General features: G+C 33.4%; 1 protein-coding gene across 6 annotated transcripts; it reads right to left on the reverse strand.

Moving 5' to 3' along the window:
- Window positions 1–4,744: 4,744 nt before the first annotated feature.
- LOC113502256 (cystinosin homolog) lies at window positions 4,745–53,561 on the reverse strand. 6 transcript variants are annotated; one of them, XM_026883745.1, is made up of 11 exons: window positions 53,372–53,561; window positions 47,201–47,278; window positions 13,890–14,011; window positions 13,510–13,603; window positions 13,010–13,195; window positions 12,220–12,460; window positions 11,616–11,735; window positions 11,086–11,256; window positions 10,476–10,696; window positions 9,380–9,478; window positions 7,922–8,924 (listed from the first exon to the last, which is right to left on the reverse strand). In XM_026883745.1, exons 3-11 carry the CDS (start codon window positions 13,981–13,983, stop codon window positions 8,882–8,884), a joined length of 1,269 nt encoding a protein of 422 aa, XP_026739546.1. In that variant the 5' UTR covers window positions 13,984–14,011; window positions 47,201–47,278; window positions 53,372–53,561; the 3' UTR covers window positions 7,922–8,881. The 6 variants fall into 6 exon arrangements, with proteins under 6 accessions (XP_026739544.1, XP_026739546.1, XP_026739549.1 ...); XM_026883748.1 differs by lacking the exon at window positions 47,201–47,278; XM_026883746.1 differs by lacking the exons at window positions 47,201–47,278; window positions 53,372–53,561 and adding an exon at window positions 40,863–41,294.
- Between the last annotated feature and the right edge of the window lie 3,210 nt (window positions 53,562–56,771).

The following is a 56,771-nucleotide window of genomic DNA, read 5'->3' on the forward strand; positions in this document are numbered from 1 at the left end:
CGAAATCGGTCGGATTCATTCACATCCGTCTGCCCATCTGATACCATCTGTATTTCTGTAACCTTGTTAACTGGACATACACAGATGTTTTGGGATGGTGCACAGATGATGTACTTCTGTTGCCGCTATAACAAAAATAATAAAGATAAAAATTGAAATTAAGTAACGGTGGGTGCGATCTTAAATTTGTTGGAGGAGCATTTGGTTTTGTAATTTTTATGAAAGGGTTACCCTCTTTGTAAGAACCTTTAGTATCGCTAGTCAGACTCGCACAAGTTTGATTTTTATTTTATTTTAATGTCAAGCCATGTTAAAGATACAAAAATGCATATAAATGTGATGTTTTGCATTAATTACATTTGATATCTAAGATCATTATAACGTATGTTACAATGTAGACAAATGCTAATAATTGTTATAAGGCCATATGAAATTTATGACTAATAAAAACTGCTATCACTAAACATTTATGAGCAATTGAACCACGATCAATGGATTTACTTTGCCATGGTCGGCTATTTTTAGACAAGAACTGCAAATTTATGGTGTTTGTTCCATATTTTACAAATCTCACTGAAGCTTGACTTTAGGATACATTTGGCGGTATTCCAGAACTTCAAATGGTTGTTAAAACGTGTTTTTAGTTCATTAATAGACAGCTGGTCAGACTTCAATACGATTTTACAAAAATCACTGCATGAATGGAGGAAATAAAAGAATATCGTTTGTTTCCTTACTGGCAATCTATTTCTTTTTATCGAAAAATACAAATTATTTCTCTAAAGCGACTTGCTTTGAGGTGTTTAATGATTGTTTCGCGGGGGGTTTCACACATATTCAAGTCACATGCACAACGTCACCCAGACTCAGGACACGCATTCGTGGATCACACAAATGTTTGTCCTACGCGGAGACGAACCTGCGACACGTAACGCTCAAAGGGTTTGGTATAGTGACCTCACCCACTCGGCAATCCGTGCACTCGACTTTACTCATGTATTTATTTTTGTGATTCAATTAGTATTCGTCGTGGTTTTTGACATTGCTTTGTATACCGAAGGGCTGGTTTTAAGGTCTCCAAAGAATATGCAAATGACACGTGACTGCAATGTTTTTTATTATGTTGAGTTTTTCAAATCTCTTAACAATTATTTTAAACTTGACCTTAGCATGGATTGGTGATTTTGAAAGAAATGCATAGTTAAAAGCATTATATGAGAGAAAAACTAATCAGGGGACATTTACATTGACATTAATTGAGGAGATTGAATAAAAAAAAATATCGTTTGTTCATTTGTTGTAGGTATGTTTGTGTGTAGGTATTTAGTAAATACAGACATAAAAACAAAAATACTAAAAACATGAAGTTAATTAAATTAAATAAAAGATAATTAGTTCGCTATTCAAATGTTCCAAAAATTCCAAACTCAAATTATGAAATAGAACAGGGCGGAGAGACATTTTTCCATTTTATAAATAGCGTCACTATACTAATGGGTCCGCGCCTATTTTCGTTGCAATACAGAATAAAGGTGAATGACTCTTTGCTCTTCTGTGTGGACGTCCTGTCGACCCTTGCGTAAGCACTGTTATCGACTAATATTATTTCTAGATATTTACTGCTACAGCATATTTCGAGAAGATATAACGATATTTTATCACAGTGCACACATGATTACAAAAGACAAAAAGGTTTGGACACCGAAAAAACTACAAAAACTCGCTCTTTTTTTAGCCTATGCCCAGGTGCTGGGCAATAGCCTTCTCCAAACCCTTCCACAATTTTCCATCATAAGCACCCCGGAACCTGCTCATGCTGCATGTGTTAAATTCACTTCACCACTTATTCATAATCGTTAAAAATTCTTTTAGTATTAATTATTTTATCCCTACTTCTCGTCATCCTAACAATTACTATTTCCGTTCTCATTTTCTTATATTATGTCTTACAAGATCCTTCCACATCTTTTATGTATCCCTCTCTCTCAAATTTAATAACCAAATTGGAACCCGTACAGTACTTAAATATTTCCGTAGCGTTTAGTTTTTTAGTCCAAATAGTTCAACCTTAACAAATCAACCTTTCGCCCTTTAGAAGCAACGGCCTAAAAATATAGCACATAATTATATTTGTCTAAACTTTTTCTGAATAACAAAAAATCTGGACTGCAATAGTATGAATATAATGTACGTACCTAATATTATAACAGAATTAACGCCCACCTTGTGAATGCAATCAAATACGCAAAACCGTGATTCATATCTATTAGTCTGCAGTGAGCGTGTGCGAAGTTCGCAGTGTCAACGGCAGGCAGACTGCTCAGTGATAACATAAATCACGCTACTCATATAACCGGAATGATAAGTCCATAGTAGTACTAGTAGAAAGACCAGCAGAAAGCGGAAAAAAGGAAAAATCCTAAGTAGAAATTTTCACAGTGATTCATTTATAACAGACTAGCTGTCTTCTGGTAATGTCACATGTGCTAACCTTTAAACAAAAATATACCTCTTATATTGTTTTTAACAGTCGAGGTCATCACAATGTTAGTTAATTCGGAAATACATTTTACTGAAGTACCGACATATTTCTTTTAATAAATTTTCAGTTAAATTTTCACTTTTGCTCCCACCAAAAAACCTAAGTACTTTTCCCAATGGTTCTCTTCTTAGTTAACTTCAATTACCTCTCTAGTCCTTCTGATTTCTACTTGTTCAGTGATCTGCTATCGTTTCCTCCCTCTAGATATGCAGTCACATGACAAAGCTTAAACGTCGCGAGCATCCTTATCAGCTAGTATAAACACAGGGAATACCTCGTGACGGCTTTATATATCACTACACTTGTTTGTTCAGTGACCGCCACTGGCAATTAACTATGTATTAGTAGATGGTGAGATTTATTATACACAAGCTGTGCCCCGCGGTTTCAACCGCGTGAAAACCTAGGTCCCGTTCCTAGTGCCTTTATATTATTGGGGGCGGAGATGGATACAACAAATCACTATCGTAACAAGTCAAGAATACTTAATATGGTTGATAAGTATTCCAAAATTTTCCATGGAATTCAATACTAGATATACTAAATTAAAAGTAAATAATAAAAAGTTGAGTGATTGCAATACACTGTCCTTATTAAGTTGACTGATATTATTGCATTGCACTATCCTATTAAATAATATACACCATATTTTCAGACATAAGACTTAAAAAACTTAAACTTGGCCGTTATAAATGTTCAACTGTAGGTGGTTAAGACTTCCTTTGCTTCATGTAGCAACACTGTGTTAACCTACGGCAATCACAAAATGGCATAAATAAAAATAACGATATTTTAACCCAAAAGATTATATTTTCCCATATACCTAACTAAATTACAAACATACAAATAATATATTTAATTTATTGTTATTATTATTGCTTTACATGTGTCATTGTCATAAGTCATAAAAATCTTATTGTAAAATATATTGGAATGTTAATTAAATACATTTGTTAGCGTTTTACATAATTATAAGATAAAGTACATTTGTTTAAATATTTTGCTACTTAAAAGCTAGCATGCTATTTCTTGTTGGTACTTAATTATAAAGGTTATTAAAGCAATGCAATGATTTAAAAAACTGAAAATATACAGTATGTATGAAAACCCCTCTTTGATCCTTGAAGGAAACATATTATAAGTGTCTTGCCAGACATGCGAAAAAATATATTTAAAAAAATCTAGGTCTGCGTACTCCTTTAGCACCGCTTTAACTTCAAATATTACTCAGAATTTTGGAAATTTTCCCTAAACTAACAAAAATATTTATATTTTAATTAGATACCTAATTGTTCTGATGTATTCGTAAGTTCTGCGATAGATCATCTGTACGCTATTATTAAAATCGGTCGGGGAAGTTCTTTTTCAACTAAAGCAAAAAACCCTCTCAATTGATCGGATAGGTTTTTTCATACATTCTGTACACATTTAATATGTGCTGCTGTGCTGTGGAGTTTTTTCACAGTTTCTTTAAAAACGCGAATTAGAGTGCTGTCCAATGTTGGAAAATTGAGTTTAACAGAATTTGTCTAACCAATAGCATTTCATATTTTTTTTCTCAGACGAACATAGTAAACACTTGTTCACATTTGCAAATAGACTCCCATTGTAAAAACAACTTTAAGGCATGCATTTAAAATTGAATTTCCAACAAAAGTAAGTTAAGGACAGTTTTGACGGTTGCTTGTGTATGGTACTTTGTATTAATTGTTTTTATAAATTAATGCAGCAAATTGATTAGCAAAATATAATTTTGTGTAAAATACAGACATGTTGAGAATGTTTTCATCAAAATATAACTATTTACTATACTAGATAAATCGAAATTAAAGCCTATTTACATAAAAAAGCAAAGTTAAAATATAAAAAATAAACATTAAACTTTTCTTAAACCCTCAACGTAAAAATAAACAAACATAATTAATAATCTATTGATGAATAACATAAATACACAAAAGCGTGGATAAATTAAAGCACTTACTAAGATCTTAATATGGACTACTTCGTGAAAACGAGACACAGCTATGTGTAATGTAAAGCGGCATCTCACTTCCACAAGTCATCATCGGCCTAGCCTTTTCCCAGATATGGTGGGGATCGGCTTCCAATCTAACCGGATTCAGCTAAGTACCAGTGTTTTAGAAGGAGCTACTGCCTATCTGACCTCCTCAACCCAGTTACCCGGGCAACACGATACCCCTTGGTTACCTAGCTTCTGACTACCTGACACGGTATCCACAAAGATGTAGGAATAACAGACGGGAGCCACAATTTAACGTATCTTCCGAAACTCACTTCCACAAGTCTTTCCATCAATTCTTAAAAGTACATTACTGCAATGTGAAAGAAATGTCGCTTTATAATGTGTAGAGCGCTGTCACGCTTCCACGGTTGTAATAAAATGGTATAACTCTGTTCCTTACAAATTGTCTAATTATTATGCTAGGGCTATTACAAACTGTGGACTTGGTCAATAATATTTGCTATCGGACGTCTCGCTTGCAATTAGAAGCCTATTATTATTATTTTTATTGTTGTTTTACATTAGTTTTATATTTAAACTGAGTTTCAAATCAAAAAGACTTTTTAGGACTTTTTAAGTAATGAACTAAACAAAGGAATATACAAATATTTTTGCCCTACTAAATAAACCCAAGACACCAGCTTACACTATCAACTTAAATATAAAAAAACAAATAAACAATTAAATTATTGTCCTTCACGTTATTTGCACGTTTTATTACATTTATATACATTTTTATTGTCTTATCACTTCACAATTCGCTCGTGTATGTTGCAATTGTTTATCACACTCTTAGTCTTTTATAACAGCTATATCACTCACAGATAAATGCTATAAAGCCACTATTCTTCGTTAAGCATCGCTTCTTGATTATAATAAAGGGAATCCTTGTATAAAATGCTTTTCCGGGAATACTGATAAGCTTTTTTCGTGGTAATCTATGAATAAATGCTGTTCTTTAAAATAATGTAACTTTTCTGTACTTTCGTTTCCTTAACTTCATAATTTTACAATTCCTGATTCACTAGGACGGCCAGAGCCATTCTTTCAAGGTCATTTTTTGTTCCTACTTTCATTGGATCTTGAGTCACCATTGTAGCACTGGTAATCGTTCCGCTGTTCCAACACCGATCAGCTGTGAGGATCCGTAATGCCTCAATCTATCAGATGTCATCATAAGACATTCCCATCAATCATTCTCCATTTTTGCTTTCTCAACTGTACGGAGTCGTATCTGTGTAGTTCTATCGCTCACCTCAAATATATTGAGACTGAAAGAGATGTCAGTATGTCCTTGTATCGTTTTGAAGTGGCTATGCCGGTGCCCCTTGATAAGGCTCCTCCGAAGGCTGTCCAGTTTCTTCATTAGGAGTTTGATCCTCCGCTGATGAGGCTCCAGGCAGACGGATGTAGCGAGCGTCCCTGTTGAAACAAAATGTATAATTGATTAAAAAGATACCAATCACGAATCAACTAGGCAGAGTAAATAATGCTGTGTCAGACAAATGTTTTTTTTTGTGTAAGGCCGGAGAATCCTCCTAGGCACACACTTCCTCGGGTGAGGAAGTGGGTAGTGTCAGATTCTTACTGACTTAACCTGAACCGGCGTGCTACGTCTCTCGCGTTATGGGCGGACCGCGGGGCAGACATGTAAGACCTACTCTCAAAGTAAAATAGAATAGAATATTCTTCATTGTACACCATGAAAAATCCAGCACTGATTCATAATAGATTGATCAACAGGACATATAAATGAGTGATGAGGGCAGGGTAGATGTACACCGGAATGAACGGGCCGAAAGCGGCGCGGCGAACACATCCAGTGTGAAATAATTTTAAACTTTATTTAAAAACCAGTATCGGTCAAAAAGTCGAGGAATAGCAAAAAACTGTAATGCTATCCTATTATTAATTTCGCAGCCTTACTTCCAATCTGATTGAGTGATGTGGTATGAATGTGGTTCTTTGATTTGATCTCGTTATTTCAGGACTCTACTAACGAGCGCAGACTCAAACACTTTGATCCATTCCTGGAAAGATACTGTTACAGGGGACCTTTTTTTGTTTGGTGGGGTAATCCTCATGAGCACCACCCCCTTAGGAGGCACGGGTAGTGTCACACTCTTACTGACTAAACCTAACCGCCGGGTGGCGTCAGCCACGTTTTGTTGCCGACAAGTGGAAACGCATAGCATTACTGAACCGTGCCGGCTGCGGGCAGACTAAATCTAATGCAACAGTCTTTAAGGGGTTAAGGGGACACACACCTCTACCCCCCTTGGCTTCAAAACGCTTGACTTCCAAGATGAGGCAGCAGAACCCCACATCATGCCCATTGGCGTACTATAGGCTGTTAAACCATCCGGCAATCACCTATAGTTAATGAAACGGAAATTTTAAACATCCAGCTACAAATTTCTAAGGTAAATCTCTTCTAGCATAATCTAATAGTATTTTTATAACTATTCTAGTAAACTATAGTAAATTCCCAAATTTGCCGATTCCCTACAGACATGCTTTTAACAGGCTGAAGCAAAATGGGATTTTGTAGTATTATTAAGTGTTTCACCCTTATCAAGCTCAACTTATGTAAAAAATCATGCTATAATACAGATGTCTACCTCGACGACGGACAAAATGGTCTGGCTCGACCTATTGCAGGCCCCTCCTAAAGTGCTGTAAGTGCGGCTATTGATACCTTATATTGTAGTACTGACAGTCCGTACTAAGTCTACGTTAAGAAATTACTGTAATCGCAACTGCAGTGAAGTTTTTGCGCTGTTTCTCCTCCGCTAGAGCACAGGAAGCGGTAGTCAATTTAGTTTTCAGCAGAAATTGATGTCAAAAAGTTGTGAATATTTTATTTAGCTTTGAGAATAGTGAGTAAATATGCAAACACCACTTAGTACGTCAATGGTAAGTCACGAACGAGGAGTGCGAGATCTGGCATACTGTATAGATCCAAATCCTCGAGTAAATAAGGCTAATTCCATCTAAGACCAAGAACAAACTAACTAGGACCAGGATTACTATCGCTATATATGCTATTCCTATAATTTAAAGTACTATTATTTATCATTTCAGTTCATTTCAGTTCATTAAGATCAATTCAGTAGAACTGGAAGCTGGCCCTCGCCCAGCTTAAGATATGTCCAAAATATATAGTCGATATATGTAAATAGTTTATCGGCAGGTGTTTATGTACAAAGTAATTCAGACCTATAATCTCTTCATATGTTGCAAGTTGTTTAAAAACACAAAACGTGACACTAATTGCCCAAAATAACTATTACCTCAATAGGCATGTGTAAACTACTGATAAGACTGTGTAATGGGTAGATAGAGAAAAACACAGCAAAACCAAGATTAATTTATTTAAATACCATAAACAAAAACCTTATTTACTATTTGCTAACAATACAAAGTTCGTTAAACTTGGACACAATTCAACTGAGATTATAAACTTGTATTGTTTTTCACTTAACAATAAACTTATAATAAAAATTACAACAATAAATAGTCGATTTTATGGGAAAAAGGAGGGTAGTCTTATTTTAGAGGATGGCAATCAAAACAGCAGTGATAAATCATTTCACATTTTAATATAAAATGCGTTGTCATCACAGATCCTTGAAAAATTAATGACTATGTCATTAAAAACATTTTTTTATAATAATTTGTAAATAGAACTCTTTTAGACGGAATTTCGTATAATTCGTATTTTTTCTATTCCGATTTCACTTAAATCTAATAAAATATCAAGTTAAAACTATTTTAAACATTAGCTTTGTCATCGTACTCTGCGTCCTTGCTTAGCAGGCGATATTAATTATAATAATTTTAAAAAATCCTTGATTTTTTATAAGAATAAATACATAAATAAACAACATGACATATAACAAAGCGAAAATGTGAGAAAGTCCATTAAACTTAAAAAATGCATCAAATACATATAAATTCAGACTGTGTACGATTTAAAACTGAAAGTAAATAAACTACATGATGGACTAAGTCCTAGTTTCGAAAAAAAATCATACTTTCATAATTTGGTGTTGTATTGCTACCTTTTTAAATTTCCAATTTTTTTAGGAATATGGCAGTGTCAGATAACCAGCTTGTGTCTCCTTCACTAATCAGCTTAGCTTTAATTAATCTATTACAATAATTAACATGAATACTGTTAACCTGACGAATTATAGAAACAAAAGGTATCGCACAAAATTAACATTCGAATGTTATCCGAATTTCAACTTTGCTACTTTAAAAATAAGATCTAAATTACTATAAAACTGGCACAGGATAGGCGGGGATCTTCATCACGCCTTGGCTTCCAAGTCATACTTTTTCTCATCGGCATTCCTAAAATATATTTATAATAATAAGAAGCTGGACGGAGCATATACAATATAATATGTGGAGCAACTAATTGTTACGACAAAGATAAATTAAACTTTAAATAATAATAATAGTTAAGGCAATATAAGAGAGGATTAAAACTAAGCGTTATAAGTTAAATATAATTTAAATGAACCAGAAAAAAATACACAGAACAAATATGATTCCAAAATATAGCAAATCCTTAGTATTTCTATCACTCAAATGTATGAGAGTCACGTGACATTAAAATGTGTCATTTCCATACACTTGGGTCATTTAAATCATCGTTAATAAATAAATTAGACTATACTTTATATATTCCGTGCACATTTTTCTGGCCAATGACAATTAGAACTAAGAAAACCAACCAAAGGTCGAGGTCTCCTCTACCACAAGCTGATCTAAGTTAATATTTACAGCGGTGTTACGATACATACCAATTTTGTACCAAAACAACATACTCCCTTCCGTCGCTCGAACTTGACGCGTCAGATCTTTCGTCACTACTGTTAACTCTCACAAACTCTTTTGCTTCCCTGAAATTATCATTAGAAAAAAACGTTCCTTCAATGTTATACAAGTCCTGGTTTATCCCATGTAAAGCAAGCGATGCGATGGCCTGATGGATGGCGAATATTAATTGTAATTTTAATGTATTGTTTTTAAATTACAATCGATATTCTGAATGATATTGGTTTTCGTTTGTTTGTCTCTTTGTCTGCTTGTTGATGAATTTCTGTTTTCTGATCGAACGTGATTTCCTTCTTAGTTTTGTTTCTTCTGTCTTCATCATTCCATTCTTCTTTGATGGCAGTGTCTTGATTCTTCCGTTGAGTGTCTTTGTATACTGGTTTCTAATCGGTCAGTCCATTTCTTGCTTTCTTCTTCCAAAATGGGCCCATTTATCTTAGCAATACGATCTCTCTCAAGTCTCTTCTTTCTAGTTATTTTATCTCCGGATCATCCTTCTTTCTGCTTAGAAAGCGACTTCAGTTCCAAGAATATTTGTGTCAGTTTCGAAAATGCTCTTGGTATGATGAACCCCATCTTCAGTCTTAAGGTTACCAAGCACGGAAGACAGACAATAAAAGGTATGTTAAGAAGTGAGTACATGTATCGGCGTTAGTACAAACGAGACGCTTAAGTTTATATTAGTGAAGCCCATCACCGCGGAGATGCTCAAGAAATAGAAATATGAACATTTCCATTCCATTTAACATCTGTGTTAAAAAGCAAGAGAGATAGAAAAGAATATGATACAAAGGAGTTGCCGTGTGAAGAAAGTTTTATATTAAATATACGAAAATAACCCAAGGAAAATAGCTCAAAAAGACTTCCAACGAAACTCGTCATCCAATTAAAAAGGATAGTGCATTTTTTTTGTAAAATAGGTCAAATAGAAAAAGAGGTTCTAAAACATACGTCACGTGAACGTAAATCACTGACAAAAAAAAGAAGAAAAGCTTGTAACATGCAATCAAAAAAAGGAATAAGATGACACGACAACTCCTATTATAAAAAATCAAAACGTACCGGTAGAAGACATAGTGTTGTAGCATGAAGAAGATATCGAAGGCCAGACTGAACAGGCCTAGGCCGAACTTGGTGAAGTCCCCGAAGAAGGACACCCAGTCGTTGTAGTTGTAGGCGTTGACGACCATCTGGAAGATGGACAGGAAGCCGCCGGTGAAGTCCAGGATGATGTTGCCGATGCTCCAGCCAACTGTGGACTTCCGCCTGTAGTTCATGATGGCCTGGAAAACAGGAAAATGTATTAAGTTTTTGGTGTCTTAAGTTGTCAAAAGTATTCGGAAGATTAAACTGGAAAATATTTAGAGTTTTCTTAGCCCTGGGAAAGACGGAAGAGAAGCCAGTTGGTTTAACCAATGAGCTCATATCACCTAATTGGTTGTTAAATGGCTTAACTCAAGAAAGCATAACATTTGATGAACGCCCAAAAGCAGATCAATAATATAATTATCCGTAGTAACGTACAACATTATTACGACATCAAAACTAGGTATGAATAAAATCCAAAAACTAGTCAAAGATCATCAAAGAAGAACGTGACATATTCGTATCTTTCTTATATGCACTTTGTATGACATTAAAACCTTATCTGACTAATGAAAATCAAACTAACCTGAGGTAGATATTTGATGAAGGTGATGAACAGTTTGATGTAGCTGCAGTAGTAGAGGAAGTCGAGCCACTCGATAACGTGTGCGACACTCAGTATGCCTGTGATGATGACGACGAGGAACATGGTGGCCAGGATGGAGCGCGCTACTGTCGAAACACGTTGTCCTTCACGCTGAAACACGAGAAAGATAATATTAATTGAAGTTAATGGCTGATAAACACTGGCCTGTTAGTCCAGTTGTTAGTAGAGCTGACTGTTAAACAGAGTTGTCAGCAAGCTCTGTGGAGTCCTCTGGCCGAGTCCAGTATGGGTGGGATAAGTCAGTAAAAGTCTGAATTTCCTGCCACTTGATCCAAAAAATGTATGAATTCCCATCCGGAAAAGGGGTAATTTTTAACAGATTCTTCACTTTTTTATTTCTTAGGAATGTCGCTCACATACATTTAAAGTATTTCTATCTAATGCATCGTAGCCCAGGATAAAAGGACGAATATGGATAGAGAGATAATTGGAATATAAACGACATTTACCTCATAAATGCAGCACTGAGTGATGGTGATGATGGTCGCGAAGGCGGCGTGCGTGGAGAAAAACACGTCGTTCAGTTGAACCGGGTTCAAGCCGCGGGGAAAACGATTGAAGTAATTGATCTGAAATGAATTTCAACACAGTCATACATTGATTCTAAACTTATATTATAACAAAATTAAAATAAGAATAAGTTGTATATGCTTCCTTTTTAGAGTTCTATTCATCCGTCTTTACATCTGTCCATCTGTCCGTCCGTCTGTCACTTATCACTGTCACGTATCTCCAAGCTCTGTTACTAGAACCGTGACAGCTAGATAGTTGAATCTTTAACAAATGTTGTATTTCCTCATGCTTAGTTTGAGACTAGATGGCGTTGTGTGAAAGTTTTGGAACATGATTATATGCAGACTCTTCTTAAAGTGAATGATTGCCATTGCGAGACCAAATGCATCACATGGCTTATGGAAGGTTTAGATTGCTGTCGATTGCCATTGCGATTACCAAATTTATGACGACTGGTGTAGATCGCTGTTTCACTACAACAGCGACAAAACTTTTGCAATAAGATCTCACAGTACAGACGCTAAAAAAAGTCTTACACACCTGAATAGCTTTCGAGAAGTAGAGCCCGCAGTTGAACAAGGAGTACATCGTGAATCCCATGATATTGAGAGCCAAGAAGTCAAAGTTGAGTCCGACGACGCTCTTTCTACTGTAGTTGGTGTAGATCTGAGGGTAGAAGGAGACGGACCAGGCTGCGAAGTAAACCCATCCCACTATGTAGGAGACGTAGTTGAGCGCTTTCGAGATCATCACCGTTATACGAAGGAATAACGCGTCTTTTCTGGAAGTACAGAAATTAAAGGTTCAAAAAACAGGCAGGTAAAGTGAGAAACAAAATTACTAGTAAGAAAATTTTTGGAGAAATCTGTTATTGGCTCTGCCTTGACAATTTTCAGGCGAGCTCAGGAACTCATTTCAGGTTTTTATATGGTTACATATTTACTGAATATGTTGATTTTACCTGAAGTAGTTTTATCGCTTATAATAATAATATCAGCCTATATCATAGTCCCACTGCTGGGCATAGGCCTCTTCCTTATATGAAAATACGCTAGCTCACTGCGGATTGTCGATTTCAGATTCCAAATTTTGGAATCTAGGTTTTCTCGGAATGTTCTCCTTCTTCGTTTGTCAGAGGCGTGTTAGAATAAGTAGGAAAATATACAACTTTTAAAAAGGCACAGTGATACTTTTTTGCGTCGAATTTAGCCAAATCCATGCATAGAATCGCAAAGCCCGCACGACGACGTGATAGAACTATAAGAGCGAAACCACGAATATTGAAATCATCTTTCTTTTCAACAAATAAACAGAATAACACCAAACTTACTGAACATAGCCATCAGGGGTGACGGTGAAGTATATTTCGGAGTGTCCAGGGGAGATCCCGTGCGCGGAGATATCGTAAGACGTGTCCCCGCCGCCGGCAGGAATGTCCAGGGTCTGCGGATCTAGCTGGACGATGTCCGGGTGCTGGATCGTCGCTGCTACCTTCAGGCTCGTGTTGTAAGCGCCACTGGAATAATTAGCCGTATAATTAGGTATAGGTTAGTATGTCATTATATAGAGATTTGGATATTTGGATATGATCTCTAGGCTTTTGGAGGGCTATGGAAGGAGTGATTTGCTTTCAAAGAACGAAAATTATTTTCAATTACACAATTCAACGTATTTCCTTCATTTTGAATATTTTTGAGTGCATTCACAAATCAGATTGTCATGTAGGAAGATTTGAAAAATAAAATCTTCCCAAAACGCTTAGGACAAGGCTTTAATTTGAGAATTAAGCGTAGACATTATAACAGTTTAGTATTAGTTCAATTTACTCACGTTTGTAACAGCTTTATTTGATAAACCTCTTCTTGGAGAACTTTGATATCATTTTCGGTGAAGGACAGTGACTGGGACATAACACTTGGAATACCTGAAAATACATTAAAAAAATATTGAGTACCTCCTATACTAAAAACCTATTATAACCTTAGACTAAAAAACTTTTTCCTTCAATAATTAAAAAAAAAAACAGACTTCTTTTCCTTTTTTGATTTTGAATGATATTCACTATATTCAGCAACTCTCATTTTACGGAAATCGAAATTTCAGATGAGTGGAAAAAGTAGGTAATAGGAAATATTTATCCTTTGTAGTTATTAATTTAATATGATTTGTCATGAATCATTACGTAAATGAATTAAATTAAATCAACTTACCTAACAATACAACAACAACAAAACACATGTTTAAGGTATGACTAGAGGATGCGCACGCGCCGCGCGACTTGAATACTGTTTCAACACCGGCCATCTTCTTATTCTGTGTATACTTCTTGGGTCTGTGGGCAAAGAAAACATTACTTAGTAAAATTAAACAGCGAAATAAAGCTTAGGTACTTAGTATCCGGGGTTTAAAAAACGTATTTTTATAAAGTACAGGTGCACCAACAAATAAATCATAAAAGAGACATATTTTTTAAAATCGAGGAAATTGAGCATTTCATGTTTATATTTATTCCAAAAACAAATCCTTCACTATGGAATTAAATCTTTGTGTCGTGGGGGTTACACAAAAATTCAAACATTCACAAAGACACCCAAAAATAAAGACAATATTTAACAAAATCAGGTCACCTAAACACTAAAAAAACCTCTTTACGAATCAGTAATTCGTTCCAACAATCCAACTCACTGACTACACGTGTACCATTCAATAACAGTTAACATTTTATTAATAAACTTGGGTTTAAACTCACGATCGCGATAGGACTGGCGTCGTGAAGGCTAACTAGTACTAAGTACAAGATTTATTTATAACGGAGACCTCACTTGTAAATTATAATACATCGTTTTAAGAAACTAGCTGACGACTGTCCAGTTTATTGGGTATTTTATATGCTACTAGCACCCGCGGGCCCGCCAAATAAAAATCGAAAATTAATCCACGGTACCATAAAATCGGGATAAAAAACTATCCTATGTATTAATCCTGGTTTTAAACTATCTGTGTACCAAGTTTCGTCTAAATCCTTTTAATGGTTTTTGCGTGAAAGAGGAACAAATATCCATACACTTTCGCGTTTAAATTGTTTTTTATTTTTTCAATAAATTACTCTACCTTGCTATTGTCGAAAATATTTTACAAAATAGTACACTGCTGTATATCATTTAAAACAAATACTAATAGTATCAATTGAAATAATCAACATCTAGGCGTGGTAATTAACAACATGCCTTTAATAAACAATACTGGTAGATTACACAATTGACTGCACGGATAACCGAGTAGTGCAGGTTACCTCGCAAAACCTACTATGCGCGACGTGTCGCGAGTTCGTCCCTCGCGTACAACAAGCATTTATGTGATCCACACATCTTTGTTCCAAGTCTGAGTATCTTAGTATAAGTGACGTGAATGTTACTTAAACCACCCTGGCCACTAGCCCAAATTCCATTAGGCGTCGATAAAAAAAAAACCTCTTACGAAGGACTAAACTCTATCAACCAAGTTACAATGAGACTAAAACAATACAACTTACAACAATCAAATTGTTTTCGGTAGTTTATGAAGTGTTAAACACAATGCGATCGATACTTACATAACTACACGCGTGTGTTCTGTGGCAATTAGCAATAAAAGTGCTATCGGCCGGCTAGTTATAAACTAGAAATGTGTTACGTTTTTAGATTTCGCTAGGCCAAAGTCAAGGCTTTCTTTGTAACTAGTTCAAGACGGTGGACTATGGTATACTTATACAACACTTAATTCCTTATTTGTACACCTAAAATATATAGTACTCATGCCAGATAGGGTTCACAATTGTTACCAATTTATTTAACGCCTTTTTAAATAAATTGGTAACAATTGTGAACCCTATCTGGCATGAGTAGGAGAGAATAGGAAAGTAGAGTCGTTTCTTATGGAGTTTCTTGCCGGTTCTTCTCCATAAGAGTGACACTTTGGAACCGCGCAACTAGAGCCATCACTTTAACGTTTTGAAAGTGCCTGGAAAACGGCCTACTTTAAATAAAAACTTTTGATTTTGATTTTGATTTTTCGTGTCGTTTTTTAAATGTTAAAATTTCCTTAGCTAGTTAGTTGGAACTTCTATTATTGCAAAATGTTATTACTGGTTAAAAGTTTCCTCATTACCTAATCTATATTTGAGGAATCGATTTGTTAATAAACTTTTAATATTCCGTCTATCTAATCTGATAGTACACAACGTATAACCCATTTTAAATATTAAATTGGAAAATAGGGAAAATATCAACGTAATTTTTTGTATACCTCTATAATACGACATGGGAATTACATAAATTGTATTAAAGAATATAAAATGAATAGTTTTATATTTTTTTATTTTATGTAGATATACCAAAAGTAAACATCAATTTGAAATAACTTGGGAATGTTTAAAAAGAAAATAAAAACGACGATAACAAACACGTCGGAAGGAGTGGCTAAAGATCTATTAAGTACGTCGAAGATTAAAAAAAACGGATTACCAACAATAATGTATGTAATAGTGTAAATAATGTAATCAGAAAATAAATTAGTACAAAATATTTATGAAGGCTTTTTCTTCAGCAAATAAATAAATAAATTTAAAATAATAATATATAAAATATTTACATACCACTCGTTCGTAGAATATTTCTCAGATTATGGTACTAGCAGTTAAATTGGAATTCATGTAATGCGTACAATAGTTTTTGCGATAAACCATTTAACAAGTGCGATTGCAGAAAAAATTGAATCCTATCGAATCGTGTTTTATGCCCCATGCCCATAAATGTGATTGAAATGTAAAATTATTTTGTTATGCAGCGTTTGACGTCAGAAATTTTAATTAAACGTTGTTAATATGATGTTAACAATAGAATAATGATATTTCTTTTTGTTTCAAACAAGACTCCCGATTTTAAGAATATAATTAGTCGGGGGTTTTCACATTCAATACGCAAATCACGGCATTAAAAAAAAGATATTTGAAGTAACTTATTAAATTTAAAGAGGTAAAACGCGGTAAAAAGGTGGTCTACCACAACGTCTTAAAATAATATTATCATTATTGTGGAAGCCTGACAGCACAATACACATTGCAGAGCGGCATCTTTCTCCGGCACCATGAACATTACTTCAAGACGTGGTGATAGGCCCCCAGAAAACGTTCCGAATCGAAAAGTAACGCAAAAACTAGCTTGACACCCGCTCTCAACAGGCCGTGGAATGCCAACGACCTTACGACAGTTTTTTACTGCCAATGTTTAGCATACACACAATAACATAATATAACCTTGCTGTATTGTCACATAGTGAAACATGTTCTAGTACTATTGGTATAGAAACAGAACATGTTCGTACTTTAAAATATGTCATGACATATTTATATTATTCATTAATAAATTATTGAAAGGATTGTTTTGAATGCCTGCTTGTTGTTTCGCAATGTGGTTGCTCGCTTGTATACAAATGTACCTCTGCTAGCTCATTCCGATTAATATGTTCTGCCGGACTTACTTGTACATCTCTAAACGTCGATTCATTTGCCCGAATCGGGCGAATCGACTACTAAGCCCGCACACAAAAACATTCCTTCAAATTGATCCAGCCGTTTAGGAGTTCAGTGACATAAACGCATACAGTTGAATAATTTATATAATAGACTATAAAAGGTAAAAATTGCTGTTAAATACCCTTAATACGATTATATCTGAAAGAGCATTATTCATCGTAACAGCGATCTTGAAATTTGTCCCCCTTTTTAAACCGTGAAGGAAACCATGGATTTATATTCCATGTAGGTATTCTAAACCAGGGCCACCGTTAACATATGCTAACAGTACATTACACATTCATTGACAATATTAAACGATCGGATAAGACAGACTAAGGGTCTTCGTACGAGACGACACAGGTTTCTAATACCGGATGAGTTTAGAATCCAACGAAGCGTGGTTATAAGGTTTGAAGATTTCTATAGTAACTTTCGTGAGAATAATTCTCTATTGAATGATGCAACGGTTTACTCACGCGTATTTATCGGGACTGCCCGACTCGTTTCAGACCCAACCGGAGTCCTTAATCATAAGCTGACGCGGCGAAGCGGGAGTCGAAATGAATGTTTGGAAGATTTTGATAGTAGCACTTGCATGGAGACGAAAATCCTCGGATATGAGAGCCTTGTGCTTGAGTATTGAGTAAAGAGGAGACGTTTATTGAAAAGTAAGCACCTAATTAAGTAACTTATAGTGATACAGATGATCAAAACCTATTTAGAGAGCTGGCGGTTTCATAGATATTTCTTAATAATTGATAAAATAAAGAATGTCAGGTTTCCCAAACACATTACACCCGAGTATTTAGCAACACGACTTAGGTCGCCATTTCTAAAGTTGCATTTTTATTATCAGCCTTCAACAATAGCACCTGATTAGGTATTTCTATACCGTAACGAACATTTATTTAATAAAATACTTCGTTATTTTCATGCTATCGATTATTTTACACGATATGAACGGTCAAGATGTTAGATTTATTGCTTACTAGTTTTTTCCCGTCGTTTTACCAGCGTGATACTAAATCTCGTGGTTATTTTACAGATTTATCTGTAAGAAACAAAATCATATTATATACAGCCATCACAATATGTCGAGAAGTTGTCAGGAATGTAGGTAGAGTAGTTTATATGGGTTACTTTAATTTGCTTTCTTGCCTTTTTAACAATTTTTCCACCTTCCATGGACTCCTACAAATTTGATGAAATGGCGGCAATAAAAATACATCAACTGAGAAAACTTCAACAGTCTAGCTATCACAGTTCCTTAAATATCACCATTGACAGACAGACGGACATACAGACAGAGGTATATCATTAATAGGGTTCTGTTTTCAACCTATGGGTACGGAACCATAAAAGAAAAATAAGATGAAATCAACTTCTTTATTTCTAAATCTACATAAACAAACATTAAATTGTAATAGTAATTTAAAAGCGTAACAAAATAATCGCATTAACGCGAACAGATTGCAATTCCGGACGTTGTAAATATGCATCACTGTAGTAAACATCCATTTTCCATGTACATGACTATCAGTACTTGTATGGTTGTATCTAGTCAAGCATTCATTACAATGACATTCAATTATGTGCAAAGGTCTGTGTATAATGTTTAATGGGTTGAAATAACGATGTCTAATACACGTAGATGCGGAAATACAAATTATTATCTTTCAACATTAATTTTAGTAATAAGGCTAGTGTCTGCTTGCCTATCTCTTCGTCAGTCTGTCATCAGATTATAGCTCATGAACCGTGACATCAAGATATTTAGTATAAATTTTCGAAGAAAACTCGAGTAACAACGACACAAACAAGTTTCTTCTTCTTTTCGTTGACGTATTTTCCAGATTTGTTTTTTGTCTATGTTTTCGGAATCCTCAGCATCGCGAGTCCACCTCGCACTTGGCCGATTTTATAAAAATACACAAACATATTTAAAATAATGTTATAAAGAGTAACCAGTAAGCAACCTGTTGATAGGGACTAATATACTTCTTATCGCCGCACGTAAGAGGGTCAGCATTTTTAACACAGATTCACGGAAAAATGCTTGTGACCGAGACACTAACTGACACGTGTCCACTTCATCATAAAAGGAAAATAGAACAACCGACTCGATACACTTACAAAGGTGTCAACAGCTTCAACTTCCGTGATTTGATTACGTATCAAAAAAAGCATTAAAAAAAGCAAGGTTCGTCAGAAACAATTGACGATTCATTGCAAACAATTGGTCGTAACCTTGAAGATACGGCTTAAAACGATTCAATGGATCGATACAAACTAATCTGAACTAGTTTGGCAATCGTCATTTGTTATACATCACTTGATCCACAATCCTCAAGTGATATATTGGATGGCCCATCAATACATTCGTTGAACTAGTTTTGCCTACCCTAGATAATTACGTAAAGATTGTTGCTTAGTTGAATGACGAGAGTCGTTTGTATGTTTGTGTAATGTGCCTCATTCCATCACATTACCTATAGCCGAGTGGTTGAGGTCAAACCACCGAATCCACAGACGTGTAGCGGTTTCGGTCCTTGCGCAGGGAAAGCATTAGTGCGATCCATAAATACTTGTTATGATTTTGGGTCTCTTCGTGCATGTGAATTGAATGTTGGTGGAATTCCCCGCGACACAAAGATTAAATTACTTAATGCGGGAGCCGTTTAAAATCCATCCTTAAGACCTCTTATAGAAAACAGTTTCTCAAATAAGGGAGTTATTTGACATAGTGAGACGGTTTCATTCTCTTCGAGTGCTATTACTGTTGTTACATCATCAATGTCAAACATTGGTACACTTCTCACGGCGACGGCATCGGTTACACGACCTGAGGGTCTACCAGTGTCTTAAACTAAAATTACTATGATTGTGAAAGCGTGACAGCGCAATACACGGGGTAGAGCGCCATCTCTTTTCTTCCCGCAATAATATTACTTTTGAGCGTGATGGTAGACGTCCCGTTATATGTGCAAAAAGCAAATTATTTTATGTTGAAATCAATTTGTTTTTTGCAAGCGTGCGATGCAAACAGTTGAATGGACTTTCGAATCGCATCTCTTTACGATTATTTACTCTCACCGCACGTACATCACGTAACAGTGAATTATAATTAGTATTTACTTTATACATTGTCAGAAAAATTACACATTAGAGTCTGTAATTAATCAGTCCAATCAATGTGAATTAATGTTTTTCTTAAATCAAATTCTTTCGACAGAATGTCACCTTTTCGACAAGAATGAAACGGTCGTTTCTGAATGTCAACTTGTACACAACAACGGTTGATTTCAGATACCGTTATATTGCAACCCATTTACACAAAATATTGATGTTTCGATTTACACTTCGCGACATACAATCACGTAAAACTTGACTCCTTAAATGGCAAAAAAATGACATATAAAACTCGAACTAGGTCGGAACCATTAAGATAAAAGGCAGCTAATTATTGAAGCATTTGGACAATCAGGAACTGAATTGACATCGTAAAAATAATCTCAGCTGTGTTCTGATTGCATTGATAAGGCGTGTGTTACAAGGATTACAAGTAGACGAGGCAGTAACATGAGCACGTCGATATAATCACCGTAATAAAGCAAGAATCGTTATTTGCGTTATCTTTATTGCTGGTGCGGTAATAAAGCAATGTGGAGGCATTTACTTCAGAGAAAAGGATGCGGACTTTATGCTGGACGTAATTAAGTATGATGGACTTGTATGTAAAGGTATGAAATATATTGGTCAGTTGCAAGGTATTTCTCTGGGGTAACTTAATATAAATATTGGCTTGGTAATAGATCTAAAATTTTAATGACCTTTGCTAATATATTATTGAAAAGCATCGTCATAGTGATCAATGGTTAGCCCTTCTGTGTGTGGAAAGAGAACTATGCTTAACAGTGAAACAATCACAAACACACTGTTCTTATATTGTCAAAGTTTTTCAAATCGATGGAAGTTTTACTAACTATGCGCTAAAGTATGATTTTAATTATACAGAAGGCACTTCAGTTATTTATTCTAAATATTACAGCAATTGCGAAATAATGATTAACAAAGTTACCTTATACAGGAATTTTACATGAAAAATCGTGTTGGATTTTTATTACGGGCCATTCAGACTTTTAACTATTTCCGTTCATTAGTCCGCCTATTAAACTCCATGACTGGCTACAATCACGAAATTATATAAAATTGTTCAAACATACGTATTATACGTTGTTGCGATTATGTGAGGTGGAAATACCAGGCGAGTTGTGATACATTGCTGGCAATGGTCTACGACTTTTGATACCACAGCTGTGGGACTCCGCAATGTATTGAACTAGCTTACTTCTTGTCTAAATGAGTCTCAACTACTAATGTAAGCATTCATGTCATGATGTATAGTTTATATCACGTTTTCTTTATAATAAAATCAATATTTGCTTATTCATTACTCAGTACTTCCTTAGTAAAATCATCATGTTTAACGTTACCGGTTTGCTTAAGGGGTATGCGACTCATTCACGATTTAATTTCAATACAATAAAATAGAAATCACTGCAATGCTATGGTACGAAAAAGAGACGATTTATGAATGGAAAAATTATTAAAATGACATTGCTTACCTAATATGATAAATATTTGTATTTTTCTTTAAGTATCCTGACTTGTGAGTTTATTATTTCATTGCTTTGAGAGACAAAACACTCACCGAATTAATTTTAGCACTATAAAAATCACCTCCGTCACTTAAAAAATAATCACTACATTCACTACAGGTAATTTATAAAACACGACTAGTGATGATCAGGAAAACAATATTAAAATACCATATAACACAAGAAATTAATTACTTCACAATACATTAATTTACCCAAACTCGTAAACATACAAAATGACAACATTTTTAAATAAGAACGAAGCTATAAAATAAATATAAATTTAATCAAATGATGGATGATATCTGGATGTATGACTAGTTGTGACCCACGACTTTATCCGCATGTTTATATTTATGGATTGTCTTATTTTGGAATTCTATTCCTTTAAAATATTCTTAATAAATATAATCCATGCGATAACTTTAACCAGTATTTATTAGTACAATACCCATTGAAATCGATAAATCCTTTGCCATGATTAGCCTGTTTAAGCAAACGAAAAGTTCTCATTTTTCTATATTGGATTGGCCGTGATTACTTATCATATCTTATTCATATCAATATCAAAAAGATTAAAATAATTTTAAATGACATTTTGAATCCATCCAAACCATTGATATAAATCACGTAAGTATCAAATCTAATTGCAGTTACTGATTAACTTTAATGGGTTTACGATTTGTTTTTAAATTGTTCTTTTTTGTCTTTATTTATACACACATATACTTTTTTGTTGACATTCCAATTTTATAGGCACTGGCTGTCCTAGCATACGTCGTTTGCCGCAGCGCAGAAAATAAAAATACACCAATAAAAAAAGGTTTCAAGGGTGTCAAGGGGCATGAAGAATAGATGTTGTCCGATTCTCAGACCTACCCAATAAGCACAAAAAACTTCATGAGAATCGGTGGAGCCGTTTTGGAGAAATTCAATTTTGTACTCCGTGACACGAGAATTTTATATATTTGATGATTAAAACACCGCCAATCGCCATATAAAGTGAAGTTTGTGAATACTGGCTGTTATAGCAGTCCTCGAGTGTCATCGATTTATCGATCCCATTACTTATAAAAGAAATGGAAATTCTTGTAAAGCTATTAATTACGGGCTGTCTATGTATGACGTGGCTAATGGTTTTCATGAACTTAGAAAATATAATAATGTAAACAAGGACTGCCCTTCGAATTCTAATCATTATTATTATGTTGTTGCTATGACAACAGAAATGAATGCATTGAAAACAGAGACAGATGTCAGTACTATAATTTTGAAATACGCGTAAATAATTATGACTACTTAATGTGCCTGGGTAAACCATCTCAACGTTTTCCTGTCTCAAAATAAATTTAATATGATTACACTGAAATATAAATATTACAAAACAATTTCTAGTTTTTTTCTCTTATATATAACGATATCACCATTGAGGAATTTAATCCTTTTGTGGCGGGCTTTTACAAACATTCATTTCGTATGGGAAAATGTTAATGCCGGCTACTGTGTCATGCTATACAATCCAAAATTTTAAATTTTATTTACAAAGAAGCTATTGAAGGTCCTCTAATAAATAGGTAAATAGTGCAACAACCTTAGTTTTCCACGTCTAGACAGGAGTGATGCAAGAAAACCGATATCAGTTGTTTTCTTAAAACCTATGACAAGAAGAAAACATAATATTGCATCTGTGTTTGCTAATCAGTAATACCCAATAATATTTTCAAGTGATAATTCAAGGTTATATTTGTTTATAAATAAAACTTGTACGTACGTAAGTGTGTATGTATCTACACTAATATATATTAAAAACTAGCTGACCCAGCAAACGTTGTTTTGACGAAATTTTTTTTTTCTAGTTGTATGTATTTGTAATGCCACATTATAAAAAAAATAAAAACACAAAAAATTAAATATTTTTTTTAGTGTGAGCAACCCTTGTCACTTAGGGGTATGAAAAATAGATGTTGTTCTATTCTCAGACCTACCCAATATGTATACAAAATTTCATAAAAATCGCTCGATCCGTTTCGGAGGAGTACGGTAACTAACATCGTGACACGGGAATTTTATATATAAAAAAAGAAGAAGATATTTGTCAAATACTATGAATTAAATGAAAACGTGATAACGTTTAGTAAACATGTGACTAGAATGCAAATTGTTTTGCTTAATTCTATTTTTACTTTTATTTTGTAAACACGTCAATAGAAAAGGCATTAATATTCAGAGATTAGGGGCTCATAGCAAATTAAATATATTTTATTTTGTTTAGGTACAAAAAATACCTATACGACTGCAAGAATATCAGAGTGGTGTAAGTCATCACGGTAAAACCACTGTGGATGTCGAGCGCGGTTTCGATCTCTGTGTAAGACAAGCATATGTGATTCACGAATGCTTGTTCAGAGTCTGGGTGTCTTTGGGCATGTGACTTTAACGTGCGTGAAACTCCCCGCGCTACAAAGATTGAATACTATAAAACGGCAGTCGTTGAAAAAAGAAATATTTATATTTAATAGAAAATAAACAACAATAATTGACAAGAAAAAATATTATCTTCAGTCTTTATAATCAAAAACGTTACGAAATCATTGTATTGGCGTTCCTTTTCAAAGGCTTGTCTGGTTATTGATTAATGTAGGCAAATACAGAGTAAAGTCAACAGAAGTCCATGTCAAATAACCAAGATTTAGTAAACCAGAATGATACTGAAAACTGACTGAACACCAATATTTTAGCTGCTTTTGTAAGATAAAGCGACTGGTCGTTATAATACCGCATTTGTTCAATTTCTATGATGACTGTTAATTAAAAATGGAGTTTTAAAAAGACAGTTCTATTCATTTAATTTTATACAGATGTGTGACCTTGCTACATAAGGTCACAATACCTCGTGAGCGTGAAACAGGTGCCATCGACCCCACTACGCCTATTAATACGTCATCAAATATTGACAATAGAATAATGATTTATTTTAAACTGCTATTGGCTAAGCGTAAACAAACAAGTTTGAAATTTAAGCAGTTCTTTTGGATATATCTTGATGTATAAGATTTTATTTAGGTAAATATACCTTTCATACAGGAAGGTTAGGGTCATGAATTGCGCAATACGTGTTAAAAACCTCTTAATTACTTAAGGTACTTCCAAAAAAAAAACATCGAAATCATTTATCTTCAGAAAAACAAAAGAATACACATTACCCTTTGTTAGATAAAATATACTAACTTTAAAAGGGCCTTTAATTTATAATTCTTAATTAATCCCTTACGCAAAAAGACGTGTGTAATTAGTTTGACGTGTGCGTCTGTCTCTCTGAGGAATTATAGCTCCCGAACGGGTTGAGCGAATAAGAGCTAGTTGGTTTTGTATTAAAGGATCATTATGTGCGAGTGGTCTAGCTATTTATAAGTTGTGGGTGGTGAAGATTTATACTTTCGGGGTTTTTTAGGAGATCTTCTTGAAAGAGGTATTCCAACCTCTTTGGTACAATCACATTTATCTACTATACTATCCACACTAATGGTTTTAAGTTACAGTACGATTTAATTTAATCTTTAACTTTCTATTGTTAACAGATTACACTAGTAATACATTGCTAAAACATTAATCGTTTGAAGTTAACAACCACTTACAATCAAAAGCTATGTTAAGCAAATTACATTGTACAAGTAGCAAACAAGTATGTGACATTAAAACGTTGGGGAAAATGTGGAAATTAACGATAGTGACATGAACAACGATATCCAACGATCCAATAGAAATTATGATGACGTCATGTCTAACGAATTCGATTTGTTTATAATAAAACTAGCTAATGCCCGTAATTTCGTCTGCGCGGGATTAGAGTTTAGAGTATATTAAATATGTTAGCATGGCGCAGCAAAGAACTAATATTGTTACAAAAAAAACATGTATACTTTTGGTTCGCATTTAAAAAACAGGTCTGTCAATATTAAGAAATTACAGGCGTACTATACAGATGTTTTTTTTTCTATCAGTACTAGACTCTAGACTTTGAGGCTGGCCGATCCAAAGACTGCTATAAAAAAAATCCGCAATTCACCTATTTATATTTATGTGTCTATAATCTTCTACGAATAAAATAATACAGCAATACATATAAAGTTCTAAGAATATATTAAGACTATTAAGAGCTTAAGACACCTTCCACCACTTATTATTGCAAGACTGTAGCAGTTGTGTAAGCAGGATAGCGCACTACACGGTAGAGCGCCATCTCTCTCACACTCGCAACAACTTAACTTAAACAAGTGCTCCCCTGTAGGAGCAAGTGCTAAAAGGAAGTGAGTGACACGGTCATGAACGAAAGCGGCTTTCGCAAGTCAACCTAGGTACGATCTAGGTATGTCAGCTAGATCTCTCAGAGTTCGACAACCTCTATTAATCAAACGATCATAGACTGCATATGAATTCGCTTTAGATAGCCTTGGTGTAGTTGGTATGCTGCGATCGGAGTGCACGTTAATTATAATGTATATCTTATAAATGAAAGCTCCTTTCATATTTGAGATGAGTTATTCTCATAATTATTTACATTAAATGTCTTATATTATTTCAAAAATAAAACGGTTAAATCAGCACAGGTTAATTTTAATAGAAATAATGTTTACTTAAAAAACTGACAAACAGAGAGGTTAGGTTATTTCAGAAGGTTAGATCTGAATATTGGAATCGGAAATTGCCAACTCGCAGTAAGCTGGCTTGGTGATTATTGCTCAAACCATGGAAAGAGTCCTGTGCCCAACAGTGAGACATCTATTAGCTGGCCTTATACATACATTATACGTAAGCACACAAACATTTTATTCCACAAACATTCATAATTATATTAATAATTCATCATGATCATTCACAAAAACACAAAAGCATTCTCCCCTTCATTATTGTTAGAACTATTACCAATACATTACTTTGTTAAAACTGTCACAGAAAACACAACATTACTCATTATTGACACAAATGTGTAACACGAGAATTGTACTTATTATATTTTTGTTTTTATTTTGACAACTGCACTGATGTGTGAATCAATTCTCCACTTGTGTAAAATCTTTGACGTATTATAGCATTGTAATAGTAGTAAATAGGGTTTTATGTAAATATAAATATAATAAACAGATACTGGAATTCAATAAGCTTTCTTTATTTTCAGTGCAGTTTGTCAAACAAAAGAACAATCATTTAAAGCGATGTGTAAGTTGTTAGTTACAAATGCCTATCTGGTAATATTAGCCTGAATACGCAAATGAAATCTATACAGGCCATGAATAAATAGTAGAGCTGTTAACGTTGAATAATATTGCATCGCAAATACCTATATCTTCAACAGTTTGATCGGTTCTACCTAGCTTTAACTACTACGTATAATACCAGGGTGTCTACCCCCTCAGCCAGAGTCGCGCATTGAATGCACCTGCGATCCTGGGGCTCAGGCAGTTGAAGCCTTGAGGCTCAGGGCGTATTTAATCGGCGAGATTCTATCATATCTGGTTAAAGGTTATCCAGAGTACGATTATAACAATTGGGAAAAAGGAAGAAAAGAAAAAAAAGAACGACGTCAGAAAGATACTTAAAAATATTCGACACGTTGTTTAGCCTATAAACTACATGACGGACATAGAACAAATACGTCAACATCCCTATTGACGTTTATAAAGCGTAACTACGAAAACATAAACCGCAAACTTTCCCACAATGACACATGCTATAAATGTGACGATTGCATTACTTAACTTTATAGTCATTTGATAATCAGCTGTTAACTTTAAAACTATTACGATCACAATATACAATATTTCACAGCATTACATTTTTCAAACAATGCAATGACGTTATCTTCAGCCAATTTCAAAAACAATATTTATTAAAGTAAATGGAAGAAATAATAGTAATAAACAACAATAGATTTATTACGGTGTTGGAGAAAACAATTTCTTATATTTTATTTATCTAGGTAGGTATTTGTTTCACGGTTCAGCAATTCATAATGTCATAATTAACACTATTATGTTGGATTCTGTTTTTATTTACTTAGTTCTAATAGATCCACAAGGTTAACAATATTATTATAACTGTAAGACAGTTCATCGACTTGTCCAAGGAGATTATCTATACTAATATTATCAAACTGAAGAGTTTGTTTGTTTATTTTTTTGAATGCGCTAATCTCAGGAACTACTGGTTCGATTTGAAAATTAATTTCAGCGGTAGATAGCCGATTTACTGGGGAAGGCTATAGCACATATGCCATCACAATATGATTAATAAGAGCAGAGAATTAATTAATTATTTACACAAAACGGTGAGAAGATGAGTGCACGCAAAAATTCGTCATATTATATCTTCATGACCACGCAGACGAAGACGCGGGCATCAGCTAGTGTTAAATAAACAGAACCTCAGGCTGTATTTAGTATTCATGAGTGATTAATGAGCAAGGAACATTAAAACTAAATTGAAATGGAAAGTATTGAATGTAATCGAAACACACGTTTATTAGAACTTGCAATGTCATGGCAATGAAGTAAATGTTACATTTTCGTAATTCATTGCAACATAAATTACTATCGTAATTCTAGTGACTTACTAAACTATTTCTTACAAATTATCAAATGTAATACAAGGTGTATTACATTAATTCTACAGTATGTGTGTGCGTCACTGCATTCCTCTGAAAAGGCAGGACCGATTTGTTTTTTTTTTTTGTAAGCAATTTGGTGAAGACTTTTTTCTGGTTCGGGGAATCCTAATGTGCTAATGGACACTTTTTCTGGGACGGAAACGGATAGTGTCATACCAACTTACTAAACATGGACTATCGCGCTACGTCGACGGCAATAAAAATAGGGGAATAGGGATGATGACAATTTTTTTTTCCAGTGTCCGTCTTGTAGTTCATTGTATAATAAGGGATACGTATTTTTTAATTTGTCCCGCAAACATAAAATGACCAAATTACTGTGAATGAAACTTACGCGCGACGTCACGATTGAGTATAAATATTACTACCATAACGTGACGTCAAAAGCCTCCTCTCCTAAACATTAAAGCAATTAATCTTTGTCAATTTTAATTTTCTGAAAAAGGAAAAAATATGTGTCTAATACTTTTCAATTATCTAACTGAGGGACTAATTAGATTTTGTCTTTTTTTACCCAGTCATCATCCCTATTAGCGCATCCCGAAATTAAATTTTGACCATCACACACTTTGATTAATTATAGTAGTATTGTATGAATGATTGGATTTGGTGATTTCATCATTTACTTTTTTGATAATTAATTCATTCCTTAAATGTTTATTGTTCACTTTCAAGCAATGATTTTCGATCGAAGAATGTTTAAACTTATCCACCATATAATAATATGTAGAGCAAAGCAGCATAGGGTCTTACCGAATATCTTCATCAATCAACAATAGACTTTTCTTTACACATTCACAAAAAACGTATGACGTTACACACTGCGTCGTAGGAGACACCGATCTACATATTAATACATTTCCGTCCCTCTATTACGAAAGCTACAGTTCGTCACCTCACCCACAAATGAAATAGCGTAGAAAAAATATTCATGCATGTTAATAACATGGTAATACATGGAAATAGTCAAGTAAGGTCATTTTTACGTATTGGTTTCGTATGTTTTGCAACTGAGAGTGTGCATTACAGGAATTAAAAAGCTTGTTAGGAATGTTAATTGTTTTGAGGGGAATAATGTTAAGTATTTCTCCAAAGGCTGAGCGAATGTTTTAGTAATTTTTGTTATAAGTCGTAAAATATGGAAAGTTTGCAGCTGCACGGATTTGGTTAGAAAATTTGTGAAATTATTTATGAATTAGCATATAGACAGTTTTCTTCTCGGAATAAATTTAAATGCAGTCGGAAGCTTTGATTATATAATAGAATAATAATAATTATGCTTTTAGTTTTCATTGAATTTTATTGAATGGATTACGAACAGATTAGTTTGTACAGCGATAGAGGATTGGAGCAAAAAACAGGTATCCCCCGTGTACGAAGGAAAAATTTTGAACTGACAAAAACACACGAAAATGAACCTTATTACTCCAACATAAAGGTGCTGACGTCTGTCATAAATCACGGAGATCACGTGTCAATGAAATAAGACAGCGACAATAGACGTATTATACTGAATTGGAGGAAGTCGGATAAAGAGCGATTGAAATCATGTCTACAACTTTTCCATATTTAGCACTATTAAGGTCAAGGTCACGATAACCATCTTTTGACAATTCCAAATGTGAGATTTGATGAATGACAAATAAACAAAGAAGTATAGCCGAGTGGTTGATGTCGTCACGCCAAAAACTCGCTCCACGCGGCGTGTCGCGGTTTCGATCCCCGCTTAGGACAAGCATTTATTGTGTGATCCACGAATGCTTGTTCTGAGTTTGGGTACCTTTGTGCATATGACTTAAATGTTTGTGAAACTCAAAGCGATACAAGGATTACTTTATTAAATGCGGGAGTCGATAGTGAAGTTGTCAAAATCACAAAGAAAAAAATAGATTTTAATCACAAGACACCTCAATTTTTATTTAGAAAATATAAAATGTAATGAGGAACCCTATTTTAAAAATTAATATACACCGTGACTGTACACGTGCACCGATACATATATAACAAGTATCCACTAACTAAGTAACCAAAATAAATCAATAATAGAACGTTGAAAATTGTAAAAGCTATTTCTAACATTCGATTTATTAAGAGTTTGAAATCGCAACAAAAAAAAAGAAAATTAGAAAAGAGGTTTTTACCTCGAACTAGGATGGCTAAAAATAAATAGTATTTAACATATAACATTGAACTGTAAACGCATAAGTTAAAGGAAAAATGCTAGTATATTCCTCTTTTTCCTGCATTATTTTATTCAAGCAATTTGCCACACGGAACAAAGAAAGTGAATTTCTGACAGGTTTTCCCACATTCCAGTAATGTCATTAAAGTACAAAACGAAAGCTCAGACAACTGTTATTAGCAGTCATTATAAATCGCCATCAACTTACAAAGTAAAACTGAGGAAGTTGGGGAAGAGAGACACCACTCTACTATGTGTAACGCACTGTCCCGTTTCCACAATTGCAACACTCTTCATTCAAGATGTGGTAGTAGGACTCAAATTTATGCCAAATTATATTTTTTACTTGTTCAACTGTTGCCGGTACAGTCATCTGAAAAGTTTTCATGTCAAATTAAAATAACGTTCATAATTTGGAAACTTGATTTGGTGCAGTTTTCGCAAATACGCCTGTACGTTTAATTTGTCTTTTTTTTTATTTGGATCTAAAAAACTTGTATAGATGGAAAACCTAAAATGACACAGCATCCATCCACAGCATCAAAAAACATTGTCATGAAATAGTTTATGATGAATTAATTATCTATGTTGTAAAATAAGAACCATTATTGCTGACAGCATCAATTGATTTTCCTCCACAAGATACGTTTTACCGACCCTTACTGTAGTTTTGGCCTTTTATTGGTTAACACCTACCTGACCACGTAAGTAGCTCTAATCAAGTACCAAGATTATCTAGATAGCCATCAGTCATATCTTTATCTATATCAGCGAAAGGATATTTTGTAACAGACACTTGGTCGTTATCATTCAATTTACTAAGTAAGTATGATTGTGTCATCTATTGCCGCCTACAATCAGTAGCATTATGCTGAAGGTGATCTAACGAGTTCAATTACCTTTAGTACAAGATTATGTAGTATTGCAATAATATTTTAATTTAAAGAGGTCGTTCTTTAATCAAAAAATAAACTTATAATAATTTCGGATAACCAGCTTTTTATATTTATGACTGTGACTGTAATCTTGTATGTCCTCGGTAATCTCAGAAACGACTGTATCCTTTTTGATAAAAAATTACTCAATTGGAGATAAGAGTATCTGTGAGTATTATAGGTAGAAATAAACAATAAAATTAAGAAGAACATTAGAATTCAGCGGAAAGCACACTTTACAAGATGGAGGAGAATGTAAATAAACCCGCGGGCCTCCGCTTGTATTTTTAAACAAAACAATGTAACAGTATAGATAATTTATACGTAATGAAACTTCACCGTTTCAATTAAGTAATGAAATAACGAAACGATCACAATGCAGGTAAAAAAAATGTAACAAATACCTACATCCGTCTATGACAATAGTACAAAGTTCCATTTAATTAACTTAAAATAAATGAATATAATCAATCACCTATATTAAGGTTAATGGAACATTTGTGCACGTGAAATGTTCATGGTGAATAAGCAACAAGGCTAATATTATTCACTGTACATTTTATCGAATACGTGTGTTATTGTTTTGGACTTAGTTTCTAAAATCTTAAAATGAAATATAAGTAGATATTAATGCGGTGTAGTAGATGAATGAAGCGTTATATTTCTACTAGGGGTATATTGAAAAGGTAAATGTCAAATAGAGTAAGATGTGCAGACATCATAAAGATTAAAAGATGCATCGGTTCACTCGCACGTATCGTCTGACTCGCGACTCGGCCGCCCCGTCAGTTCATGATTAACGACTCCAGTTTGGTCTGAAACTAGTCGGGCAATCCCAATAAATACGCGCGAGTATGAATCTTTGAAAAGTTTTAAATAAATACGATATAGAGACACTGGATTACGTAGATTCTAATGCATCTACAATTACTATCTTAATAGTTTAATACACACAAAAAAAAACAAATTGCTATCACTTTGCGGCCCGACTGTACCTGTCAAACGAGACAGCTTTCAAACTGTTTCCAAGTAAATTGTTCAATGGGTCCAAGCATACATCCCATGGAAATACCACCACCAAATACGGGGGTTATGTAAAGAATGATTGTTGCATCACTGTTTGAAATAATAAATTCATGTTTTTATACCAACACAATCCCTTAAATACAGGGTAGAAATGGACACTGTTATAGAGGCGTCACAGCCTCTCTCGTTTTGTCACCAAGATGATTCTCAGGTGCCGTGATAGCTAGGGTCGAAATTATCACAAATTGACTTTTCGACGATCAGGAAGACAGGTGAAAGACAGACAATGGTTATGGCAATCCCAAAACAGAGGGCAATGTCTTTTTTCTTGAAGATATCAGTGAATCTTTCTCATAAGAAAATTAGTAATTTTTCACACGGAATTGAACAGCAAGATACTTATTTCAGAAACATTTATTTTTCAAAACAAGTAGTCTCACTTGCATTCTTATTACGCATACTCTCAAATCATTATATAACATCGGATAATTTCTATTGCAAGTTACTTTTTTTAATATAATTAATTGGAAAGTTGTCTTGCCACAATAACAGAATAAATTAAACGACATTCATATCAATTATCATCTAATAGATATTATCCTGTTGATTGACTTATTAGTTTAACTTAACTAGAGAAACTAGTTCACTGTAACCGTTTTATTAACTGTGCTATAGTTTTCCACAAATATGCGAAACTTTCTAGCGGTTGTCGAGAGAAATGTAAGAAAAGCGTTTATTTTAACTTCACGTTTGAGTGCGACGGTACTTAAAAATAACGTTAAGAAATAAAACTGGAAGAATTTGCAACTTAATGTAAATTTTTTACCTTAATTTTAATTACAAGGTAAATGTCAGTGTTTTCCGTCACAAAAAAGGTTTTAATCTTAGTTAATTATGCAGTAAAGTACTTGTTTATACCAAAACCTTTAAGAAGACCGGATGGCAAAGCACCCAACGTTAAAAAAGATATCTTTCTTTAAACAATTGAAAATACTCTTTGTCGTCAAGACAAAATATAATAAGAGAAGAAGAAAAAGCTAGACTGCAACAAATGTATAAACGTGTATTGACACCTAATGTATTGACACAACATACACTAAAAAGTATTACACAAGGTTTGCAATTCTCACCCAATCTCTTGAAGACTCAAGCTATCCCTTACAATAGCTCTATTGCAAGACTACTATCTCAGAATAAATATTGAACAACAATTAGAGCTAATCGTACAATGATTTATCAATATCCTCTTTGGTTGTATACTATGCACTATACGCTGTTTACTACAAACAGGGCTGATCGCTACCTGCATGAAGAATGTAAAGTATTGCCACTGGAAAATGGGGATGACATAGTACGGCGGCTCATAAAAAGTCCAAATCTTTATAAAACTTTTCCTATCAACCTCGAAAATGCCTCTATTAACCATGTATTACTGTTAATATTAGATATTGCAATTGTAAAATAGAGACGGCGTATGCGGTGTCACGTTAAACGTTGGATACCTCCTTAACCGATGGTAATAAACCCTCTGTCTATTAAGGAAAATTCAGTATTAACGTTTATTCCATTATAAAGCATTAATCATTACAACACGCGGCGTGATGTGACGGGTTGTTCGGATATTATGTAAACACAACCGGAAATATTTAATGACTAATGTTTAAGGCTGGGTCTGTTAACACCCATTAATTTATACGGTTGATTTTATGAGAAAGCTTAACTAGTATGTAAACATGAATTGTTGTTTTTAAAGGCATTATTGACTAGTAATTAAGGAAACGTTGGAAAGAGAGGGTTTTTTTATAGTACGACTCTGGCACTAAGGCATTTAATCCCTGTGTTGCGGGGTTTCCCCTCAGTTGGTTTGGTGTGGTGACCTTAAACACTCGACTATCCGTGCCGTCATCCATGCAAGATTGTATGCAAAACAAAATTACAAGATAATTAAAGTTTTATTTTTCTATTTCGTTTTTGTTTCACTACAGAAAACCCCTATCATCATACCATAAATTACAATCTTGTGCAAGAAATACCAATAAAAACAAACATATTTACGGATAGAATGATAAAATAAAGTTTATTCTTTAAAATTTATAAAGAGAAACTGCAGTACAATAAAGGTCGATGCAAAAGAGAGTTGTTCACAAATTAACACCTCCGTAATACAAAAGTAAACATTACACTTTCTAGTGACACAAAAACTTTCTTATACGATAGAGTTCTACGTAAAAATGTTGATACGTGCCCAAGATTAGAGACCAATGTCTTTAGAATTAAGCCACGATGAAGCTATCGATTCGAAGCACGTGTGGTTACACTTCCCACGGTATAATGGTACTTAAGTATATGGCAATTTGTACGGACAAGACCTCATTTGAGACACAACAGTATAAGACTTAAACCTGTCTTACAACAACGCGTCCTTCTTACTTGACTAGGCAGTTAAAGCTATAGGGAGGTGATGATTATATTCTTCAACGTCTTTTTGGGTAGTAAATCAGTGGCGCAAACTTATATTGATAAAAAAACATCGAATGGAACACGTCACACCACTCCTGTTTATATGCGGAGTCATTACCTCACTTAAACTACAAAACAGCTTATGATTGAAATATTTTTGTTCAGCCAAAAATAAGAATGCGTGTTTGATATTTTTTAATTATCAGTCTGTCGGGCTCAAAACATTTTTACCCAGTCATCACTATTCTTGTGAGACATTTTGCTTCATGAGAGTGCGTCTTTATTCATTTTGTAATTAGTTTTTTGAGCATTCCCCTTTTATGTAAAACGTTAGTTTACACAAACTAGAGGATGTATAGGTGTCGTGTAAATTGTTTTGAAGAAGTGATATCAAGCTAGCTACATAGTTCTCATATTTACAAATTTGTAGAATCCGGTCTTTGTTAAACGGTAGTAATCTTACAAACGATCATCTAGTAAGACTAACAAGTGAATTCCTTTACGATGTGTGTTGGTCGATGAAGGATAATTTATTTCACATCGAATCGTCAAAGAGGTCTTGTATATGCAATCAAATATAATTAATACAATGAAATAATTCAAACCTCAGACAGAACTAAGATGGGTCTTGTCTAATACTAAGTTATGAAATGTAGCAACCGTTATAAGTAACGAACAAATGATTAAGCCTAGGTATGCGATGTCACGAACATCGCATTCTTGGCAAAGATCACAATCTAATATATGAATGAAATACGGCAAACAACATAGTTATAAAATAATTACAACAGTGGTCCTTGCATCCGCGAAAATATTTATAGAAACATACAATTTCGTCTTGTTTACACACTGTAGATTTAACGTCTAGGAAGTAATTGAAAACGTATCCTAGGACCAGGAATACTTTATGACATAAACAGCAAGGTTTTGGCAGCAGGAGCTTGTTCTTAAATCTTAACCACATTACTTCATAATTACCTACATAAATTTGGACTGCACGTTTTAGTACGAGTCTATAAACTGTGTGTTATATAAGACGTCAAAACTGCAGTAAATTGTACTAATGTTAGTACTATTTGTAACACGGACGTGGCCTACCGTAAACTAACACAGTGTAACCAAGGATTAGCGTAGGTCAGTATTGACCTAGTTAATTTTAATTATGTGTAGGAAATATGAAAAAGGAATGAGTCTTTTTTGAATGGGAAATCATCAAATGACTCCCCTTGCTTAAGCGGTAGGGAATATTGTTTTCCCGCCTCTCCCCTTTATGTATATATAAATATATTCCGGGGCCGCGGCAACAATTCCGGACAGTCCCGCTTGCCTGGCAAGCATTCAGTATGATTCATCTATAAGTTTCACCGCATTTGTTTCAGTACTAAACGTAACATTGTCAAGCCAAAATGAACCACAACCTAGACTATTCTTTAGGCTCGGTTTTTGTGGTTAAATTTAAGGTGTATTGGGTATTATTTTCAAGGTCTAACCACTCGTACATTACCTACGTCATACCAACTAACATTTAAGCTCTTGACTTACAACACACCGTCTTAAAACCATGTTCGCGCAAAACGAAAATGTTTTGATGGAATTGAATGGTCTGCAGGAATTCGAATAACATGTCAAGTCTAACTAAAACACAGTGTTAAACCTGGATACCGCTAGACAACCTTGAAGTGCGTATTTATAGTTTGCAGTTGCATTCTTGTATTATTCACATTTTTAGATTGCTCTTGCGTTTTATTGGAGATAACTGTTGGATAATTTTATAATCTGAAGTTCTGCACGCGACTGGCGAACATGCAAGAATCATTAATCGTTCGTTAATTTTATTAATGCTTTAAAATAATGTATTGGTTGATTTATAGTTACGGTTTATTCTTAAGATTTTAGTTTAATTCCAAGAAGATTAGATTTTTGTCAATTCTTTGCAGAATTCAGTCAGTGTCTCGGTAGCTTAGTCGGTAAAACCGACTGAATTGTTTAGCCCGAAGAACAGTTGCAGGTTTGAGTCCTATGTGATATTAAAATTTGTCCATTATATTAATTGTACTTCTTTTAAGTATTTATGACAAATACTTAGAAGAAGTTAAATAAATGTATAACGAAATAAATAACACCTTGTCCTAATACTTTCTGGTTCTACAAGGTAGTGTGATAGGACCAACATTATTAAAAATGGTGTTTATGTCCATGTCGGTCAAGTATCATAAACAAAAACGGATCATCCTTGAAAGTGAAACTTCATCTCGATACCCAGACAGATATCAATACAATTGATAAATGGGATTACAGGCCTAATGTATGAAATACAGGATAAAGTTGATCGTGTCACGATACGCCAAATACGACGAAATATAAGGACATGGTATCTCAAGTGACTCTTATCAGTATACTATCTATTATTAAACCTCGTCTTGATATAATAATCTGTAGTTAAGTTATATAGGCTTTGTACAGGATTATTATATCAATGAGGACGATGAAATAATGTCGCATGCGCTTGTACTTAGGATTTGTATTTTGCCAATGACGACGCAAAATATTAGGAGTATAGAATTCTTGAAATAAGTACATTACTGTATTATTACTGTTTTATATTCTGTGGTATTACGTCATTGGTTTAGGGTATTAAATAAGTTAAACAATCGTGGTTAATGGTTTCATTGTAAAGAACACAGTTTTAAATAAATAACGATCGATACTATATTTCAGTGGTATATTTGATATGGTAATTTTAGACGCGTTCTATTTTATAACTGAGTTTTTTGACAAAGATACTTTAAGAGACACACCAAGATTAAACCAAAACAAGTGAAGTATAGTTAAGTAATTATAAGCTTCGTCTACAAGAAAAATAACATTAGCAATACCAAACAACAAATTAAAAAGTTAGGTATATGAACTCATTTCTAATTGAAGAAGTAAGTGAATGGATGGGGTCATTCATAGTTTTAGCTAAATGAATAACATAACTATTTACAAATGGGAAAAACACATCTACTATTACTATTTCCTTGTGGCTTTCTCAATGGACTAGTTTGAAAATAAAATAAATTTTCCTTTTATCCATAATGTACTATTATTTAACATTTTCGAGACACTGAAAGTGAATACGAACTTATTTGAATGACATAACATATATTTATAGTTTTGATGACAACAAAAGATAATAAAAAACGGCCATTTTGTCATAATCACAAAAAATACTACATAAAGTACTTTACCAACAATTTAAGATGACATTAAACAACGTAAATTTAGTTATTAACAAAAATTTAATCGTTTGCTTATTTACATAATTAAATGTTGTCTTTATTATAATGATGTTGTTTACCTGTCTGATTAAGTCAACGAAAAGATTAAAAAAAATACTAGTGACATGTAACTTAAAGAATTTATTTTTTAACTAGCTGTCGCCCACGGGTCTTCCCGCTAAAAATCGAAAATGATCTCACGGGAACATAAAACCGGGATAAAAATGCTATCCTATGTGTTAAACCTGGTTATCAAACATTTGTGTGCAAATGAAATAAATCCATATTTTATCACTTAAATATAAAAACCAATAATTAATATATTTTCTTTTTACTTGCAATTTTCTGCCACTTTCAATTTCCAAGTGCAACTAACAATTGGTCCTTCTTCATTTTTTTAGGACCAACGTAAGGCGTTGAAGCAAAGTCCCCGAGAGAGTTTTGATACCAAGGTTTTTACTACTAGAAATAGTGTCCTTCAAATTTTTAGGACCAGTGTTAGGTGTTGAAGCAAAGTACCTACTCGATAGGGTTTTGAGACCAAGGTTTCCAACACTAGAATGAGTCTCAGAAATACGTAGAACTCCATAGAAACCTATCTAGTTACACGTGAGGGAACACGCAAGTGTATGAACGTGAAACTGATACAGACTTGTTTCTCAATCACCTAAAGTGTTACCTTTCTTCATAGTTATACTATAAAACTAACAAATAATATTAACTAGCTGACACCTGCTTACTTCGTTAGGCGGTATTTGTATTGGTAACAGAACTTTCAAAATCGATTCAGTTATTCTGGAGATTACTACCTCCCTCTAAAACGTCACAAACGCAATTTAGCATAAGAATATTATATTAGCTATTTAGGTTATAGTACAAGATGAAAACATTTTGAATAACAATTCCATTTGGAATTGGATTACCGTAGAATATAAACAATAGAGTTTTTTTCCAATTTATAGGCTAATTACCAATTTTTGATAAATACCACATTGTATGGACAAAAGGACCTGTGTCAGTATACGACAAGGACCAGGGCCCCGATTCTGCTATATTACAATGGCTGATGAATAAATGGCAATTTGATTAAATTTGAAATTATTTCTATTCTCTTAATCATTTTGCCAATACAATCATTGGAATTTAATTGTATTGACCTTGAGTGTACCGACCCGCACTGAATTTCCAATTATTGTGTAGAAAAAATTTAATGGTGCATAATACGAAAATTCAAATTTTAAGCCAAATTTCATTCATTCGTCGGCCATTGTAAATAGCAGAATAGGGGCCCAGCGTATAGCTATTGAAATTGTCGAACAATTTCACACGTGTCGAATACACCAACCAAGTCGTATACTATCGCGAATTAGAGTTTGCAAATGTTATACAAACATTATACACTGGTATACATAATATATTCTAATGTTATACACGTACCTACTCACGCATACCTACGTAATAATGTTATAACATAATATTATTAATTAAGCCCATAATTTAAGCAAATTCCCTCATCAACTTTACACGGATGAAATATATAATCTTTAGTTAAAATATTCTTGTCATATTACCATGTTTCGTAAATAAACACATTTTTTTACTAAACATCAAAATATATATCTTGACGTTTCACAGCAGTAAAGAATAAAAATAATTGAAAAAAATGCACAGATAAATCATTCATACAGCCACGCCAAAAAAATAATATTTAAATAGTAAAATTATGTATTTAAGGGCCGATTTTTCAATCGCCAGATAACTTTTATTCGACGAATATGTTTGACGTTTTGACAGCTTCTGTACAGAAAATATGTCAAACGGCCATATTTATGCAACAGATAAAAATTATCTGACAATTGAAAAATCGGATCTAAGTTATATATCAGTCTTAACTAATAAATAATAGAATAGCTTTAAAGTTACGATTGCTATCATAAAATACTAGTTATGTTAATACATAAAAATATCACTCACACAAGTAGATTTATTAATTCAGTAAGGCCAACATATGATGTTTATTACTTTGATATGTGAAGGTTCATTATCTTAATAATAAATCTCTTGATTGCCGGAATTAAAATTAAGTCAAAACAAATATTAGGCAGTGTTAACTGCTTAAACGACAAATATTTAAACAAATAAAATTATAAGCTGCTCATCGTTTTATAGTCATATTTACTTCTCATGGTCTATTATTTAGTTCAAATGAAACTCTCAAATACGTGTTTGAAAATAAAGATATCACGTGTGCTAAGACGCGTAAAATTAATGCACATAATAAAATTTAATCCGTATATATGGAGCAATACCCTGAAATATTGTTGTATCGCTTAAAAGCTAAATACAGTAAAGTTTCTATCAAGAAAACATTTAAATTAAAAAAAGTTAACAATCATTTCAATTACTAGGGACAATATTTAAAAATATGAATTAAAGGTACTTACAGTTCCAAAAAAAAGTATAAATACCCACTGGCACAAAAAAAAACACTAAATCACTTTAATATTAAAAAAAAACTATTAAATTAAATTGGCGGTAAACGTTCGAAAATCGAAACTTTCAAATATGGCGGAGCGCGCGTTCGCGGCGACGTTACAACGCTGAATGATAACAGGTTGTGTTGGCGGCACCGTAATTATATCAACGAGAGTCGAGCAGTTTTCTGAACCAGTCAGGTGTAGGAGTCAGTCACACTATCTAATGAACAGCTAAGTGAGTAATAGCTTGCGTTTTGCAAATCATACACAGTTGCGATTCGAATAATTTACCGGTAACATGGAAAACTTGTCGACTAATCTACCCGCCTAACTTGATTGATATTATGCAGTATGTTAGCCGCATTTTTTTGCGTACGAACCAATTGTTTTGAGGTCAGCCAGTTAAGGGCGTTATATTTTATAAATACTTTTAATACAATCGTTAAAAAGTTTATTTTGATACGGAGTTACGGAGTATATTAAAAACATAGATACTCTTTGGTAGATGAACCTTTGTTATACCTACACATTTCAGAATGTTTTATTAACAAAGTTATTACCATAATATTATTATACATTAAAAAATGATCAATATTTATCAAGTTTTATAACATTTTATTGAGTCGTTAACGCAGTTTGTATTTCGTTAGTGTTACCCCCAATGGCCCCAATACATGGAGTTAAAATTCGTCATTTAATAAAATAAATTAGTACTTGTAACCGAATAGGAACAGATAGTAAAATATACATAAAATCTAGCTCATTGCCAACAACTAACTTTGTTGAAATATTTTTTGTATTTGGAAGTAGCAGAAGAGATAGTGGCAAATAAATTAATGAGATGTCAATTACGAATTCAACCACGATTTTCATATATTGCATTAAAATACTCTTGATTTATTTTTAAGTTAGAACATTAAAAAAACTATAGGTGTTGTAAAGTCACCTTAAAAGGGTGTACAGACTATAAAAAGAGGTTTAAATAGAAAACTAAATGATGTAACATTCAACTGTTCAAAAAAACATATAAATATCGTTCACAGACTAGCACAAACCATCAATTATATCAACATTGTTTATGGGATGACTTCGACTAAAAATTTTGCAAATCATGCCGTAACTGCCATGACTAGGTTAATCAAACCAGTACCAGTTTTTCATCTCTTGACCGATCAAAATGGTTTACATTATGTACAGACAGACATATAAAAAAAACAAACATGCATTAAAAACGTGATGGGCACGTGCGATGCGTACCAAACGAAGTCTGTCGTACCTAAATACTAATGACGCAAGTCCCAAGTTCAAGCTATCATTTTTTAAATAACTATCAAAAGCGGTAGTTGTTACAACGTATCTTAATCGGATCGTTTACATTGCATGTCGTCATACAATCGTAATATTATTTTGGTTGATTTAAAAAATCGCGTAGCGTGACGATTTTTACAAATCTGAATTAAACTTAATGTTCGCACTTATCAATTTTATTAAAGTTTTTTTTACTATTTACAAAATATTTTTTATGTTTCATTGTTATTATCTTTGATGGACTTAATTATTTCATGGGTGAAAGATTCATATGATGCCGAATTTTGTTATGTGGAGTTTTTTAAGAGTAAACTTTATAAATAAATAAGGTAAATAGAAAGAACGCGTCGTTCGACAAGAAATTACGGGCTTCGTAAAGCATAAGGCGGGAAAACACTGAAGCAAACTATTTTCCTTACCTAAATCGAAAACTTAAGGAAAACGGTCTTAGGACAAGGTAACATAATTAAGAAGAACAGGAGACTATGTAATAATTTAATTAAGGCAAGACTTTTGTGATGTGGGTATTTACATTTAACGGGGGAAAAAAGTACATTATTCATTAATATAGTCTGCCAATAGGCTATTTGAATAAATCTCGTAATATAAATCATTTTAGTTTCATCACTTGCTACTCAAAATGTACAGGTATGTGACGTTACATGAGATTTTGAATAACTGTATCCCATTCATTTTTTGTTCACGAGATAAAAGAATAAATACGTACCCAATATTTTCTGAAAATCTGTCTGATGGACTTAACAGATTTTTTTTTTAAACTGACACCGCTTTTCAATTTCAACCGAACAATAAAACAATGAAAAGATTTTAGGTGTGACAATTTTTTTCAAGTCGCTGTTCCTTAAAAATTATTGCACAAAAGGAAAAATCATCGGTATCACTTAGTAGTTATCAACAGCAATTATTGTTTCCATAATCCATAGATATTATTATTCACTTTTCCGTTCACATGTAACCGGCAATACCTACGTAAACTCTATGCTTGGAGGTGAGAAATACCGTCTAGTTTCATGTTCACACCAGGGCCCCGATTCTGCTATTTACAATAGCCGATGAATGAATGGAAATTGGCTTATTCTCTTAAGCATTTTTTCTACACAATAATTGGAAATTCAGTACGAAGAGGAACACTCACGTTCGAGACAGTAAATTTCCAATTACTGAGTTGGAAAATTGCTTAAAGGAAAAACAATAATTTCAAATTTAATCCTATTGCCATTCATTCATCGGCCATTGAAATATCAGAATCGGGGCCCAGAACTCTCGATAACTCTGTTCACATTCGGCGGTTAAATATATTTTGTTTGATCACGACCGAATAGTATTTAATTTAGGTCAAACCGCAATAGATTGATACCAATCAAGGTAGAATATTCTATGATCGCGTATTGGATTAGTGTTAACATCTGTTCTTGCAAGTTTGTGTATAAACATATCCAAGCGATTAATTTTAGTCTAAAGAAACGAGATACATTTATAAAATGCCGCTGCCGTGCTGATGTCAAGAATGTGGACTGATAGACAAAAGTGTTTCTTTCCTTTTTCCAACATATTTTTTCTTTTATTTTTATAAACGACTGCCACGCTAAGATATTTAAATCTTAAGTTTGTGCGGGTGGGGGTTTTCACAAAGGCTTGTCCTAAGCGAGGGATCGAATCGATCGAAATGTAGGTTGTGCGTGGTAACCTCAACCACTCGGCTATCAGTGTCAATATATGGCTGTCTGGACCATTTTCATCGTTTAGACCGCCATCTTTATATTTTACTTAAAATATAGATTGTATTTGAGCAGTTATAATAATAATACATACATATTATCCTCATTGCATATTTTCAATTCTAAATCACGACTAGATGCAAAACCATTTTATGACTCTCGTTTTCATATTTTTAGTGTGTCTTACTTTTACGAATAATCATGACGTTATAGATAAATTTATAAAGTTCTAATTAATATCAGTCTTCATAACCAATAATTATCTAAATAAAAAAAAGTGACGTCATTGGACATGACTTTGCAATTTTTCATTTCATAAGTTGTGAAATACTTAATAGGCGTTGTTCATTGAGTCATTTATTAGAACTGAAGCATCAGCCAGTCGCGTGCCAAAAGTAATAATGATAAAAAAATGTATGAAAATCTTTAACAAGTATGTTATGTGATACGCTGTTATCATTTCATGACAAATTATAATAATATGGTAGCTCGATTTTAAAGCAATTTAGTCGGCGGACATTGAATTGATATGCATTAATAAGCTAATTTAAAGAAGCGATGGTTAACGTCAAATCTGTCTATACGTACACACTCCAAGTTGATGGAAAATCGGTTATTTTCAGATTTGATTTGACAAAGAAAAGAACGCAGAAAAGCCCACAATATATTTAACAATATTTTATAGTGGTAAGTCAATTTATTTTGTAATTTCTATTAATTACGCATATAAAGGTTTTTCTCATGAGGCTTATGATTATTAAGTTATTAAGTGATTTAGACTATTTATTGGTTGTCGAATTAATCATACCACTCATTTAAATGAGGTTTCCGTACATACCTATAGGTTAAATATATGTATAAAAATTGGCTTTGGATAAGGAACCCTAACAAAACATAATTAGTCTTCAAAAGATGATCAGATTTAAATACCAACGGTTACTTTCTACATAAATCATAGCATAACGATATTAACGATGCATGTTTAAGAAAAGTGAAACGGAGCGTGCGATGCACTTTAATGCTGCACCCGCGATTGGCCATGGCGAGTGACGTCATATGCGCACGCGCACTAAAAAAGTTATGCACTTGCATCATACCTGTCGTTATGAATCATAATTAATTAATTTTCACGCCTTTGGTGACGGAAGGTTTTATTATTCTTTATATACCTTTTAAGTTCCTTTCATTCTTCCACAATTTTTAACTGTGAAAACTCTTTTGATCTGAGAACATTAAGTATCCATTTTATTTAATCATGTAAAAAACATCTGTCTTATAATCACGGTTCATGAGATGCAGCCTGGTGACAGATAGATAGACAGCGGTGCCTCAGTAACAGGATCCAAAATACATAAAAAAATTGATTCTTTGTAAACATAAGAAGTTTATTTACTCCCTAAAAGTAACAGCAGATATGCATAATGTATATAAATTTAAATCAATCACTATTTTTAACACCTTATCTTTTATAAGGTATAATGCCAATAGTGATGCACGATAGGTGCTAATTATAAAGGAAGTTTGTTCGTAAGACAATGACAGTCATGCTTCCACGATGATTTTTGCAATGTCATCACGACGTTAAATGCAAAGAAATATGATGTCATAACAAGTTTATTAATATTGACTGACTATTTGTTTTTGATGATTCCTATAAACGATGATTCTAAAACTTATTCCGGAAAAATAGAAAAGTGACTTGTGAAATATGTTGAGTATTGGTACCTAAAATGTGTTTAATTCTTAGATAAAAATCCATTCTAATATTATCAATGGAAAATTATATGTGTGTCGGTTTTTCAGTCTTTCTAACTCCCACTTCCCTAAAATGGGGGATAGAAGTTTGTATAGAGCATTCCGCAATTTTAAAGGTAGAAAGCTTATAATTTTCCTACTGCTTTTGACACGGCTTTCTATTTCGAGAACCAGCAAAGTATACATTTTTTTTTGTTTTATCCCTAAAACTATTTATCAACGTTGTAAAAAACTTGAAATACATTTCGATACCTAATCATATTATCGCGGACCACCATTATCAAGTTAAAAAAAATGAAACACATGTCATTACAGCCAGATGTCAAGGGCGCAAAGATTGACATTCGTCCAGTCATCGTATCTCGTTCGCACCAGATTTATCGATAACAGTAGTGCCATATTATTGAAGACAAAAAGAGTATTAAACTCAAAATGTAACATTGTCCTGAAATATATAAGCGACCTTTTCTAAAATGCGAAAAAGTGTAAATGAACTTTGGTTAATTTATAGTCAAGATAAGAAAGAAACTAATCGTTAGTTGTCAAATATTTTTTAAACATTAATAGATAAATATTTAAGTATTATAAATAGAATATATGATAAAAATTCCCTACTCAGGATTACAGGATTTAGACTCTAAATGTCAAACATACATGACTTTTGTAACGATTAGAAAAAATAATTTTAAAGCAGCGGATATAAAATGCAGAGGGCATGAGAAATACAATGAGAATTCTAACGGAATCTGGAATCATATCTAAAATTGTTGGAAATTTAATCGCGTCCAAGTCTCTTAAAATCTGTATCAAACTGTCTGAATGTTAATAAACCTTGCAAATAACAAACTGCAACGGCAGTAAACTCAAGAGAAACATAAAAATAATACGAAAAAATTACATACTCAACAGTAGCTACCTAATCTAGGACTCCTGCTGGGCCAGCGGGACTGTCTAAAAGGGTTGCCAAGGCCCGATATGCAAGAGGGCAAAAGAATTAAAAAGCATGAATTGGTTTAAGTCTGTAAAGACATTGTCCTCCTTTGAACCCAAAGCAGAAAGAGTCCATCCGGAAAAACGGTACCTATTATAACTATCGACATTTAACTATTAATACTAAATAAACAAATATTAAACATAATATTTACTGGTTACTGGACCAATGCTCTCTTGCTATCGGTCATATCAAACGTTACTTGCAATTTTCGCCCTTGAAGTTATCTAATCCATAACATTGACTCATGACTTCACTCAACAAAAAAACATTATTACGTGATGTAAGGCGATTTGATGTAACTTTTAATCTAGTTACGTTAAAAAGGTCTTGATTAATAAAATGATAATGTTAATTTTACCTATATTTATTAATATATAGATAAAGTAGAAAGATGATGAATGAATTATTTAGGAGGTGACAAAGCACCTTACGTTACGTTAGAATGTAATATCTAGTCCAATGCGGATACATAAGTACATAAAATGATGGCAACACTTTTAAAAACTTACAAGGAACATGTCAGTCATCCATTTTTGACGTCTGATGGTGTGGTGGTACTAAATAACAAGCACTTTACGATGCATTTTCTGAAACAATTAAAATATAATGTAAATAAAACAGTAACTTGACTTAACTATGACTGAAATAATGCAGTACCGTCGATGATTTTCGTAATTGTCACATTAGAGTTCTAATAAAATAATTGTGTAATAAACAATGAAATCAAGGGGAAACCCACAAATCACAATTTCAATTCACATTTTCCAAGGGCAAGTCATAAACGTATTCATTAACAGTTTTTAGGTACCTATAATTGTACTCATATTTAATAATCACCATCAGGAAGGAAAAATCAAATACCTACTAGAAGGAAAGAAAATGTATTTTTGTTTAAGGGAATATTCCTTACAAACGCCTATTCAAGGAAAAGGAACACTTAAGAAGCACTAAAAGAGGTAGGCAGTGAAGTACTTAGTACTTTATATCTGAGATATTTATTGGAACACCTTCATCCAAAGTTTCTTTTATTCCTGTTTTTTCTAAGCTCATGTCTCATTTGCGGATTCACAATGAGGAGAGATGGCTGAAGCCTTCCATAAATAGCTGACTTGTGTTCATAAAAATGCATAAGTTTCTCTTGGTGTTCTGTTTGGTAAATAGTTATCTCAAACTGTAAGACCAGTGAACTAGAACTGCATAAACCAAAGCCAATCATCTAAATAATGTCGAGAAAATCGTCCGCAATCTCTCCTCGTTAAGCTGTCTATCCAACTATCAATCTACGATGTGTAGTACAAGAGGAGTCAATTTGCAAATTCCGCTTTTATCCTATCATCGAATAGATTAGAGAGTTCTGGGTACATCGGGTACAGTAAGCTTCTGGTGTTCGGGCAATTGAACAATTGTCTGGTCGTTAAAGGCACTCCTTCCTATTCGTCACCGAATCGCGGGTCAGACGGTCATATTAATGACACGTGAATCTTGTGCTAGACATGACTGCAAGGGGCCCATAATGACATCTTGAAATAGAACGGCATCTCTCTTCTATAACTGCAGCTGTTTTATTTCGGGAGGTAGTTATAGTGATCATTTGCGTTTCAGACTTGTGTGTCCTCAAAATTATAAAAATTGTTAATTTACGACGTTTATGGAGTTTGGTTTCCGAAATTACATGTAGAGCACGTAGCTAAGCTTTAACTGCACAAGTTTATTGATCAGAACTTAACCTACGCTTATCACGGTCGATTCGTGGCTGGGTGACATCTATGTCCTAACGAGACCGTCCGTCTTGCGAAAGGCACGTTAATGTGGGTCTCAGTTGTTAGAATTTAGAGAGTCTGACAACCAATCTTGTCAGGTAACCCGGTTGGTGAGGTCAGATAGGCAGTCGCTTGTCATAAAACACTGGTACCTAAATAGCTGCAACTAGTGACTGGAAGCCGACCCCAACATAGTTAGGAAAAACTTAATTAGTATGTTTGGTCAGTAAGTCAGTAACCAGCACTCAAGTATAAGAATAAACGGTTCTCTGTTTGCTATCATAAATCGAATGCATTAAAAGTACGTGAACTTTTGACCATGCCACCTGACATTGATAAGTATTTTTATTATTTTAACATCTTGTAAATATTTGAGTTAGTTAAACACTAGGTAATGTAAAAACAGATATTTATTATCAACCAATTTGTATTAAAACTAATAAAAGTTGAATGTTAATGATAAGTAAACATTTATTATTGATACATAAACTTACAATGCATGCAAAATAAAAGATATTTTTGCTTTATAAAGATGTATGCACTAAGCATAAGTACAGTCAAGTTCATAAATATATTGCCAGTTTCGGCATCAAAATTGAACGTCAATATTGAGATAGTTAAATGCATATTTATTATGGTTCCAGTCAGAATTGGTAAAAACGGAAACATAAATAAGATATTCCATCGCTCTCAATAATAAAAAAGTTTCAACGTTTACAATTTTAACTGACTGACTGTACGATTGTACATTATGTACATACAAGTGCATAAGTGTACATTTGTGTTAAGATATGAAAAGGAATTGTTAGTTTACAAAAAAAAACAGCTTTTTTTAAAATAAATACATATAAAATAATAGCTGTATTTCCAACATAAATACATTTTTTAACGCAACAAATAATAATTCCAATACTTATTTATTTAATACTTCTCATACAAATATGTACAATGGCGGACTTAATGCCAGAGACATTGTCTACCTGTCAACCAAGAGGTGTTATTGTATTATTAGTAATTAAGCGTATTTATCCAGATCGCCCGACTAGTTGGGTCCGTAACTAGTGGGGCGAGTTGAGTGAACCATTGTCTCATGTAAAGCTACATCTCAGTATAATAAATAGAACATAAATAGTAAAATAAATAGCACGGCTTGAGACTATCACTTCTGTCATAGATTTCTAATGTATTGAATATCGTATTTTCTAATTATAGACAAGAAAGTACGTCATGTTTTCACACAGTTCGTAACAAATACGGATTATTATTAACAAAGTAATTTTAGTAAATAGTAAACATATGTATGAGACATAGCAGAGAACTACCCTGGCAAATTAATATTTAGGTTTCTCACCGTTTACTGGTCTTGAAATTTAATTGTTTCTTTGTTCGGTAACAGTTTACCGCAAGGTGCATTAAGCCAAATATGACCGAACTGTTCTTTTTAATTTCTGTCTTCTTTTGAACCTAGAATTTTTTTTATCCTTAATTTAAGATTGAATTGGACAAAGACTTGCATTTGAAGAGAGTAAGGAAAAGTAAATATGGAAATTAGCACAGGTACAGGCAGATAAAAAAAAAACATATAAAACATGTTAACATTTTAAAGCAATGAGGAAGGTAATTAACGTTAATTACTTCTACACCTGTGACAACAAAATAATGCTTTAATTTAATTATTAAAATACGCTGATATAAAGTTGAAAACAAATGAAATAGAAATAAAATTTAATATGAAATCATTTATTCTGAAAGTGGGATATATGTAGGTATCATCACTTTTACACGTCGTTTTACAAACCGTTGTGTTGGGTCATTGATCTTTGTAAAATGTTTCAGGAACCATAAAATTCACGTGAAGCTTTTTTGGGGTCTAGTAATCTAATATCTAGGTACTTAATAATTAACACTTTTGATGCTAGTTCCTTAAGAAAACGGTTTGTAACGTTTTGTTATAACCACCGTATAACAACTAGTATTATTTGTAATCCAGGAGTGTATTGTCCCCAAATTATTATTAAAACATCGCCAACCAATACATTGCTCGTTTGTTTCGAAACTGGCGCGTGTATTTAGGTCAGTAATTCAATATTTTGGTTTACAGCTATTGTTATGCGCAACTATTAATATGCTAAAACAAAGTTTAACCTTTCGGAAGTAAGTTATTTTTACGTCTTAAGATTATTATCAGTCTTAACTAGATAAATTTAGGAACGGTTTTGAATTATATACTAAAATTGATTTTGGTCAGTAAAATAAATTCGTATTGTCACCGACATTGACATCAAAATTTTATCTCAATCGGAAAGCGAAGTGGATCTAATTAGTCTAGTAGTTACCCGACTACGACAAAAAGGAGGGTTATGATCTTTTTGGGTTGCAAGAGTTAACTAATGAATTCCGATTTCGGCTGTCATAGTATGGGGAGGAATGAAAATCATGAAGTGAGGAAGGCGTTGATCATGGATGTGGATAGATAAAGGGGAAGTGGATCAGTCAACAGTAATTGCCCTTTGGCTTGAGAGATAAAAATATTATGTATATAAGTTGAAACACCCTGAACTGTTACATCTTATTATACAAAATATTACACAATTGTTTGCCGAGTGCACACAATGAGCAACAAGCGGTCACAAGTCAACGCGAGCGGTCATTGTCAAGAACAACAAGAAAAAACCGGTCAAGAGTGAGTCGGTCTCGCGAAACGTTCCGTACAAATAGGATAGGTAAAGAAAAATAAATTGGCAATATAAATGTATGACTACCAAAGTTCCGGTTGGGTTTTGCAACTCAATATTTTGATGTACTTCCCGATAAGCTAGGTGGCTGAAATTTTCAGCGTAGCTTCAAACCCGATGACAATGCAATTTACAACTATAAACACTGACAAAATTTGATATTTAAAAACGTGGGTATTTAGATTTTTAAACTATTATTTTTTTTGTGTATATTGTGGTTATATTTATTTGCCTAACTATCAGGGTTCATGAGGTACAGCTTACGGACGGGAGGGCAGATAGCAGAGCCTTAGTGTTAATGTTCGGTTTTTACCACTAGACCCCTAGAAACGAAAAGCATGACAATTCCCGACAAATATTTACTTTTAAGAGAGATGTGAATGACTTTACAGTTATAACTTAATGTTCTTGTGTAATCAAAATATTTATGACCTAGGTAAATTACTAACAATTACCTAATGTTTTACAGTTACGACACATTAAAATAGTACGTGTATAAAACTCATTGTTGTTGAATTTAATTATGATATAAACCGTTTTTTTTACTGTTTTAAATATCAAATGATAATAGAAAAAAGACCAATGTCATTTCGAAACAATATTTTCCTTATTTAAGAGTTACCAAAAAGTATTTTATTAACCTACATAAAATTTAAAACTTTGAAAAACAACCACATTTGAAGCAACAAAACTGTCTGCTTTTAATAAAACCTTTTTCGTTGTTCAGAAACAAAGTTATCCATTCATGATTTTTATACAATGAATGGCACTATAAGAGAGAACGCAATTCATAGATAACACAACAATATATATACCCACAAAGTCATTAATGTTGTTTGTATAAACTAATTCATTTAGAGAGTTCATATATAGATAGGATTAATTATTAAATGAAACATTCTCCTTCAATTTCACTTAAAACATTGTAATGGATAATGAAAATAGGGTGGTCACCAGTGCATACATTGTTTCCACGAAATTGACTGTTTTTTTTTTCTTGATTGAATCTATAGCCATCTAAAACCATCTTTAACCATCCATCTAAAATAATAGTTATTTGCATAAATAAAACCTATTTGCTACTTTTAATTTTTGCCATAATCTTCCGTCTAGTATTAGAGGTCTATTAGAACTTATAGGAAGTATAGAACATAGGCAAATACATTGATTCATTACTTTGTCAAAAAATAATTACTAAAATTTGTTGCTGTTTGGACACTTGATAAATATTTTGTACTAAGTATTTTCAACCTTATTTCAAAGCATTAAGGATTATTTTCCTAACCTGCTATAGTAATCAAAAGCCAAATGCTTAATTTAAGGAATTGAAAACAAAGAAAAGGTCGAAAAACTTGAGTCTCCAAATTAAAGTATTGTACCTTTTTAAAATAATCTTAATATGCACAACCATGATTCACACACTGCAATAACAGTTAAATTATATATAAATGAATAAAGAACTGCATAAAGTTGAGTGACCTTGTCTTAATTAAGCCGTAATTGTTGAGATTATATACCTGTATCTAAAATAAACTTGAAATACTGTTAATTAGCAACAATATACCTTCAAAAACCAATTAGAAGTAGAAATAAAGCTTTTCTAAATTAGATAATGAAACTGGCTGTAACTGAAAAATCAAATAATAATTTTATTACACCATCTACACAGTAAGCAAATTAAAGCTAAGTGGCAGTAATACTTATGGCTAACTCTTAAAGTAACGTTCATTCAGTCATAAAATATAATATTATATAGAATCAACATTTATCATACTGACATGTTTCTACAACTACTATAAAATTACTTTGAGACATAGTAGACCTTTATTCTGGTTATTCAAGACAAACTTTAAGTACTAAACCTACTTTAGAGGGAGGAGGAAGCCATACAAAAGTACATCATGGCTATACTTTGTCTGTTTCTATATGTATGAGCGATAATTAACATAATAACACAAACATGACGACTCGCAACCATGAGTAATGACGCCCCTTTGTATATTTTTTTACTTTTTTCATATCAAGTAAAAATATGTTTGTTACTGTATTTGTCGTAGTCGTAGCAATCTAAGACGGTCTTTAAAGCATTGTTTAAACTAATAGTAATCTAAAGTAAGTACAAAACATAGTTTTTGGTCCGAATGTTAAGAAACGAATCGGAAATTATTATAAACTCTGAACTTACCTGTTATTTGCTTAAAGGGTGTATTATAATCCCCACTCGAAACTCTTTCAACTCCATGTAATATGTAAGGTACTAATCTACATTTTGAATAAATGCTTTTTTAAATTACATTTTATTTGCAAAATAAAATTGATCAAAACACAGAACAGTTGAACATTGCAAATTGACAACTCACAGCTGAGTACTGTCAGTGTCAGCTCACAGCTGTCAAACCATTTTTTTTTTGCAAAGCCGAAGCCTTGATCTCGCATGAATATGAATGTACAAATTATCGTCTAGTACACTGACATAGTATTATCAAATTAATATAAACTAGAATTAACATGTCAATAAATTCATGTACTAAATAATAAAGTGACGGCGTCGTCGTGGGCGACCTAGGAAGCGGTGGCGAGACGACCTTAAAAGGCCGGTGTAAGCAGCGCGCAACTGCAATTCGACGCGAGCCAAAAATCGGACGAAACATTGCTATCTCTATCGGACTTCTCGCGGCGCAGCGCGTAGCTGTGTGCGTGCGTGTAGTACTTTTGTAGCGAGTCATTCATAATGACTGATAACCACTGCATTGTACTAATTTTGTTTAGTAAATGCTTTATTTTTGTTATTTAATTTTCGGAACCGTTGGTGAATACAAAAACCAGTAATGCTTTTTTGGAAATTATTGTACGATGTCTATATCAGAAGATTTAATGATATTAGGTATCTTAAATCTAAAAATCTAATAAAATAAAACTTGAACGAAAACTTTTCAATACAGACGTAATACCAAAAGACGGTATTTAATTTATCTAGGTTCCTAATAAACTTTTAGTTTAAAACGTTCACTATTACGAAATGCCAGCGAATTGCATTTCGCATATTTTAACACCGCTAACAGCATGTTTTCAACTTATTTTTTCTGTAATTTAATTCTTAATATTTAATAATAATTAGTCGCAGTGTGATGATAAAATAAATATTTTTCAATTTGGACCAGTAGTTCCTGAGATTAGCGCGTTCAAACAAACAAACAAACAAACTCTTCAGCTTTATATATTAGGACCTATAGAAGTATAGATAACATTTATGAGCTTAAATATGATAGAAAATCGTACCTCAGGCACGGTGGAGTGATGACTTGCGCAAGACGGCTGGCAGGAGCTGGATGCGAGAAGCCGAAAATCGATCTCAGTGGCGTGCACTTGGAGAGGCCTATGTCCAGCAGTGGACTTCGATAGGCTGATGATGATGATGATGATAGAAAATACAAAAATTTTGCTAATATAAAGCGCCTTCTCGTTTATAACCACAACAATATCATAACGGGCCGTGCAGCAGAAATCGTACTATTTTAATTTCGCTATAACTTCAGAACCAAACGTCCAATTTTAATTATTCAAAGACCAAAGACATTAACTGTACATAGTGATGAAATAATTAATTTTGATAAGGATTAATAGCATGAGTAAAATAAACGCGTTTAAATGTAGTCCAAAAAAAATGAAGATTTTTCAATAAAAAAAATGGTTATTGTACCTCACTCGACATAGATAGGTATAGAGTGTGTCGCGAACTTTTTTGTAGATATTTATAACATCTACAATTACTTAGAACATTTTATGGTTCTATCTTTAATAGTTTAGGCAGGGTACGCAAAATAAGTAACTTTTTTGGTTGATTTTTTACACCTTGTGTTCGAAAAACCCTAATATCTTACGGAAGCCTATTTTGTGCAAAATTAAATATAGCCTATATTACTCGTGGATAATGTAGCTTTCGAATGGTGAAATAATTTTTAAAATCGGTCCAGAAGTTTATGAGCCTATTCAATACAATGAAACAAACAAAGTTTTCCTCTTTATACTATTAGTGTAGATTAAAATTCGGTAAATTTAAAATGATCAAGAGTATGTTTTCGTTATGAAACTTATTTTTTGGTACCTAATAGGTAACAAATATTACGTAAGTAATCCAACCCAAGTTTATTTTTTTTTTGCAATAAGAAAGAGTACATATCATTTACTCTATCCCATTTTTCCATTAAATCTTTTTCCAAATATTTCACTCCCACCACATCCATGTATTGGCTAGAGGCCTCCGTCGACTCCGTCCTAACTCGCCTATACCTACGCGATAATCACCTACAGCGAGCGACAACTGTTACCTACTAAGTTCCGTTTAAAATTTTAAAGTAGGTATGCTAGAGGCGGTTTATTTAAATATTATATTAAACAGTACATACATTAATGTTAGGTAATATTTCGTAAGTAAATAGTTAGTTAATAAAAAATATATTTATTACTAGCTTTTCGCCCGCAGCTTCGTCCGCGTCGATGTCGGTTATATCGCGTTTCCAAGAAAGAGAACTCTTCAAAAGTCCGGGATAAAAACTATCCTATGTTCTTTCTCAAGGTCAACTCTATCTCTGTACCAAATTTCATTAAAATCAGTTCGGTGGTTTAGACGTGAAGGCGTAACAGCCAGACAGACAGAGTTACTTTCGCATTTATAATATTAGGTATAGTAGGGAATATTAGTAGGGATTAAAACGTTTTTTTTTTCATACCTACTTTGTTAAAATTTTACTTTGCTTGTAGGTACGTACTACGTAGTAGGTACTGTGCCAAATTTCATTAAAATCAGTTCTTCGTCTTCTTAAAGTGCTTACAGATATAACAGATTTTTTTTCTTTCTTTTTTGTTAAAAAGCTACTCCCGCACTAAGGAATTTAATCCATGTGTTGCGGGGCTTTCACAAACATACAATTCACATGCACAAAGACACCTAGCCTCAGAACAAGCATTCGTGAATCACACAAACGCTTGTCCTACACGGGGATCAAACCCGCGACACGTCGCGCCCAGTGGTTTAGGCGGGATGACCTCAACCGCTCGGCTATCCGTGTAGTCAAATTGAATGAAAGTGTCAAAAAACCTTGACAAATATATATTTTTGCTATTTAGTCTTGAAATCATAATTTCAAATTCAAATGCTACAACAAATACATTATAACACTCAAATTTAAAGTAAAGGAGAAATCCAATTAACATTGACAGAGTAGGTATTAATCTAGGCGCGCTATACCAGAGTAAAGCAGACAAAAAGTAAACAAAACCTATGTGCTCGCCCTCGCTCTACCCCATCCAAATTATTAAATTTATTTAACTATTAATTTTAATAATCACTTATTACGTCGTCGTCAAAAATGAATACTTTATTTAACTATAAACAACAAAACAATCTTTTACATCGGTAAACTACCTAATAGTTAAAATGTCGAACCCAACGCCAGCGCATGCCACGAGCAGTGCGTACACGCACACAAACATAGCGTGTTGGACGTTGGTGAGACATGCGACAGCGATAATATGGTTCCAGATTTGTGATAAATTTGGTTGTGTTCCGTAATACCAAAAATTAT

This window comes from Trichoplusia ni, chromosome 17 (genome assembly GCF_003590095.1).
Source record: "Trichoplusia ni isolate ovarian cell line Hi5 chromosome 17, tn1, whole genome shotgun sequence".
NCBI classification, from domain to species: domain Eukaryota; kingdom Metazoa; phylum Arthropoda; class Insecta; order Lepidoptera; family Noctuidae; genus Trichoplusia; species Trichoplusia ni.

Bases quoted from the DNA above. Each gene is read 5' to 3' on its own strand.
- LOC113502256 (XM_026883742.1), bottom strand. From the start codon at position 31,034: ATGAAGAGTGTTGCAATTGTGGAAACGGGACAGTGCGTTACACATAGT. The intron at 14,012-30,945 runs GTAAGTTGATGG...CTTTGCCCACAG, and splicing joins AACTTCCTCAGTTTTACTTT to ACCCAAGAAGTATACACAGA. The intron at 9,479-10,475 runs GTACGTTTTGAT...TGATAATTTCAG, and splicing joins CAACACTATGTCTTCTACCG to GGAAGCAAAAGAGTTTGTGA.